Genomic DNA, 72,089 nt, shown 5'->3' on the forward strand with positions numbered 1-72,089 from the left:
GAAATTATAGAGAATTAAAAAAACCAAAACTCAGAAAACTATATCAGTACATCAATTTCATATATCTCATGAAAAACATCCACCACACCAAAATTAAACCGAATTGAATACTTATATGATGCTCTGATACCAATTGTTAGAGTAAGATAACATGCAGTAGAATTATCAATGATCCATTAGCATTCAAATTCACTAATTTTGGCAGAGATTAAAGCATGCTCATCTAAATAAGAGGGTTTTGGATCATACCTTTGTAGAACTCTTTAAGAATTTATCAAATAGCAGCAGTCTTCACCAAAGATCACCGTGAACCACCTCAAGATCTTTCCCACTATTCTCTTGGAGCTTTAGATCGAGTTGTGGGACTCAAGAATAGCTTGAAGCAATGTAAAACAGAGAAAAGCTCACAGCAGCACACTTCTAAAGAACCCTTTCTTCCAACTGAAATTTTCTCTCAAAATTTATGTGTAATACATGCCTTCAAATAACTCCATTCTTCTTTATTTATTACAAATGAACATGCAAAGAAGAGATGTGCATGGCTTTCAGCTCATGCTTGGAGTTTAGTGAAGAAGAGAAAGTGAGTTTTGTTTTGTGTGAGCATGAAGAAGATGATAATGGAAAAACATGTTTTTCCATTTTGTGCATGCAATGCAATTTTCCAATTTTATCTTCGAAACCAAAATCTTGATTTTAAAATCTTTTTGATATTAAAACTAAAAAATCAATTTTCTAAAATTAATTTCATGAATTAATTAAAAAAATATTAATTAATTTAATATCTAATATTAAATTAATTTTTGCACAAAACCATCTTCATATATTTAAATCATATTTAAATATATATTCTCCTATTTCATTTAATTTTAATTTGAACGTTTCAAATTAATCTATCAAGCTACTCTAAAGCTTAACCATTTACGAGCTAGTAGGGAGACCTCGCGGACCTACAAATCATGGTTTCCAACGATTCAAGATTAATCGGCTAAACTCATTAGTCCGATCTAACCCCCATTCGTTAACTAATGGGACACTCCACCATAGCCCATAGTTAAACTCCCCTCACTATAGATATATTATGTCCACTTTATAACCATAATCAGTAAGTTGATCATTCCCAAATTGTTTGTAATCACAACTAGGTCAAAATTAATGTTTTACTCCTGTGAATACATCTTATTCCTTAAGTTCCTACTGACCCTCTAATGAACAATTCTGATTCATAATCCTTATGAATCAATTCCTTTCTCTATCATGAGAAGGCAGGGCTCCGATTGTTCAAGGCCTGGAATCAGTACTTAAGAGAACAACCTATTTACTAACCTTAAATCGGGTAGGAGTGTAACACCCCGCACATTTTTTAGTAATAATGTAATTTCAGTAACTTTATTATTTGGAATTTCAGTAATTGTTATTAGTTGGAGGGTATTATTGCAATTTTGGACTTCAAGTGTAAGTGCGGAAATTTAATTGTTGGCGTGAAATTATTCAATTTGAAATTCAATTTAAAAATTAATGGCAGGAATTAATTTTCTTTTGAAATAGAAAGGAATTTAATAGTATAAAACGGAAAGGAATTTAATAGTATAAAATGGAAAGGAATTAAATGTAATTATATTTATTTCCTTCTTTTTTTTATTATTATTATTATTTTTTTAAAAAAAAAAACCCTCTTTCCATTTCTTCCTCACGCACCTGCCAGCACCTCCCCCCCTTCAATTTCTTCTTCCTCCAGCTGAGACCCTTGTCGCCACTCTAGCTGTCCTTGCTTGGCTTGTCACGCCTGGCTGGCGATCCCTTCTTCAGCCCATCATAGCAACCGAAACCTATGGTCAGTTGCTAGAATTTCGGACCTTAGGAAAGATTCGAGCACTGGTGGAAGTATGTTGTCAGGCATTGCGAAGGATTAAGTTGGGTTTGCAAACGAACTTAAGTTCGAAACTAATTTTGGACCAAGCAACGTTTTGATTGAGCCATTTGTTTGAGAGGTCGAAGGCAGTTTTGGAACAAGTTATACTTTAGGCTTGATTCAAGATTCATCTAAGTGAGGAGAAAGATTAAATTGCTTGCCACTAAGGGGTAATTTGAGGTAAGTAATCTTACTACTGGAACTGCCCATGGGCAAGGCATTAGATGTATGCTAGCATGATAAATGAATGATATGGCAGAATGACAGCATGATGGTCTGATAATATAGTATGACCAATGTATGTTCTGGTATGAGATCTGAAAGATTTACTTGTGCACATAGACACTTGAATGCTAGCATGAGATGGTCTGTGATTCCATATGGTTGTATTTGATTTGTTGATGTTGAGGATTGTAAGACTAGTTACAAGGATAATTTTGACTGTTCTGAAATTTAATGGACTGTTTAGAAAAGATATATGAGCATGTATAATATGACTGAAGCATGTTAATGTATGAGCATGATTTAGAATTTTATGAAATATATTAAAAGGACGATTGGGTATGACCTTAAATTATGAGTTAAGCGACACTACTACGGAAATGTCTTAAAGTTAGGTGAAAGTTGGAGCATTTTGTTGATGTGATTTATTATGAAAGTGTGTAAGTTATATGATGTATTATGAAATTTCAAATGTTTGATTGTTACATGAGTTAGTGCATGAAAGTGATGTACTAGGGTGGATCCATTAATACTAGATTAATTACGTATGTTGAGGTTAACTAGCCTGACCTTGATTAGAAGATTTTAGAGGATGCATGATTAGGTGAATGTTATATGTAATATGAAGTTAGATGCAATCTCTTTTCCTTTCCAGACTATGTGACTGCATGAAAGGGATGCATGTCTAAAGGCACTAGTACATGAAAGAGACATACTAGGGTTGATGTGAATGAAAGTGATACATACCTAGAGGGTACTGAAGTGTACGAAAGAGGTACATACTCAGTGGGTTATGTGTATACGAAAGAGGTGTATACATAACTAGATGTAGGAAAGAGGTACATATTCAGTGGGTTATGTGTATACGAAAGAGGTGTATACATAACTAGATGTACGAAAGAGGTACATATTCAATGGGTTATGTGTATACGAAAGAGGTGTATATATAACCATATGTACGAAAGAGGTACACATTAAGTAGGTCATGTGTATACGAAAGAGGTGTATGCATAATCATGCGTATGTAAGATATTGTGTTTCCTTTGGGATTCACTAAAGGTTGTGGGTCCTATGGGACTTACTAGAGGTAGTGAACATACTTAACTACAATAGGATAGGACTCAGTCCCTCTTCTTGTTTCATGTGTATATGTGTCTCATGAGGATAAGAGCAATTTATATGTTTCACCAGAGGTAGGTATCTAGAGGACATAAATGCCCAGCCTGACCCCAATAGTGGGGTTACTTACTGAGTATTTTATACATATGCTTTCTCATGTTGTTGTTTCAGGTAAGGGTAGAGATGCACCGGCGATGGACAAGTGGAATTCATGATCGAGCCACTAGGACTAGTTTTTACGCTTCCGCTCATGAGATTTAAAGTTCCTTTCATGTTCCTCTTAACTTTTAGTTTTGATGCTTAAAACTTACTTTTAAGAATTGTTTTTCAGACTTATTTATTGTCCTTTATGATTTATGGGTATCCTACTTTTGTTTTAGTATTTGAATTTAATGAAAGACTTTTTAACTTACCTTATTTAATTAGCATTTATTTTGCCATAACCGAGTTTCGTTTTGAGTTCCATGCATGCATGTATTTAGTAACGGCCTAACTTAAGTCCTAGGGGGTCGGGTCTTTATAAGGAGTAAATTCCATCTTACAAGGCTATGTCTCTAACTATTCATCCAGTCTTATCCCCAAAATGGGAAGCTTATTGAGTAGTGCTGTTGGACTACTCTCATCATTTACAGATAAAAGGATAATCCCAAACAAACAGGAGTTCATAGCTAGCTTAGAATTAAGATCGAGTTAACCTAGGTTATTTGATAAATGAAATAGTCAATTTTAACAATAAATGGTCGTTATAAAGAAAAGTGACTATTTTTGTGGTCCAGTCTATATGCAAACTCATTACATAGGATGCCCCCACTCACATGTCTCAGCATGAACGATTTATGGATCACATCATTTGTAGCACTTTACAACTTCTTGTAACAATTATAGAATGGGCCGCATCTAATAGTGTTACCAGGATATACCCAATTTCATCCATATACTTATTAGACCATCTAGGCTATATAATATCAACTTGATCTTGTTTATGTCACTACATAAAGTACAGTATTCAGACTATAGCCATGGATATGTTTATCGGATTTTCATAATAAGATGCAAAATCAAGGAGTCATTATTATTGATAGATAGAATGTTTAACACGAACTGCGAGTTCTAGGACATTCCCAACACATAAGTGACACACCTCAACTAAGGTAATAGTGGTAGTTGGGCCAGAGGGTCCCTTCCCCAACTAGGTTGAGATTCAATAAGGTTATGTACAAGAGCATACTAGAGGAGTCGCTCTCTTGTAAAGATATTTAATGTGGAAGCTGAGGCTTATGGGTCTCCCAGAGTTAAGGCTTATTTCCGTGGCCTATAGGTCTCCCAGAGTTGATATTCAGTAAGGTTATGTGTATGTCTTTTATGTTCAAAGGTTAGTCACTCACTGTACTTCTAAGTCACCCTCTTTAAATGTTTTCTCCACAGGTAGCGATCATTCCCTAGAAGACGACTCTACTGTTGCTCTACCACTCAAGACCAAAATGTTAGAAGTCTATGTGAGGGTTTTGTAATAAGTAGTACACCTGCATTATGTCTTGTAGGGACTAGTTGAGTTTGGTGGGCTTTCTGCTTATATAAAGTGTATAAGTTGTATCATGGAAGAATAATGTATAACTCGTTTAATGATTGTTATTTGTTCTCAAGTTGATGATTGGGTATATTTTTGTATATGCATTTCAATGTTCTAAGTTAGGTTAACCAGGTTAGTAGGTAGTAAGTACTAGCAGGGTTGGTAACTGCTGCGGTCACACCTCTTTATAGGTTTATAAGGGTAATCTGAGAGGGGGTGTGACAAGTTGGTATCAGAGCATAAGATTTTGGGAACGAAGAGAGTTCATGCATAAGTTCGAGTCTTAGTGTGAGTCCCTAGTGTTGGGAATGTCCTAGAATTCGCAAGTATGCGTTCAAATGCTATACGACAGCACTACGTGATTTTTTAGCATTTGCATGGGAACTAAACGATACGTTGGATTTTCTATACAACGGCACTACACGATCATGTAGCTGCGGCGAGCATTAAGCGATGCGATGAAGTGTTATGCGATAGCACTGTGCAATCGTTTAGATGTGGTGCTGAGTGATCGTGTAGATTCGGTGCTAAGTGATGTGTTGAAGTTTCTATGTGATGGAACTAAACGATCATTTAGCTACGCAGCTGAACAACGCGATGATGTTCTATACGATAGAGCTAAGCGATCGTTTAGCTGCAGCGGACACTAAATGATGACATGATGCGCTAGACGATGGTGTTAAGTGATCGTGTAGTTCTACCAGAGAGCTAAGCGATTGCACCATGCGATAGATAGATGACACTAAGCAATCGTGTACATCTTATCAGTACAAGGAGATGGTGTTAGACGATTGCCTTCAATGCTACACGATTGGCCTTAGCAAGACTTTGAGGTTGAACCAAGAGTAGCCGGTGTGACCAGTTTTCTCAAGGTCTAATATGATTCAGCCTCAAAGGATTTTTGGCTAGTCCGGTTCAAACTTTTTTGGTTTGGTTCAGACTCATCCAGTCCGATTCAAGATGCTTGGGTTCGGTTTGGAGCAATTCAAGCGGTTCAAAGACAATTTTGAAGTAGTTTATAATAGTTAGGCATCTATTTTCTTATTTATGCCAAAACGAAAACCATATCAGTTAGTATTTAATTGTTTATGCATGTGATGTATGTAATAATTAAATAACTCATGTATATGCATACAGTATGCCATGTAGATTTAAAACCTCACTGTAGGAAGCATGTTACATGCATTGAAAGTATGTCATAATTGTTATAATATATAGTATGCATGTTAGGGTTATGTTTAATATAATGGTTATATTAGATGCCTTTGTTGAATGTTGTGGATGTTATGCATGTCTAAAATTTTGTAAGTTGTTATAAAATTGGTTAAACTTTTAAAATCCATAACAAAGAACAGCTACATGCTCACTTTGGTTAACAATTAGTTTTTAATCATTAAAATAGATTGTTACCTTATAAAATACGTTTACAAACTCATATCGATTCATAAACCTGTCTAAGGCTAGGGGTACTTAAGTTGACGCCTCCTACTTGGGGATTATGACTGAATTATTGAGATTTGTTAATTGATTTTATGAGCTTGCGTGAGTGATGTGAGGTAATAAAATGGTTTATCACCTAGACATTGTAGGTTAAATTCAATTATAAGCATTATACTTGGATAAACCACTTAGACTTAGGTTGTATGAAATTAGCTGTCATACCTAAGTAAAATACTCAAACATTTAGAACACTTCAGTGGGAGATTAACAATATATTTGATATATAGTTATTAGCTCTCACGTCCTCAAGAGCTGACACCATGAGATCCATGCTCGACTTTGTGTCGATTTTACCTTGATTTCTCCATACGGAAAGTGTTTGCATGGGTCAATAACAAGGTGAATGAGGGAGGTAGTTTATAGTAAGTGGGTGAAGGAAATGTGTCTACATTGTCTTACAGTCTCCTCCATTAGTTTGAACCATGAAATTCCTATGTTGCGCCTACTGCCATTTTTATGCGGCACTAGCTAGTCGCTAACCGCGGCGATCCCTACGGAGGGTTGTAACATAGGATTCGGAACAACCCAGGCTTCAGTAAAATGAATAGGGTCTTATAGTTCCGTCTTGGATATTGTCTTCTATCTCTGAGGCATATTCATACTGTCTTATAAGATCTGAAAATGGCGAGTCACACTTACAAGAATTGCTAATTGTTAGTAAAGATCTTGACCGAAAACGATATCCAAAAGAACTATTTGACTATGACTTATTCTGGAAATAGTATTTGGTCAAGAATTGTCTTGCTTCTATGAAGAATTCTTGACTACCCCATGATAGCAACTGTTCTAAATCACTTAAGTATCGTTGCAAATAAATAAATATTTATTAGGTACTTTATTAAAAGTTTTGCTAAAAATGGATTTAAATGCATATTTAACAGAGTTTGTTTAAAATTTTTTAGCAATGTCGAACTCAATCATACAATTGCTTGCTTTTGATAAATTTAATGGAGAGGGTTATTCGAACTGGAAGTCAAACATTAATACGATATTAGTAGTAGACGATCTGAGGTTTGTGTTGACGGAGGAGTGTTCCTCTAGTTCCCAGTTCAATGGCCACCCAAAATTTTCGGGACATCTATGATAGGTGGGTGAGGGCGAACGAGAAAGGTCGGGCCTATATCTTGGTGAGTATATCTTATGTACTCAACAAGAAGCATGAGGTCAGGCCCACAGTCCGTGAGATTATGGCATCATTACAGGAGATGTTTGGGCAACCGTCATCTTCTGTTAGACATGAAGCCATCAAGTATGTCTATGTTACATGCATGAAAGATGGAACCAACGTAAGAGAACACGTTTTCGACATGATGGTTCATTTCAATATTCAGAGGCTCATAGGGCAAGGATAGACAAGACAAGTCAAGTGAGCATGATATTGGAATCTCTCCCTGAGAGTTATCTGTCGTTCAGGACAAACGCTGTCATGAACAAAATCATTTATAATTTGACGACACTATTGAATGAGTTGCATACTTATCAAGCTATGATGAAACTAAAGGAAAAAGAAATAAATGTTATTTCAAAACTGAAAATTTTTTTATAAGGGGTCCACGTTAGGTATGAAACCCACTAATGATAAGAAAGTTGGTCCTTATTCTTTTAAGGATAAATCTGTACAAATGAAGAAGAAAGGAAAAGGGAAAAAGAAAACCACTGCAAAGAAAAAAGAAACAAAACTCCCAAAGGAAAATGTTTCCATTGTGGAGGAGTTGGGCATTGGAAACGAAACTGCCCAAAATAGCTGCTGAAAAGAAAGCAGAAAAGGCTAAACAAGGTAAATCTGATTTATTAGTTGTTGAAACATGTATAGTGAAAAATTCTCACCTTACCTGGATAGTGGATTTAGGCGCCGCTAATCGTGTTTGTACTTTTCTATAGGAAACTTGTTCTTGGAGAATACTTTCTAAATATGAGATGACTTTCAAGGTGGGAATAGGTGAAGTCATTTCAGCTGAAGCAGTGGAGATGTAAAGTTGAGATTCTTTTATCTTGTTTAAGAATGTGTTCTATGTACCAAAGATGCATGAAATCTGATCTCCATTTCTTGTCTATTAGAGAATATGTACAGTATATCTTTAGAATGTATGAAGTGTTTTTTTATTCAAGAGGTGTTCATATTTGTTTTGCTAAACTTGAAAATAACTTATACATATTACAATCAACTGAAGCAATAACCATTTTAAATATAAAGATGTTTAAAATGGCTGAGACTCATAATAAAAAGCGGAAATTTTCTCCTAATGCCATCTTTGGTACCTCAGGCTTGGTCACATTAATCTCAACAGAATTGAAAGATTAGTAAAAAAATGGTCATCTAAATCAGTTAGAAGACATTTCCCTACCACCATGTGAATCATGTCTTGAGGGAAAAATGACAAAAAGATCTTTTTCTGACAAAGGTCTTCGTGCTAAAGAACCTCTCGAACTTATACATTCAGACCTATGTGGTGCGATGAATGTTAAAGCTCCAGGAGGATATCAGTACTTTGTTATTTTTATTGACGATTACTCTCGATATGGCTATATTTACTTAATCAGTCACAAGTCTAAAACTCTTGAAAAGTTCAAAGAATTTAAGACTGAGACTAAAAATCAGTTAAGTAAAAGAATTAGAACACTTCAATCTGCGAGGTGGTGAGTATATGGATTTGCAATTCTAGAACTATCTAGATCATGGAATTCAATCCCAACTCACAGAAAGAAGAAATCGAACCTTGTTAGACATGGTTCGGTCTATGATGAGTTATGCTCAGTTACCTCAATCCTTTTGGGGGTATGCAGTATAGATTACAGTTTCTATTATGAACATTGTTCCATCCAAAAGTGTTTTAGAAACACCGTATGAATTGTGGAAAGGACGCAAAGCTAGTTTACATCATTTTCGTATCTAGGGTTGTGCAACACATGTGTTGGTACAGAATCCTAAGAAATTGGAAACATGTTCAAAATTATGCCTATTTGTAGGATACCCCATAGAAACAAAAGGAGGATACTTTTATGATCCCCAAGAAGACAAAGTATTTGTATCGATAAATGTTATGTTATTGGAAGAAGATCATATTAAAAATCATCTACCTCATAGTAAACTAATATTGCAATAACTAACTACAGATACTATAGAAAGATCGACAAGAGTTGTTGATCAAGTTGGTCCATCAACAACGATTTTTGTCCCGTCACGTCTATCCCAAGAGTTGGGAATGCCTTGATGTAGTAGGAGGGTTTTTAACAACCTGAACGCTACATGGGTTTAACAGAAACTCAAAACATCATACAAGATGATGGTTTAGAGGATCCACTAACCTTTAAAAAGGCAATGGAAGATGTCGACAGAGAACAATGGATAAAAGCCATGGCCGATGAAATGGAGTCTATGTACTTCAACTCTGTTTGGGAACTTGTAGATCAACCACATAGGGTTACACCTATAGGTTGTAAATGGATCTACAAGAGAAAACGAGACCAAACTGGCAAGGTACAGACCTATAAAGCTAGACTCGTGGCAAAGGGTTTTACTTAAAGAGAAGGAGTTGATTATGAATAAAATTTTTCTCCTGTTGCCATGATCAAATCAATAAGAATACTTCTTGCCATTGCCACTTATTATAACTATGAGATATGGCAAATGGATGTCAAGACAGCTTTTTTCAATGGCTATCTTGATAAAAGTATTTTTATGTCTCAACCAGAAGGGTTCATCGGAAAAGGACAGGAATAGAGTCTGTAACCTTAATCGATCCATTTATAGATTAAAACAAGCATCCAGATCCTGGAATATAAGATTTGACACTGTGATCAAATCTTATGGCTTTGAACAGAATGTTGACGAACCTTGTGTATACAAGAAGATAGTCAACAAAACTGTAGCATTCTTAGTTCTTTATGTTGATGATTTCTTGCTCATTAAGAATGAAATAAGTTTTGTTACTGACGTAAAGAGATGGTTAGCAACACAGTTCCAAATGAAAAATTTGGGTGATGTTCAGTATGTTCTAGGAATACAAATCTTTCAGAACCAAAAGAATAGAACATTGGCACTATCTCAGTCATCTTATATTGACAAGATGTTGTCAAGGTATAATATGCAAAATTACAAGAAAGGTTTATTACCTTTTAGGCATGGAATTCATTTGTCAAAGGAACAATGTCCTAAGACACCTCAAGAAGTTAAGGAGATGAACAGAATTCCATACGCATCTTTAGTTGGGAGTTTCATGTATGCTATATTGTGTACACTCTCTGACATATGTTTTGTAGTTGGAATCGTCAGCAGGTTCCAATCCAATCCAGGACACGGTCATTGGACTGCTGTAAAAAATATCCTCAAGTATCTAAGGAGAACGAGAGACTATATGCTTGTGTATGGACCTAAGGATTTGATCCTTACAGGATTACACTGATTCTGATTTTCAGACTGACGTAGATTCCAGGAAGTCTACCTCTGGATTAGTTTTCACTCTTGACGGAAGAGCTATAGTTTAGAGATGCATCACTCAAAGTTGTATCGCTGACTCCACAATGGAAGCGGAATATGTGGCTGCATGCGAAGCTGCTAAAGAAGTAGTATGGCTATGCAAATTCTTGGCTGATTTGGAAGTCATTCCAGATATGCACCTGCCTTCACACTGTATTGTGACAATAGTGGTGTGCCAACTCAAAGGAACCCAAGAGTCACAAATGTGGAAAACACATTGAAAGAAAGTACCATCTCATCTGGGAGATAGTGCACAAAGGAGATGTGATCGTCAAAAAGATTGCCTCTGAAGACAACCTTGCTAATCCATTCATAAAGGCACACTCTGTAGTTGTTACAAGAAGTTGTAAAGTGCTACAAACGATGTGATCCACAAATTGTTCATGTTAAGACATATGAGTGGGGGCATCCTATGCAATGAGTTTAGATATAGACTGGACCACAAAATAGCCACATTTCTTTATAACAATTGTTTATGTTAAAACTGACTATTTCATTTATCAAATAACCTAGGTTAACTCGATTTTAATCCTGAGCTAACTATGAACTCTTGTTTGTTCAGGATTATCCTTTGATCTATAAACGGTGAGAGCAGTCCAACAACACTGCTCAATAAGTTTCCCATTTTGGTGATAAGACCAGATGTATAGCTGGGGACATACCCTTGCAAGATGGAATTCACTCCTAGCCGATTTAGGGTTAGTAGATAGGTTGTTCTCTTAAGTACTGATACAAGTCTTGAACAATCGGTGCCCCGCCTTCTCATGATAAAGAAAGGAATTGATTCATAAGGATTATGAATCAGAATTGTTCATTAGAGGGTCAGTAGGTACTTAAGGAACAAGATATACCTAGTGTTGATTACGAACAACCTGTGAAGTATCAACTTACTGATTATGGTTATAAAGTGGACATAATATATCTACAATGAGGAGAGTTCAACTATGGGCTATAACGGAGTGTCCCATTAGTTAACGAACGGGGGTTAGATCGGACTAATGAGTTTAGCCAATTAATCTCGAATCATTGGAGCCCATGATCTGTAGGTCCGCGAGATCCCCCTACTAGCTCGTAAATGGTTAAACTTTAGAGTAGGTTGAGAGATTAATTTGAAACGTTCAAATTAAAATTAAACGGAATAGGATAATATATATTTAAATATGATTTAAATATATGGAGATGGTTTTTATGCAAAAAATAATTTAATATTTGATATTAAATTGATTAATATTTTTTAAATTAATTTTAGAAATTAGATTTTTCAGTTTTTAAAATCAAAATTTTGGTTTTAAAGATAAAATTGGAAAATTGCTTGCATGCACAAATGGAAAAACATGGTTTTCCATTATCATCTTCATCATGCTCACACAAAGTCCACTTCCTCTTCTTCATTAAACTCCAAGCATGAGCTGTAAGTCAACATCTCTTCTTTGTATGTTCGTCTACAATAAATAAAGAAGAATGGAGTTATTTGAAGGCATGCATTACACATAAATTTTGAGAGAAAATTTTAGTTGGAAGAAAGGGTTCTTCGAAAGTGTGCTGCTGTGAGCTTTTCTCTGTTTTACGTTGCTTCAAGATGTTCATGAGTCCCACAACTTGGTCTAAAGCTCCAAGAGGATAGTGGGGAAGATCTTGAGGTGGTTCACGGTGATCTTTGGTAAAAACTGATGCTGTTTGATCAAGTTCTTGAAGAGTTCTACAAAGGTATGATCCAAAACCCTCTTATTTAGATGAGCATATTTTAATCTCTGCCAAAATTAGTGAATTTAAATGCTTATGAATCCTTGATACTTCCACTGCATGTTATCTTACTCTAACATTATGACCATTACTTAAACCATTAACTGTAACTCATCGAACAGCTTCATAACACTTGAAGTAGACAACATGATAATGTTGTGTGGATACTTCCTAAACCTTAGTTGAGAACGAGCATTCATCGCTCAAGCCCCCTACGTCTGTATCATGAAAAGAGACCCATACTTCGGCCTCAGTTACTAAAATATGGCCTAGGAGACCCACACATCGGTCTATCACTTACAACCCAAGAGACCCATACTTCGGCCTCTTCTTCCAAACCTTCTATGTGTACATGGAGTAATTAAGTACCCTCAATACCTTAGGTACTTCCTGGACACCTTCCATGCTTTCAGTGTCCAACTTACTAAAGACATATGATGCTTAACATCATATCTTTTATAAACCTTCCAGAACATAGCTTTACACTTAGCATTTGTGGAAACTTAGCTACAGTCCTTAGAATGCCTACTTCAACATAGGATACCTTTTATGAATAAGGTTGTCATGTCACCTTGGCACGTGATCAACCAAGCACATACTTGAGGGAGATGCTTAGCAACCTCATGTAGCTTATTTGCTGGAGACCTATCAACTTATCAACGATTATCAATGAATGACATAGTTCATCCCTCTCCCTAGTCCTTGCTAATACGAAGCCAACTCAACGCATAGCATTCTTCATTAGCAAGTTTTACAGAAACTTGAATTTATCTCTTGGGATGTGGATCCTCTATCTATCATCTTCCTAGTCATACTGACCCCACGTGTACGTAGTGAGGATCCCATCTTCAACCATCTCTAAACCCGGTTACCACTTTGAGGTATTGGGCTAAACATGCATTACAAAGAGTCCTTCACCTAGACTCCCACTTAGCTTGTCTTATAGACCCAACTTTCCCTAGTAGCATACACTAACCATTCAGATTCTACCTAGGGCAACATACCTTATAAGCACTAGACATTAATTACTTAAGAACATCATGACCAAACCACAACTATCCATACTCTATAAGTTATTAATCTACCAAGCATTCATAAACATTGGCAAGGTAAACAGCTAGGTAAACGTTTAGGGCTGGCTATCAATAAGTGACTTTTCATTAAAATCATGACTTGTTAAATCATTCATAAACGTTTGTAAGCATTAGAGTCACTCACAACCTTTGGAAAATCCCTTTAAGATTGATGAGCTTCTTCTACTAAGGTCAACCCTGTGAACACATCAAATTACTTTAGTTACAAGTCATGATTTCCCTTTTTTAGACCCGTTTTCAGAATTAAGCTCACATTTATACAATTTGCTTTCAAATCTTCTTAACTTATCTTAGGGCATTGGGTACCTGGTCGAATTTAAAAGGGCTTAAACTTCAATGGGTCGCCTCCTTTCTAACGCCCACACCCAACATTTAGTAGGGTCTTTGGGGTGCCACGCCCACGTTTAGCAAGTAGTTGTCTGTTCGCCCAATAAATTCCAGATCCAACTTCTATTGTCAATAGCTCAAAATCCATAACTCATATTAAGAAAACTCCTTCTTCAAATGAGCCCTAGAAGTTTGCTTCCCTTTTATACTACCGTCCAGTTCTTTGCTTGACATCTCCTTAAGCCACCTCACCCTTTAGTGGAGATTAAGGGCCGAGATTAAGCCATCTGTCCAGGTGACTAAAAGAGAAGTCTTAAATTGAGCGTTTGAATCTGAGCATTTTGAGGAACTCGATTCTCGCTGCGAAAACTCGATGGAAGAAGGTTCTTACTAGATGGAAGTTTTCCCGGCTCTCTGTCAAATACTCGATGGAAGGACTCAATACTCGATGGAAAACTCGATGCTTGGAGCTTGCTCCTCACTCAACGCTCAAACTCAGCATGTGATCCTTCCTCGCTTACCCTCGACGCTCGCCTCCTTCCTCGCTCAATTATACTCGACACTCGACAGCTTTTACTCAATGCTCAACCTTTCTCGATCACTTATAAATGACGCTCAACAACATTTACTCGATGCTTGCCTGACGCTCACTTGATGCTCAAACACCCTTCAGCACGACCAACACCTAGCCATAATTTCTCTTTGTAAGGCTAGATCAGTAAGTAATCGTGAGTTAAGTTCCCATACTTAAACATTTTCCCCCGTTTAACTTATCCTTTACCTCAAACGCACAAATCCAATCTAACTTAAACTTTTTAAGCCAACATTTTGCTTACTTAAATAAAAAAAAATGAAAAAAAAAAAAAAGGAAAGTGAGGTGCAGGTCTTACATAATATATCTACAGTGGGGGGAGTGTAACTCTAGGCTTTAGTGGAGTGACCCAGTAGTTAACGATTGGTGGTTAATTTGGTGTAAAGATTTTAGCCAATTAATTTCGAATCGTTGGAGCCCATGATTTGTAAGTCCACGAGGTCCTCTTACTAGCTCATAAATGGATTAGCCTTAGAGTAGCATGATAAGTTAATTTGAAACGTTCAAACTAGAATTAAGGGAATTGGTAATTATAGGTGATATAATTATGCATTTAATTTTAAAATTAAACGGAATTGGAGAATCAATTAATATTTAAATATGATTTAAATATTAAATTCATGAAATAGGGATTCATGGTGGAGGAATTTGTGTTAAAATTAATTTAATATTTGATATTGAATTAAGAGAATTAATTAAATTGTTTAATTAATTATATATTATTAATTTTATTAGAAAATTAATTTATGAATTAACTTTGTAAAATTAATAACATTTTTCAATTTTGAAAACAAAATTGATTTTGGAAATCAATTTGGAAAAAATAAAATTGGAAAAGTTTGAAAATTGGAAAATGGAAAAAGTGGGATTTCTCCACTTTCCATTTCCAAGATGCTCACACATATTTCCACCATTTCTTGAATCAATCTTCCAAGCATGAGCTGCTCTTCATGCAGCTATCTACTTTGCATGATGATCTTGCAATAAATGGAGAAGATTGAGCTGAGAATCGAGCATGCATTAGTTGAGTTTTTGTTGAAAAACTTTCTGGTTGAAAAAGGTGTTCTTCCAAGGTACAGCGGTGTGCTTGTTCTCCAAATTCCCTTTATTCAAGCTTATTTTGAGTCTCACAACTCAATCTAAGACTCCAAGAGAATAGTAGGGAAGGCCTTGAGTTCACAAGTAGATTTAGAGAAGATTTGCAGCTGAATTCGAGATTCAAGTGTTTCTACAAAGGTATGTTATGAAACCCTCTTATTAGTTTATGAGCATGCTTAATTTATAGCCAAAATTAATGAATTAGAATGCTTATTGATCTGGTTTGCTTCTGTTGCTTGCTAGTATTTTCTAACATTAATTATAGAAGTTAGTCTAAAAAAGGGAGACCATAGCTAGTAGCTAAAGTATGTTGTTATGTTCGCAGGGTTGACACCAATATGATAAGCTTATCAACTCTAGGAGGATTGACCAGCTGTGAGTGACTATAAACGCTTTATAAATGTTTTGAATATTTTAGTTAAAAGTTTATTCTCATGCTAGCTTATTCTAAAGCAAGTTTTCCAAGCAAATCAAAGTCTAGAAAAGATGCTAACGCATGCTAGTTTTTAAAGATATAAAGTATGTTTCTAGTTTATATGTTTTTAATATTTATGAGCATGCATTAGAAACAAAGTTCTATGACACCGTGTTTTTAGTAAACCTTTCTGTGAAAGTATTTTCTTATGATGTATGAATAGCTCAATACTGAAGTACTAGGAAAAGATATCTAAGCTTAGTTTTAGTTATGATCCTCGACGTCGAGATCCAGGTTAGCTATACGTGCACATATGACAAGTGTAAAGATTTAGGATGGAGGATTGAGCAAAAGAGTCTCTCCCTCACATAAAGATCAATTGTAAGGTGATAGCAAAAGGGTCCATACCTTTGCTTAGGTTGGGGTTGGGAGTTGAGCAAAAGGGGCTTTCACTCAACTAAGAATTTGTTTAAATATGTTTTCATATATGATATGTTTAAAAGATTTTATGTAAAGGCCAGGTTTAAGGTTGGAAATTGAATAGAAGGGTTCTCTATCAACTAAGGATCAGATCAACTATGTTTTCAAAAAATATTATATTTTTAAGTTGTACATACATCTTTGCTTGGCCAATATTCAGTTTCAGTTTTCAATTACCAGTTTCCAAATTAAGCATGAGATTTATGTTTTAATTAAGTCACTCACTGAGTTAGTAGCTTACCCGTTTTAAATGTTTTCCCTCCCCAGATAGTAGTCATCTCCTTGGAAGATAATCGCGTTGTTGCTCTGCCACTTAAAGACTCCGACTAAAAGTAAATTATAGGTGTTGGTTCTGTTAAGTTGTACACATGTTTTGATCATATAGGGATTATTTTAGTATGTTAAGGCCCAATGAGACTTGGGTTTGTATATGAGTTGTACATATGTTGTAATTGTAAAGCCCTGTTAATGTTAAAAGTGTTAAAAGTTTTAGTTGCTTAATAAATGTTTGATTGTATCAAGGGTTTCCTAATCAGGTTAACCAGGTTAGTTAGGCAGTAAGTGCTTCAAAAGGATTGGTAATTGTTGTCGTCACGTTCTCTTCTAGGTTAAAAGAGTAATCTGGGAGGGGGTGTGACATGCATGCTGAAAGCAACTGGACATGCAAGGATGGTGAAATGTCAAGCATTGGTGATTTGTGGACCACTATAAATAGGGTAGCTAGGAGAAATTAGTTCTGACAATTCACTCATACAAATCAAGTAAAATTTATGTGAAAGTATTGAGAAGAGAGTGTACTAGGTGATCCTAGGCTGCCATTTGATTTAGAGAAGTGAGGAGTGAAAATTTTGCGTTGGAAGGTAGAAAGATCAGCTGGTCACATAGGTAGGTGCCCATCGTACATGCCATCGCCTGGTGCATAGTGCATGCATGGGGAGGAGGGGGGGCAATCATAAGGCGCATCTTCAGGACGACATGGATGCCTATTAGTGCACACAATGCACAACTGAGTGCATGCTCGTGCGTGCTATGCTGCCCTGCCCCTCGCGCACGTACTCGCCCACGTCCTGGTCTGAAAGAGTATATCAGTATGCAGCAGAAGCAACAAGGATCCATAAGCATTCTAATCCATTAATTTTGGTTTTAAATAAAGCATGCTCATACAATAATAAGAGGGTTTCAAGTCATACCTTTGTAGAACTTCTTTAATCTCGATTTTAGCTGCAAGTCTTCTCCATATCTCCTTGCGAACCACCTCAATGTCTTCCCTACTATTCTCTTGGAGCCTTAGATTGAGTTATGGGACTCAAAATAAGCTTGAATGAAAGGATTTTGGAGAAGAAGCTCACTGATGCAACTTGAAGAACACTTCTTCAACCTTACAAGTTTTCTACAAAACTTTAGCAAGTTCACTAGCTATATTGCATGCTTCAATTTCACTTCTATCTTCTCTATTTATTGTAGGACATTCATGTAAACAAGAAGGCTGCATAGATGCAGCTCATGCTTGGAGTATTGAAGCTAGAGTCAAGTGGATGTTTTGTGAGCAACTTGAACGATGGTGGAGAAATCCAACATTTCCAAAGTTTGTGTTTTTCATTTTTCTTATGTCAAATTGATTTCCAAAATCAATTTTGATTTCAAAAATTGTAATTATTATTAATTTTATAAAATTAATTTCATAAATTATTTTTCTAATAAAATTAATAATAATTAATTAATAAAACAATTTAATTAATTCTAATTAATTTAATATCAAATATTAAATTAATTTTACAAAAATTCCACCTTTACGAATTTAATATTTAAATCATATTTAAATATTAATTAATTCTCCAATTTCATTTAACTTCAAAATTAAACGTGTGATTATATCTCATATAATTACTAATTCGTTTAATTCCAATTTGAACGTTTTGAATTAACTTATCACACTACTGTAAGTTTAATCTATTTATGAGCTAGTAGAGGGATCTCGTAGACCTACAGATCATCGACTCCAAGGATCCGAGATTAATTGAATAAACTCTTTACACCGAATTAATCTCCATTTGTTAACTAATGGATCACTCTACTGAAGTCCATAGTTGCACTCCCCTCACTGTAGATATATTACATCCACATGATTTAACCATAATTAGTAAGTCGACCCTTCACAGGTTGTTCGTAATAACGTTTGGGTCAAATGTCTGTTTTACTCCAAGATTACGTCTTGTTCCTTAAGTTTCTACTGATCCTCTAATGAACAATTTGTTGGGGCTGATGCCCTAAATCTTGTAGGGTCTTGTAGTTTGTAAACACCTCTATGAACAAATGCTTGTGATGTAATAATATGAGATATTTTCTTTATTGTTGTCTATGAAATATGAGATATTTTAGTTGCATTTACCACAAACCAATAAACTAAGATCCCTAGTTATCGTTGTAACTTAAGCATGTATGTAGAGACATACAAGTGGATCATGCCTTAAGTGATAACTTAAATGGTCTGTAGTATATGAATAAAGGAGGGAAACCTTATCCTGGTGACATTACGGATAAGGCCCGCTTTGTAGATGTTACAAGTATTGTAAAGTGCTACAAATGGTCTTATCCTGATCATTCATGTGGAGACATGCAAGCGGAGGTGTCCTATACAAAGGGATTTGTATAAAACCAGATTACGAAATGTTTAGTCTCGTTATATAACGCCGTTCATGACAGAGACTTTCATTTCACTAGGATAACCATAGGTAACATGACCTTAATCCTAAGTGAGTTAGGAACTCCTGCCTATGAGGGGTTAGGAACTCCTGCCTATGAGGGCGGTCTTTTGATTTGCATGCATGCGAGTGGCTAGATTGTCGACTCAAACCGACCACTTTGGGGATTCGTCTGATTTGACAGCTAGGAACTCAGCTACACAAGATAAAATTTACTCATTCCCGAAAGTAGGGATAAGTAGATAGATTGCTCCCATAAGGGCTAATTTCGGGGCTTGAACTATGTGGTATTACACTCTTTCTCATGGCTCGAGAGGTGTTCACTCATAGTAGGATTATGATGTATTGTTCATTAGAGAAATCAGGGGTATTTAAGGAGATAGATGTAATTACAGGGGCAAAACGGTAAATTGGCCCAACTGTACTTACAAGCAATCTATGAAGAGTTATAGTACTATTGATTGGTTATATCCAATGAACACAGAAATATATCTGTAGTGAGAAGAACGCAGCTATCGGTCTTTAATGGAGTGCCCGACTGTTAACAGATAGTGGATTTCATGATTAAAGAGTTTAGTTAGTTATTCACGTACCGTTGGAGCTTCAAGCTACAAATCCATAAGGTCCCCTTGGTAGGTCAATGGATTCAAGTTGAGAATCAGTTTTTGGGTTAGTTTGAAGTGTTCAAATTAACAAGAGGGAATTTGATTATATATGATATAATTAAATTGGTTGAATTATATGTGATATAATTAATTTGATGTATAAGATACATTAATTGGAGGAATTTGATATAAATATGATTTATATTAAATAAAGGAGAAAAAGAACTATGGTTTAAATATTACATATGATGTGATATTAAAACTATAGGTTATAAATATAATATGATAAATTAGTTATTATATTTATTTATAATAAAACAATTATATGATAATTGTGGGTAGTTATTTGGTTTCTCCTTTAACGTGCATGAAGTGGGACGTTATGTTTAGTTTTTGATAATTGAAGAATAAAATGAAAAGTGTTTTCATTTTAAAAAAATATCGCATCATGAGTAAATTACTATCGTTTTGCTCATGAGAGACTACATGATAGCATTCATGCGAGAGACTAAATGATCGTGTAAAACGAGAGACTAAACGATCGTGTAGAGCGAGATTTACAAAACGATCGTGTAAAGTGAGAGACTAAACGATTGTGTAGAGCGAGATTTACTAAGTGATCATGTAAGCGATTGAGCAAGAGACTAAGCGATCAGCTAGACGATTCTCATGAGAGCAAGATTTACTAAACGATCACATATTCTCAATCTATGCGATAGACAGATACTTTCTCCCACTTACTTGATCGTGTAGTTCGATCATTTTCTTCCTCCTTCCCTCTACCAAATTCACACAAAGCCCACACCTCCTGGATTCTCACTCTAAGAATACCAAGGTTGCCGAGTGGTAGTGTCGAGGGGTTGTTGTTCGTGGATCAGACTGTTCGTGTTGGCTAGACGATTGTAATGACAAGAGGTTGTTATTCAATTTCTTACGAGAGCGAGAGATTGTTGTCCAATTGTCCACAAGAGCGAGAGATTTACAGAAGAAAAATTCTTCAAAGGTATGTCTCTCATTCCTTTTGTACTTGATTAAGAAATCATGTTGTAATTGAAGGAACTCTTATTCAAGAGTACCTATGAGCGGAAGTGGATCTTTCCAATTCATTGTGACAGAATTTTTACACATTCAAATATACAGATATGCATTTTAAAACTAAATTACAAGCATGTTTAAAGGATCAATAAATAAGAGACCGAGAGATCATACCAATTGAAGAATTTTCTTCACAGGAAATCTTGCTTCTATTGGAACAACAAGCTATCATTCAGCAACACCCAATCGTCTACCACGAACAGTCTCCACACGAATAGAATGAAATGGAGACAACACCACCATTCAGAGCCCTCAGTATTCTCGGAGTGAGAATCCAAAGGGTGGGCTTTATTCGGATTTGGTAGAGGGGAGGAGGTAAAGAGATCGTATACAACGATCAAGAAAGTGGGAGAAAGACTCGTCTATTGTATAGACAAAATGCTTGATCGTTTAGGTGAAGTATATGATCGTGTAGGAAAAGGTAAGCAATCATCTAAACGAGCATGTAGGAAAAGCTAAGAGATCGTCTATACAATTGTTTAGTAAAGCTCTGACATTAAATGATCGTTTAGTAAAAGATAAGCGATCGTTAGGTACACATAGGTGTAAGTGTTAAGCGATCGTTTAGCACTATCGTATAGGCTTTGACTTTACTAAGCAATGACACACATAAATGCTATCTCCCATCCAATGCTTAACACACCGTGAGCTATTTAAGCATCTCAAAGTGATTCTTCATCTTACTCATCCGTTATGAAAATAGAGGATATGCCGACCAATTATCTCATAACTGTCCAATTAATAGATAATAAATATAATCACATTATATTCATAACCTATGAATTAATATCATATATTAATCATATTATTTTTTTCTCCACTAGATATAAATCATATTAATATCCAATTTCCTCCAAATTAATGTATCTCATACATAAAGTCAATTATATCATATATAATCGAACTCTCTCTTGTCAATTTGAACATTTCAAACTGACCCAAAAACTAATTCTCAACTTGTATCCAAGCTACCAAGGGGACCCTATTGACCTATGGCTCGAAGCTCCAACGGTACGTGAATAACTGACTAAACTCTTTAGCCACGATATCCATCATCCATTAACTGTTAGGCATTTCACTAAAGACCGACAGCTAAATTCTTCTTACCATAGATATATTTCTATGTTCATTGGATATAACCAATCATCAGTACGATGACCCTTCACAGATGCTCGTAAGTATATCTGGGCCAATTTACCGTTTTGCCCCTGTAGTTACATTTTACTCCTTAAGTACCACCGATCCCTCTAATAAATAATACAACATAGTCCTACTATGTGTGAACACCTCTCAGACCATAAGAAGGTGTGTGGCGTCATATCGTTCAAGCCCAGGGATCAGCCCTTAAGGGAGCAATCTATCTACTTACTCCTGCTTTGGGGAAGGAGTGAATTCCATCTTGTGAAGCTGAGTTCCCAGCTTCCAAATCAGACGAATCCCCAAAGTGGTAGGTTTGAGTCGACACCCGGCCACTCGCACCCATGCAAATCAAAGGACCACCCTCAATCGCAGGAGTTCCCAACTCACTTAGGATTGAGGTCATGTTACCTATGGCCATCCCAGTAAAGTGAAGTCTCTATCATGAACAGAGTTATATGACAAGACGTCAACACTTCGTGTGAAAGAAAAATCTGCATGCATAGTGGAAATAAGAATCAATTTTACTCTAATTGCCCAAATTAAACATGCAACCCAAAAGAATTAATTAGGGTTATTTTGAAATAATACCTTTGAAACTCTCGAAACTCGCCTATCTCCGCTCGAACACGAACCGGACAACCACTAGAGCTGACCTAATATCCTCTGGACTCAAAACTGGGTTGTGGGACCCGATGGATGAAGAACTCGAGAGAGAGAAAAAGAGATGGAAATAATATGGTGAAATTGGGTTGGGTTTGGTTTTTTTTCAACCCAATTTTAAAAACTAATTTTGCAAATTTCCAAAAGTTTTTAATCCAAAAACACAAGCCCATATTTATAGAAAAGGGTCATGCAAAATTGCATGAAATAATTTCATAAAATCCCAACACCTAGAATCCATTAACTTAGTGGGCTTAATGTCTCCACTATAAGCCAACACCTAGCCTACTATTTTGTTAGTGGAATTATCCAACAAAAGTTTGGATTTTCTCACTAATTTGAGTCAAAGGGCAAAATAATCATTTGGCCAAAGTCAAACTTTGACCAAAAAGTCAACATTTTGACTTTTTATGATTTTTTCTGTGTTGATTAATTTTGACCTCCCGAGCATGAATCCGCATTCATTTTCTCAAAATTCAAATCACATTTGAATATAAGGTCGGTCAAAGTTTGACTTTTCAAAGTCAAAAGTCAACTCTTCGACTTTTTACATCTTTGACCATTTCTATTATTTCCGAGTTTCGCATATGAACGTATTCATATTCTTGATATTTAAATCACATTTAAATATTAAAGTTGTATCTCTAAACTAAAAAATCGACCACTATATCACATATGCCTGTCGGTTTCTCTCTCTTCACCTAATTCGATCAATTCAAATTATTCTATCATACTGTTTTAAATTTATTCCATATGAGCTAGTAGGGAAACCTAATGGACCTATAGATCATCGGCTCCAACGATCCGAGATTAGCTAGCTAAACTCTTTAGACAGAGCTAATCAACATTCGTTAACTAACGGATCATTCCACTATAGTCTCATAGTTGCACTCCCCTCACTATAGATATATTTGTGTCCATTTGATATAACCATGATTAGTAAGTTAATCCTTCACAAGTTGTTCGTAATCTCAGTTTGGTCATAAAAACCGTTTAGCCCCCGAGACTACATCTTATTCCTTAAGTTCTATTGATCCTCTAATGAACAATTGGTTTAAGGTCCAACCTATAAATCAAAACCCTCTCGGGCCAATGAGAAGGTGGGGCCCCTTGTTCAAGACCTGGATTCAGTACTAAAGGGAACAACCTATCTATTATCCCTATAATGGGTAGAAGTGAATTCTGTCTTGCACCCTATATTCCCAGCTATCGACCTGAACTTACCCTTGAAATGGGAGGCTTATTGGGCTAGCGATAATGAACTACCCTCACCTATGCAGATCTAAGGATAATTCCGAGTGAACAGAAGTTCATAGTTAGCTCAGGATTAAGATTAAGTTATATAGGTCATCAATTAACCAAATAGTCAGTTTTATACATTAAACGGTATTTATAACGTAAGAGTGACTATTTCATGGTTCAGTCTTATGTAAACTCTTTACATAGGATACCCCCATTTTCATGTCTCCACATGAACGGTTTAGGATCACATCGTTTGTACTAACTACAAAATGGGTTGCATCTATAGTGTCTCTAGAATAAGGCATCCAACCTTATTCATATACTATAGACCATTTTAGCTATATATATTTGAACTTGATCCACATTTATGCCACTACATAAAGTTCAAACTTAAACTTAATAGCCTCGGAACCTTAGTTTATTGGATTCATGAATATAGAATTTAAATTTATTGAAGATTTTAAATAACTGCTTTATTGAGCAAGAATAAGATATTACAAACTATGAGTTTTAGGACATAAAATCCAACATCGTGGTTAGGTCTTATACAAACTTTTTGTATAGGTCGTCCCCGCTCGCATGTCCCCTATACGAATGATCAGGATCAGACCATCTATAACAAGTCACAACACTTGTAACTATTCCACAAAGTGTGTCGCGTCCGTAGTGTTATCAAGATAAGGTTTCCCTCCTATATCCATATACTACAAACCATTTTGGTTATCACTTAAGACATGATCCATTTGTATGTCACTACATACATGCTTAAGTTACATAAAGACAACCAGAGATTTTAAGTTTATTGGATTGTGGTAAAGTAAATAAAACATCTAAATGTGCAAAGTCAAGAAGTGAAGTAAATATCATATATTATACATCACAAACGTTCATACAAAATGTGTTTACAAACTACAGGACACGAGACTTTAGGGCACAAACCCCAACAACTACCCCAACAATAATTTTGTTTAAGATGCATAACTGTTCTAATATGTTTGTGAATGCGTTTAATCCTTTCACAATAGGCTTGGAAAGATCTTGCTTCCGCTCACTAGTTCTCTTGAATAAGAGTTCCTTCACAATTGTATGTGATCTAGTCACTAAACAAGATCCCTCTCAGCCCAGTGAGAGGGTGGGGCCCCTTGTTCAAGACCTAGATTCAGTACTTAGAGAACAACCTTTTTCCTATCCCTAAATCAAGTAGGCGTGAATTTCGTCTTGCACCCATGTCCCCAGCTATCTACCTGATCTTACCCCTAAAATTGGAGGTTTAATGAGCTGATGTTGTTGAGTCAACCCTTACCTATGTAAATCTAAGAATAATCCCGAATAAACAGAAGTTCATAGTTAGCTCCGGATTAAGATCGAGTTACCTAGGTTATCTAAGTGAAATAGTCAGTCTTATACAGTAAACAGCGTTATAAAGTAAGAGTGACTTATTTCTTGGTCCGGTCTTATGCAAACTGATTGCATAGGACACCCCCACTCCTCATGTCAGTACATGAATGAATTTGGATCACTTCATTTGTAGTATCTTTATAACAACTTGTAATAACTACAGAGTAAGCCGTATTCAATAGTATTACCAGAATAAGGTACCCAACCTTAATCGTGTACTATAGACCGTTTTGGTTATTTACACAAACTTGATCCATCTCTATGTCTCTACATAAAGTTCAAGTATTCATATAATAGTCATGGATCTTAGTTTATTGGATTTAGACCTTTACATATGCAATTTTTAGAATCAATAATAAGTTTATTGACTATAGAATATATTTATCTTTTACAAACTGCGAGTTTTAGGACATAAAACCCAACACAGTCGCCATGCCCATGTCATGTCGCACCTGTGCGAGGAGTGTCACCCACCTACCACAGCCGTACAGTCCTCCTGCACACTGACTACTCCCGCCGCCCACCAGCCTACACAATTTACCTAAAAAGGCTGTATTTCTGAAAGTTGAACCCATTTTTGAGTAAGTTGAGATAGGTAAATCAAAATATTCAATTAAGGATATATTTAGAACCAAAATTAATTTATTTGAGAAATTGGTCTAATTTAGGATTTCCTTGAAATAAGTAGAATTTAAGAAAATAGAATCAAGGTCGGTTCGGGGAAAACAGTAGGAAAATTCACAACAAAGACTGTGAGTGGTTGTTACTTTCATATGATTTGTGAATTTTGTGTATATATGCTATTATACATATATATGTAAGGTTTGGAAATGGGCATGATCAAGAAGTGTGTTTTCCAGGCTTCTGTTCATTAATTCTGTTGTTGATTGGGTTCTGTTGTTTTACTAGAATGATTGTTTTACCTTGATAACATGAATTGATAGAAAACTGGGATTGTACCCTGGGAAATTGTTAACATGTCTCAAACACGACTAACGGGATATTGTCAACATGTGCACATTCAGTGAGCTAAGTGGGTACTGGAATTGTTTCCTCGAACTTGTGATTTGTTTTCTTAATTTACATATTGGGAATAAATGAGATTACTTGGGAAACACATGATCATGCCAGGAGGAGCCAGTTACTAGGCTGGGAGGGTTACATTTTTATGTGCTATGAATGCTTGGTTGTGGAATTTATTTTCTAAAAATGAATATTTAAAGCAAACTCATTTCCTTATAAATTATACCACTCATTGGACTTTAAGCTCACGTTTTCCAATGTGTCCCCCTGAAAAGCATTTAAAAAGTGCTTTTATTACCTTCAAATTTAGAACTACTATTGCTAGTTTTGTTTAGTTTGATGTGGTTTATTAAGTAATTTTAGGAAACTAAGCATTAGGAGCAATTTATGAAAAAATGATATATAAAAAAAAAAAAACAAGGGCAAAACTCCAAATTTGAGCAATTACAGGTTCGCTATAGAATTAGAAAGAAACCAAGGACCCAAAATCAAGAAAAGAGGCAATTTTGGAAGACAATTCGGGGGAGCCAGCGTTGCAACGCTACTCCTTGATGCTACAGACCCGAGAGCAATTGAAAATAGGGCAACGTTGCAATGCTACAACTTCTATACGTGGCTGGCATGACTCCAGCGTTGCAACGTTGCAACGTTGTGAAGGAATTATAAATAATTTGTTGCACCGCTAGGTCAGAAAGAGAAGCAATTTAGAGAGTTTTACACAAAAAATCAAGTCTGTACAGAGACGAAACAGATCGATTCTGAACGTTCTGGCTGAAGACTCAAGATTTCGATTGAGAGTTGATCCAAGAGCAATTCTAGGCTGATTGTGATAGGAAGAATTGATTGAAAACGTTCATTTTGTTGAAGACCAATCTAGAATTCGTGGCAAGAGTCAAGGAGATTGTGATTGGGATTCGATCCTATTACGGGGAGATTATTCTTCTACATTTATATTATTATTTTGCCATGATGACTGATTATTTGTTAGTTATTGTTGTTAGAATCATGCGTGGCTCAACTCTGTTTCTAGGGTGTTTATGGATTTTAGAGATATTACATTGAGTATTTAAATTTACAATTGATTGATTTTGCATAGATTTCTAAATTATTTGTGCTTATGCTTTTGATTAATTGGCCATTAATTGAATGAATTTAAGTTAATTAGATGTCTTGAGAGAGAATTTAATTCACTGGATCCAATAATTTAGATTATTATTTGAAATTGCATAAGAATTAATTTAGAATAACAAGGGGTGTGATTGAAGGGTCTTGGTGCTGTAACTAAACAAGCAATAGAAGAGATTTGGGTCGATGATTAGTTATTAGGAAGGTTTGAGCTTGAGAGAGGATTTCCTAATTTTAGAACTTCTAGCCTTAGTCTATCGATTTCAATTAATTGCATGTCATTACTCATTGTACTCCCTAAATAAAACAACACCCTAGATAAGTTTGCTCTGAATTGTATTTGTATGTGATTGAATTTTTGTTCTTTTTAGTCATCGATAAAAATCCTCTTTTGGTTGTCTGGATAAAATTGATGAAGAATTGTGATAGTTAAGTTGAGGAATAATTGCTCACGCGGTCCCTGAGGACGATACCCTATTTTGGGATTTATTACTTTGATATGTATGCTTGCATCTACACATCACCCCCCAGGTAGTGGAAAAAGGACATTTTAGAAGTGTCACTCAAGGTCTGAAATTGCCACTCTTCCAAAGTGAAATCCTAAGTCTAGTTATTATTAGAAGTCACTAGGCTAGCTAGGGTCAGGAATGTTTTTAATATGAACTCATGAAACTAAAAGTTAATTGTAGCATACATATTTATTATCTGATAAGTTGGTTTAAAGATGGATAGTAAGTGTCACAAAGGTGATGTTTGCTGTCTTCACGTCCCCTTTTGGGTTGGGGTGAACTCAGGAGGGGATGTGACACTTACAACTACAATCGAAACACAACAGCTTCTGTGGATGCATCTGTTATTGATTCAATTAAATGCCAGTTCAGGAGTCGATTCTAATCATGAATGTCATAGAACTATTGCATCAGCGAATGTATTTGTATCGATAACTAGACTACTTATTATGCCAAAGGGTAGGCATCAATAACGTGTTTCTTGCTTTTATTCTTCTGAGATGTCCCTTCTATAGTACCCATGAATTTTCTTTTCTTCTTATCACAAGAGTCAATTGCCAAATGAGCACTTTCTGTTTTTTCTTTCTTAATCCTGTCTTATTTTTGCACACATTGTAAGATAAACTCATTAATACTCCATTTATCCTTTTGAGTATTATAACTTATTTTAAACTGAGTAAATTGTGCAAGAAGAGAGATAAATACCAGATGCACGAGTAAATTTTCATTTATCTCGATATCAAGTGCCTTTAAATTACCTGCGAGATTGGACATTTCCATAATGTACTCCCTTATGTTTCTATTGCCCATATATCTCATGGAAGTTTTTTTTAAAAAAAAAACTCAAAAGACTATTTGCTTTCTCTTTTTTATTTTTAGCAAAATATTTCTCAATTTGAGCAAAAAGCTTATTGGTATTTTCACTTTCTGTGATAGAGTCCCAAAAAGACTCCAGAATGGAGTGCCTATGATCATTAGACATATGCGATTTGAACGTTCTCACTTCTCAATATTAGCTGTATTCGATCGTTCCTCAGTAGAAGTAGGTTTTTCGATCCTTAACGTAAGGTCCAGATCCATACCCCGAGAAGTATCTCTCGGCTTTCCTTCCAAATCTTGAAGTTTGATCCATTCAACTTAGGGATTTAACTCAGATTTCTAGGTATTTGAGTAAGACCAACTGAAATAATAAATAATAAAGCATATACTCACAATTAGTACAATAGGCACAAAATGAAATATGACCAAATAATTTCACATATATCATAGGCCCCTTTTGCAATATACCTAGCACAAAACATTGATGTCTAGCTTTTGGGCAAAGACATGAACTGTAAATTGTACTCTTAACATAGAAATCAAAGTACTGATAATAAACTCTGCAATAATAATAATAATAATAACGGTTGGGCCAAATGTTGTTTTACCCCCAAAATTATATCTTGTTCCTTAAGTACCACTGATCCTCTAATAAACAATTGGTTTATGTTCTAATCACTAAACCGGATCCCTCTCATTGGGGCTTCTTGTTCAAGACTTGGATTCAATACTTAAGAGAACAACCTTCCTCCTATCCTTAAATCGAGTAGGCGTGAATTCCATCTTGCACCTTATATCCCCAACTATCTATTCGGTCTTACCCCAGAAATGGGAGGTTTATTGAGTCGACGCTATTGAACCAACCCTTACTTTTGCAAATCTAAGGATAATCTCGAATAAACAGGAGTTCATAGTTAGATCAGGATTAAGATTGAGGTACCTAGGTCATCTAAGCTAAATAGTCAGTCTTAAATAGTAAACAATGTTATAAAGTAAGAGTGACTTATTTCTTGGTCTAATCTTATACAAACTCATTGCATAGGACGTCTTCACTCCTTATGTCAATACATGAATGAATCAGGATCACTTCGTTTGTAGCATCTTACAACAAATTGTGACAACTACAAAGAGGGTCGCATCCGATAGGGTTACCAGAATAAGGTACCCAACCTTATTCGTATACTATAGATCGTTTTGGCTATTTTCTTGAACTTGATCCATCTTTATGTCTCCACATAAAGTTCAAGTATTCATATAATAGCCATAGATCTTAGTTTTTTGGATTTAGTCATTATAAGTGCAATTTACATATTTAACAACAACTTTATTGAATAAACGTCAAATAACATCTTTATTGATAATAGAAAATGTTTAGCTTTACAAACTGCGAGTTTTAGAACATACAACCCAACAACTCTCACTTGGACAAAAACTCCGGTGGATAAATATATACAAATATATACAATGTTGAGTTCAATAAGAGAATAAATACAATAAATTAGGGCATCAGATACCAAATAGTTGACACCCTCTCATTGGTCCGAGAGGGATCCAGTTTAATGATTGGATCACAAAGAGGATCAGTGGTACTTAAGGAACAAGATATAATTTCAAGGATAAAATAGCATTTGACCCAGCCATTATTACGAACAACCTGTGAAGGGTCGACTTACTGATTATGGTTAGCAAGTGGACACAAATATATCTATAGTGAGGAGAGTGCAACTATTGAGCTATAGTGGTGTGACTCGGTAGTTAACGAATATTGATTAAATTCGATCTAACAAGTTTACCCAATTAATCTTAAATCGTTGGAGTTCATGATCTGTATGTCCATAAGGTCCCTATACTAGCTCGTAAAACATGAACCCTTGGATTAGTAAATTGAGTGATCTTGAAATGATTTCAATTTGAAGTGTTGAAATTGAATTTCAATTTGAAATGTTCAAATTGAATTTAGGGTTTTCAATTTGAAGTTTTCAAATTGTAATTAAGGTTTGAATAATTATATTTCGATATAATAACGTTCAATTTATAAAAAATAAACGAAATTGGAGAATTTATAATATTTAAATATTAATTACATGAATATGATTCATGTTCAAAATTAGGTGTTTGATTAATTTAATATTTGATATTGAATTATTATTTAATTAATTAAAAATTAAATTAATTTTAATTTTTCAAATTCAATTTTAGAAATTAAATTTTGGATTTCATTTAATTTTGATTAATTAAAAGAAAATTGAAAAAACAATTTGGTTAGTGGAAATTTCCACTTTTTGGAAATTTTAATGGATATCCATTTTTCAAGTCTAAATTGAAACACGTAGCACTCTTCCTAATGCTCTTTGAAGTGTCAAAGTGGCTAAAGGCTTAGTGGATGCATGTCTGAGATACATAAAAACATCATCTTTCTTAGATTGAAAGGAGGCTGTTGAAATTTAATAGAAATTTTGTAGAATTTCATTTTTCTTGGAAACCCTGATACTCTTGGTGGTCTACGACTGATTTGAAGGTCAATTACGAGGAGAACAACTTGGATTTGGAAAATACATCAAATGTATAACTTCTTGAAACCCTATTTTGTAAAAACTGTTGTTTTGCATGCTTTTAGAACTTAATTTAAGTGTAATTAGAATGCTTATTAATTTTGATTGCTTCTGTTTGATAAAAAATTTGTAAAAACTTGAAACCCTGTACTGTAAAAACTTGAATTTGATTGAAAGGTAAAAAAATCAAGTATCTGTTTGATAGTTATTTTGTTTTTTGTTTTTGTTTTTGAAAATTAAGCCTATACCATCTCCATTTCTTATCCTGATTTGCATATTTCTTAACTACAATGATTGAAGTTACTTTTTTATTTTTAATTTTAAAATTTGGTTAAGAATTCAACCATTGTAGTTAAGAAAGATAGTGAGTTATAATAGTTAATGTAATATCCCGAGTTTTTTTTTTCATAATTCAAATTTTATATTTTCGTAAAATTTAAGGATATTTTGTTAATTTTGGAATTTGATTTTTTTGTTTAAAGAAAAATTTGGATTTTATGTTGCATTGATTTGATATTTAAGTTAATGCCGAAAATTTAATTTAAATCAAGGAAATTGGTTTAATTTTGAAATTTGGATTTCATGAGAAAAAGGAAAGGATTATATATATATGGAAAGAAAAAATAAAATGAGAGAATAAAATAAAATAAAATCTTAGATTGTTCTAATAAAATAAAATAAATCTAAATAAAATAAATTTTCTTTTCTTTCTTCTTTCTTTTTTTGAGTTTCCCCTCTAACGATTTGCCCTAGCCGACCCCCGCCCTCCGTCGCGTGTCCGCCGCCGTTGCTGCCCAGCCGACACCGACTACCGTTCGTCGACCTCGAAGCGCCGCACGTCCGTCTTCAACCGATCGCACCGCTGGATCCAGCCCTCGCGCTGCCGCTCCAGCCTTTGCCTTCAGCCGCTTCCAGTCGCTCGCCGTCGATCGAAGTTCTTCATTCAGCCGTTCTTCGTCAAGCCCTGCTGTTTTTCCACCGTCAACAATCGAGGCCTGCCGCGCGCGAACCCACCGACGACCGTCACTTCCAGACGCGTCAGATCGCACTTTCCTACAGCCAATCAGTCGTTCTGGCACTTTTCTACCCGCGTCGTCGTTCAGATCTGCTCCGCGCTGTTCCGGTTCGTCCTTCCAGACGTTTTCCGCCGGCGTAGCAGCTGCTAGCTGTCGGGTTCATCCTCCTCCACCGCCATTCCGTGGGGTTTTTGCCAGAAACTTGAATCTGGGGTAAGATGTTGGTGTGTTTCTTGAATGGGTTTGGTCATCCATTGAGTTTTGGTCTAATTTAGTTATACTAATTATGTTGTGAAGCTTGGATTCAACTTTTAAGGTGTCAGGAATCGTTGTCTAGTAAGATTAGAGTTTGGCTTTAGGGGATTTTGGAGTGTGATTGGTAGGTAATGTGAACTTGGAGCTCTTTGGAATGAGTTAATATGCTGGAAATTTGGTTTTAAATTCCTAATTTTGGGTTATGAATAGATTGGTATCTCCGTGCTAAAGGAGGGTGTGGATTACGTTTTGTTAGATTTGTAATCTTACTACTGCAACCGCGTTGGTGCCGGGTGATAAATTTATGATTTATTTTGAGGATTTTAAGACTAGTTACAAGGATAATTCTGACTATTCTGGGATTTAATGGACTGTTTAGATAAGGTATATGAGCATGTGATAATTTGTCTGAAGCATGCTAATGTATGAACATGATTTAGAATTACATGCTAATGTCTGCCAACGCCCCAGACTATCAAGGAGATATGGGGATTCTTAGGATTTTCAGGGTATTATAGGCGTTTTGTGCAAAATTATGGGAGTATAGCAGCACTATTGACTCAAGTATTGAAGGGAGGGGCATTCCAGTGGTCGGAAGAAGCTCAAGAGGCATTTGAGAAGTTGAAAAATGCTATGATGACTTTGCCCGTGTTAGCACTACCGGATTTTAGCTTGCCTTTTGAGGTGGAGACCGATGCTTCAGGTCATGAAACTGGAGCTGTGTTAGTCCAATAGAAACGTCCGATTGCCTTCTATAGTCATACCTTATCTATGAAAGATCGAGCCAAGCCGGTGTACGATAGGGAGCTGCTGGCGGTGGTCATGGCTGTACAGAGGTGGAGACCATACTTGTTGGGGAGAAAGTTTGTGATCAAGATGGATCAGAAGGCGCTGAAATTTTTGTTAGAACAAAGGACCATACAACCGCAACATCAGAAGTGGGTTGTGAAGCCGATGGAGTATGATTTTGAAGTGATTTATCGGCCTGGACTTGAAAATGGAGCAACAGATGCATTATCATGAGTAATACCCAATGTTCAGCTCGCGACCTTGACTGTCCCTACGCTGTTAGATATAGCGGTCATTCAAAGAGAAGTTGAACGAGATGCTAAATTACAGGATGTCAAAGCCAGGGTGCTACAGAAGGAAGAGGGAGTTCAGGATTTTTCTTTACAACAAGGAGTGTTGAAATACAAAGGGAGGTTAGTACTATCCAAAACATCCACTTTGATTCCTATCATTTTACACACGTATCATGATTCAGTGTTTGGGGGACATTCTGGTTTCTTGAGGACTTATAAACATTTATCAAGGGAGTTGTATTGGGAGGGAATGAAGAGGGATGTAAAGAAATACGTAGAGAAATGTGTGGTGTGTCAAAGAAACAAGACTTTGGCTCTATCTCTAGCGGGTTGTTGATGCCGCTATCTATTCTTGATGTAGTTTAGGCTAACATCTCAATGGATTTCATAGAGGGATTACCAAAGGTCAAAGGTCATGATGTAATCCTAGTTGTGGTGGACAGATTGAGTAAGTATGGACGTTTTCTGGCCTTAAAACATCCCTTGAATGCTGAAGTTGTAGCTAATGTGTTTTGTAGGGAAGTAGTTAAACTTCATGGGATTCCAAAGTCTATTGTATCTAATAGAGACAAAGTGTGCGTGAGTCATTTTTGGCAAGAACTTCTCCGTCTATCAGGTATTAAACTACATCGAAGTACGGCTCATCATCCTCAATCTGATAGGAAAACTGAAGTAGTTAATCGAAGTGTGGAGATGTATTTGCGTTGTTTTTGTGGAGAACGGCCAAAGGAATGAATTAATTGTCTGCATTGGGCTGAATATTGGTATAATACCACGTTTAATGCATCGACCGGAACGACTCCCTTCCAAATAGTATATGGATGACTGCCACCTTCCTTGATTTATTATGGAGATACTTGTACTTCTAATGCTACCTTAGATCAACAATTGAGGGATAGGAACGAGGTTTTACGTGTTCTCAAGGAACATTTAAGAGTGAATCAAGACAAAATGAAGAGATATACTGATAAGAAGAGATGCAATGTGGAGTTTCAGGTGGGAGATTGGGTCTTATTGAAGCTCAGACCTTATTGACAAATTTCTGTACGACAATAACGGTATGTGAAGTTATCTCCTAAGTACTTTGGGCTGTATAAAATCGTTGAGAGGATTGGGTTAGTTGCCTACAAGTTGGAACTTCCTCCAACTGTAGTCATACACCCTATTTTTCATGTATCACAGTTGAAGAAAGTGGTGGGACAACAGTGTGAAGCTCAAACAGTGGATGAAAAATTTCTGTACGACAACAACAGTATGTGAAGTTATCTCCTAAGTACTTTTGGCCGTATAAAATCGTTGAGAGGATTGGGTTGGTTGCCTACAAGTTGGAACTTCCGCCAACCGCAATCATACACCCTGTTTTTCATGTATCACAGTTGAAGAAAGTGGTGGGACAACGTGTGAAGCTCAAAGAGTGGACCCATTGGTGAATGAGAGTCATAAATGGCTGACTGAACCAGATGAGGTGTTGGGATATCATCTTAATACTTCACACAATGGATGGGAAGTTTCGGTGAAATGGAAGGGTTTATCGAGGCATGAGGCAACCTGGGAGATAATGGATGATTTTCGGAAACAATTCCTAACTTTTTACCTTGAGGACAAGGTAAATGTGGAGGGGGAGGTAATGATAGACTACCAATATTATTTCAGTATCAAAGGAGGAAGAGTAAGGGTAATATGGGAAAACTTAGAAAAGAGGAATCCGCTTCGGTTGAGGAGATGGGGACCACGTCTACTGGGGACTCTTAGTTGGTTAGGGAAATGGTGGTATGTTAAAAGGGGAGGGGAAAGAACTAGAGAGTTTCGGTGAATATTTTGGTAGTTAATAGTTGGGTTAAAGCTTCCCTCTCGTCTGTGAGTGGAAGTGGGGGAACTTTCTTTACTTTCAGTTTATGTACTCTCACAATTCATCTTGAATACAATAAGAACTCCATTCCCAGTTTGGTATTCTATCACCTTAATTGCTCTAAGTGTCTTCAAAGAAAGATTCCGAATCATGTGTTAATGCCATCAGCTTGCCCTTTATGTTTGGAAAATTTGGAAGACTACCAACATTTATTTTTTGATTGTAGCTACTCAAAAAATATGTGGAGAAATTTGTTTGATTGATTTATTTATTTATTGATAATAAAAACCACTTTTATTGAGAAAAATGAAAGAATACACAGGCGTATAAAAAAACTTAGCCCACAAAAGATGGAGAATCCTGCTACAGGAAGGGACTCGAGCTATAGAAAATCATATCAATAGAATAATTACAAAATGCCTTTGAAATCGAAGCCCAATGAGAAACATGGAAATGAACCAGATATCAAACATCCCTAGTATCCCTCTCAGCTCCCCTAAACACCCACCTATTCCTTGCACCCCACAACACCTAAATAATAGCACAAACACTACTGAGCCAGAGGAACCGACCTCTCTCCCCAAACGGCGTATTGAGAAGGAACTCCTCCATCATATCTCTAACACCCTATGGAGAACACACGTCAAGTCAAACGTCTAGAGAAAATAACCCCAGACAGAGTTCACATACTCTCAACGCCAAAGAATATGATAGAAGTCTTCCTTCACCTTCCGACAAAGAATACAACAAAAAGGCCCAAACATCGACGACAACCTCCTACCCCGTACTTATCCGACCATGAAGAACCTGCCAAGTAAAGAATCCGACCTTTCTCGAGATCTTAATCCTCCACATCGACGCAAAGACCAACTCATCTGAAGTAGCAGGGTTAACTAGAGAGTTGAAAAAAGACTTGCACAAGAACCCCCATCCAAAGGTTAAGGCTCCAAACCCTCATATCTCTCCTCCCAAGATGGTAAGGATAACTCTCAAGAATAAAGAGGAGCAACTACGTCCGTCATATCCCTATTGGAAAAAGCATGACGGAACCTGAAAGAAAACGAACAAGGGCTCCCTATCCACACTAGGAAATCGGACACAAAGTGACTTTTAAAAGAAGACAGATGATACAGAAAAGGGAATAACCAAGAAAGAGCTTTCTCCCCCACCTAGAGATCTTCCCAAAAGTACGTCTCTCCCAACCCCCACCACATTTGTTTGATATGTTCAATCTACAATGGGTGTGGAGTTCTGATTTCAAGGAGAATGTAATTCAGCTTTTAGTGGGACCTTCTTTAGAACCTATTCCTCAATTATTATGGGTGAATGGAGTTGAAGCAATTCTCCCAGAAATTTGGTTTTTAAGTAACCAGCGTATATTTCAAGACGAGCCCCTTCCTTGGTTGGAGCATTATGAGACTGCTTGTGTCAAAGCTTCTTCATGGTGTTCTCTCTCCAAATTATTTGTTGAATACTCTTCTTAGGATATTAGTTTAAATTTGGAGTACATTTGTTTCTTCTTAGTTTTGAATGGGTTGTCTTAGTATATGTAATTTTAATTCCAATTGTTGTTTCCTTTGTATTTGGAGGCCTTTTTATTATTGGGATGTGATGAGGACGCCATGGGTATGTTAACCTAGTTGAGATATCCAAGTGCGCTTGTTGATCCCTCATTTTGCTTTCATTTTCGAGCATATCTTATGTCTTTGTAATTTGAGCAATAGTCTCTTTTCAACAAAAAGTGTGAGTTTCTGGTTTAGGAAAAAAAGATTACAATAAAGTGAAATTGTGTTGCAGGTGGCCAGAGGAAAGTCGAGTATGATTGCTGCATAGAGGTTGTTATTTTGAAGAAGTGTTTGAGGATCCTGCATACAAGAGATTTGGCCTATTATCATCAACATGCTGACATGATAATTCAAGTGGCACACAGCTGCAAGATTTCACCACAGTTACAATGAGAGATGGAATGTAAAACAAGGTACAATTTTCTCTTGTGCAATGTTACACTATAACTCTCAATGCTGAAGTCTTTCTTGCTTCATTGAAGGTTTTTCAAAAAGTGTTTGCAGTCATTGTTGCTGTCCACAAACAATCTGATAATCGAGCTGTTGATTGCAAATAGCTTTTGGCCTTCAAACTCGCATCCAGTAGCTGTTCACAAATAGTTTGATCATCGAGCTCTTGTCAAACCGTCGAAGTCATAGTCCTTGTTTGTCGTTGTCCTTCAAACTCAATGCTATTGCCACCAAACATTTTCCATTGCAAAGGTTGTCAGTCATTATGGGTTTCTGTGTTGATTTTCAAATAAGGAATTTGTGCGTGCATGGGACGGAGGAGAAAAAGACAGAAGATTATAGTCCTTTCACTCTTCGAAAGTCCCATTAGCCTTTTTTTCCCCCCAACCCAAATGTCTATATTTGGCTTGTCTTGGGCAAATTTCACGTCAAAAAGTCTCTAATGCGACTGACCATGCAAATTCATCTCAGCCTCAAGAGTCGACTTATTCCTCTAAATCTCTTTGGGCTTAGCCCGTTTCACTGTTCTTTCACCCAGATTGCAAAGAAACTTGAATATGGTGACGCACCTGATCCTCCTTATGTTGATTTACCCAAACCCCGTGAAAGAAAGTCCAATAGAAAACCCTATCCCACTCCTATGAAGGTTTTGATTCAGAAAGCAAAAGAGGAGAGAGTAGCTAGAAAGGCCCAACCTTGTAGGATGCTCGAACACCCGCCTGATAATGGATTGTTGGTGCCTGATCTTGTCCATGTAGCTCAGAATGTCTACCTAGCTTGGAAACTGCTCCGCTTTGGCATATCGAGGCTTGTGGAGGCCATTCCCATTCAACGATGCAGGTGCATGTTGTATGATTTGTTCCTTTTTCTTTCGGCATTTATTTCCTCTGTCTTTGTGATGCTTCCTTTGCCTATCCTGAAACTTAAATTATATTTGGATGCACTATTGCTGAATTGTGATTAATAAGACATGGAAGTGTTCCTTGCCCATGGTTATGAAGGTGGGTTGTACTTTGTAGCATGGAGAAAGTGGCATGTCTTGATGACCACAAAGCTTAAGTCCACCTGTGTTAAGATGGAGTGTTGCAATGGACCAACGGTGCTTCTGCAGTGTAGGACCCCAAGTAACATAGCAATTAGCATGTGCATGCACTCAAACATTTGGGCTTGATGTGAGAGTGGTGGGAATGGGACATTAATATATCATATGTTGAGAAAGATGGGAAGTAGGCGAGGTTTTGGTTGTTCAAATGACTAGGAAGCAGGGGCGGCTTCAACATTATATTGAGAGGTGCGGTATAACTCTGCACAAGAGAATTATTCCTAGACAAGTATGCCATCAACATAAATTCTGAAGAATATTTGCATTGCTTTCCATACAAGTGTAAAGCCATGTAGACACTCGCGTAACTCATCCATTCATGTATTTTTTTTTTTTTTTTTTTTTTTTTTGGGTTGAAAACATTCGAGGGTATACCATGTAGACCTCTTCATTAAGTTCTCCATTAAGGTCATTGTGGACACCCAATTGAGGCATTCACTTGTCAAGGATATGCCATATTAAGATGGACAGTTGTCAACTTTGTCACAAGTCCAAAAATTTCTAAATAGTCCATGCATAGTGATTTATTTTATCTCCTTTAAAAAGAGGGAAAAAAACAAAACTTTTCATTGTTGCTTGAAAAGTTACATGTGTATCAAGAACTCCAATAAAAAGGTTAGAAGAAAACGTGTCATATTGCCACAGGGTTGTTTTAAATTTCTAGAGACTTGTCAAAAAGGGGGTACTTGGAATGTAATAAATTCTACCAAAATCCATTAAGCTAGAAAACTTGTCCAATTTTCTACGAGGTAGGATTGAGGTCTCTAAGGCTATTCACTAATGGCTAGTTGCTTCACTTTCACGGATGATCTTGTGGGTGAAATAACTTTCTAGAGATATTAAACTGACTTTTAATATGATAGGAATTTGAATTTATTTATCTAACAAACAATCGTTTGTTGGCTGATTAACTTGGTGAAGCTCGTTCTCCGCAGGTTCTGCTTTGAGGTTCATATTGGACATGTAGGTCATGAAATTCGAACCTGCACTGGTGCAAAGAGTGGATTTCGAAGTGCTATGCACGCTTGGAGGAAGGGGGGAGTTCAAGACGTGATCTTTTTCCCCAAATGTTACCATCTTTATGATTGTGTAGCGAAACCAAGAGTTGGACACGACGAGAGGTATAACATACCACGGATACCTGCTATATTGGAGCTATGCATCCAAGCTGGTGTTGATATTGAAAAATACCCTTCTAAAAGACGGACAAAACCTGTATACAGTATTGAAGGGAGAATTGTAGATTTTGAGTCGGTGAAGGAAACAAATGAGGTGGAGACCGGGGTTTTTATCAAGACTGGTGATAATTTTGTAAAATCTTATTTTGGGATAGAACTTGAAGGAACCAACACATCTTCATTCTTATGGAAAATTAGTAATACTTTGGGTCAGCAGTATGAAGTAGACACTGAGTTAAGACAATTGAGCATCCTAACACTGGACTCGTGGCTTAAAATGGTATGCGGAGCAAAGAAAATAATGGAAAAGTACATGGTACAGACATGTGGATACTGTCCCGAGGTCCAGGTTAGTCCTAGGGGGCATAAGGTGAGAATGTGTCGAGCTTCGAAGCATCAGTCTCGTAATGGGTTGCATGCATGGCAGGAAGCAACAATAGACGATCTTGTGGGTCCAAATTATGTATGGCATATGAAAGATTTGAAAGGGCCTCCTTTGGATAACAAGTTGAAGAGATTTTACGGCAAAGTTCCGGCTGTGGTTGAACTTTGCGTGCAAGCAGGGGCACCTATTCCAGATCAGTATAGGAGCATGATGAGGCTAGATGTCGTTTCCCCGGACAGTGATGAAGTGGATCTCGTTGCTTGACATGACTCTTAAAATCTTATCTTAAATGTTAAAATGGGGACTTCGTGAAGTGCCCACCTCACGTTGAAAGAGGTGTTACGTTCAACAATATACGGACTTGGAGATCAGATTTGACCGTGCAAGCTCCACAACTTGTTATGGATATGGGATGGTTTTAGTGTCACTCCACTTCTAGACGGCCTGGCATAGCAAATGAGAAAGAATAAATATGAAAAACAAAAACTATTTGAAAAAGGTCTCTGATTCAGAAAGCAGGGGCACCATTCTGAAAGTCTAAGGTGTGTAACTTAGTCCGATTTGGTAACTATTTTGTTTTTCGTTTTTAATTTTTGAAAATTAAACAGATTTCCTCCTATTTCTTATAATGATTTGTATTTTTCTCAAGTATAATAGTTGATTTTTTAGTGAAATTTGAAAAACAAAAACAAGTTTTTAAAAGTACTTTTTCTTAGTTTTCAAAAGTTGGTTTGGTTGGTAGATAACCAAACCAAATTTCTAGAAATAGGAGGAAATATGTTTAATTTAAAAAACAAGAAAGCCAAATTTTGGAAATAAAAATAATGTCTATAGACTTAATTTAAAAAAAAAAATTTGGCTTGTTTTCTTCAAACAAAAACAAGGAAGTCAAATTTTGGAGATAGAAATAATGTCTAAACTTAATTTAAAAAAAAAATAAATGTTATCGAACATGATCTTATGTCAATGCTACAAACAATAAATATTGGGGGTGGGACAAACGAATATGTACATTTTAAATTTTTATGAACCAGATATGATTTTTGCTTACTAGAATATACCGTCATGTTGATCAAGCAAAATATCATATCTATGGTCTTTGAAATGTTGTTTTCCCCTTCCTAGCATCTTGTTAGATTATTCATTGTTTTTTTGAAAAAATGATAAGAATAAGGGCTTTTTTGTATGGATGACTTCATTTGGAAGACCCAAATAAAAAATGTTCACCAATAGAGAAAGTAATGGAAAATGGCCTTTTGTTTATGTCATAAGCATATGATTTTACTGATTTGTTCTTGAGATGCCCCTCGTGCGTCTGTCAATACGAATTTACTTGATCCTTGATGGCTCGCAACTTGTTACTCGATAGCTTTGTCACTTTTCCTGATCACTCAATACTTAGCTTCATGGTCTCAATATGGCTACAATCAACATATTCACGTCATACTTGATATTCGATTATTTTATATTCAATTCTTTTGACTTCTCTGTGTCGTCGAAACTTGCTCTGTAGTTAATGCTCATGTATGAATATATACAAATTGGGGATTTTTCTGACAATATACATGATCCTTTCAAATAATTTCTTAAAATGTGAAGTAATTTTTTATTAACTAAGAACAAACAGAACTAAAATACAAAAAGGAAAATCGGGATCACTTTACCTTAAAAAAATTCACTTCATAAAACCTATTTTTTCTTGACGGAGATTAAGTTATAAAGAAGAGATCATTTCACTATATTGTCTCACATCTCAAGCAAGTAAATGTGCTTTTTCTCGCTCAATTTTTTTTTTTTTTTTTTTTTTTTTTTTTTTTTTTTACTTTTTCGACGATGTGCGAGACATACGAACATAGGAAAGAGAACGAGTGAGAGTGAGTTTGTGAGTGTGTACTAGTACATATAAGTAGCTCCCAGTGGAGCGAGGATGAGGAAAGAGAGCTATGAAATAGTAAGCATCAAGTTGAGAATATCGAGTGACGAGCATCGAGCATTGAGTATCATCGTGTAGCAAGTAACGAGTATTTAACATTTACCTATTTTCCTAACTACTCACTTTCTGTATTGTTTTTCTTGAAGGATGGAGAAGTATCTATTCTTATGGTGGTATATGGGACGACACAGAAGAATGCTATATTGGATGCTGTTTGAAGGGTTTGCTAGTTTCAAGCACATTAACGTATAATGAGCTGATAAATCTTGTATATGATAACATGTCAGTTAATTCGACAGAGTTCAAGATTATAATGAGGGTGACATATAAGATAGATATTGATTCTCCTCCAATATGCTCATGGACGATACTGATGTTAAATTTCTCCTCTCAAAGTACGATCGTACTAGACCACAAGTATTTGTAAGTCTTGAGGAAATCGAAGAAACTCATCATGATGCAACATTTTATTATCCAGAGAGATCAGACCAACCTATGTGTGGAGGTGATGTCAATGAGCATGATGTTTGTCTATCAGGTGTTTCATTGGAAAACGACAACATCGATATTAATATAGTGAATGTATTGCATCTGAATGTGGCGATAGAAAATGTTAGGATATGTGTAAATAAGAATGTGATGATAGAAGAGGAAGAGGTTAGGAACGAAAAAAAGACAACCCCGGTTGTTTTAGGGAGTAATCCTTTTGTTGTGAATGAAGAACAACCAACCCAGGTTTTTTTTAGGGAATGGTTCTTCTGTTGTGAATGAAGAACAACTAACTCCAATTTTGTCAAATGATTTTGGCCATTTTGTTGGGAGTGTGCCTTGCCAAAATCCGAACAATGTTACCATCTAGTAGTAATGCCAGGACGGGGGACTTGATCATGCAACCACAGCCGTTTATAGGGTTGGTGGATATAGTTGAAGGTCAAATGTTCAACAAAATGATGTGAAGATGAAGTCGACAATGTTGGCCATTAAGAACAACTTTGAGATGTCGGTTAAAAAATCGAACAAAAATTGTATAGTTTTTCGTATTTACACCAGACTTGTAAGTGGGTCGTTCGAACAATTAAAATGGACAGATTTGATATTTTCAAGATAACAAAATGCACGCCTAATCACACATGCTCGATTGAAGTATTGAATCATGACCACAAACAAGCAAACTTATTCGTTATTGGTCACCTAATCGAGGACAAGTTCGGCGTTGGTCGAGGGGCAAACCGCACCATATTATTGAGGATGTGTGACATCAGTACGGTGTCAATATTAGTTATGACAAGGCATAACTTGCGAGAGAAACTTCTTTTGCTCTTGTAAAGGAGACGCCAGAGGAATCACATGTCGCCTTGCATACATATGGCAAAGCTTTGAAGATAGAAAATTCTAGAACTGTATTTGAGATCGAGCTTGAAGAATCAAAATATTTCAAATACGTGTTCATGGAACTAGGTGCAAATTTAAGAGGTTTTAAGAGTTGTCGACCCGTGATCATTGTAGATGACACTCATCTAAAGGGTAAGTATAAGGGAACAATGATAGTTGGTGTTGCAATGGACAGTAATAACCAACTGTACCCCACTAGCATATGCAGTTGTTGATAATGAGAATGATTGAGTCCTGAAGTGGTTCATGACGAACCTTAAAACAGCAATTGGAGAATGCCCTAACCTCGTATTTGTCTCAGACCATGGACAGAGTATAGCTAATGTTGTTGATATCGTATTCCCCAATTCTTACCATGGACTTTGTACCTTCCATTTGAAAAGGAACATGGAAACATACTTCAAAGATGAGGCTGTTAGAAAATTGTTTCACAATGTGTGTAGAGCGTATCGAGAATTGAAGTTCAAGTGTCATTAGGTCCAAATAGTGAACTACAAGAAAGGTTCCCTTACTAGATATTTAGAGGATGCTGATATTCAGCGATGGGCATGGTGTTTCCAGTCTGGGAACCGATATGATAACATGACCAGTAATAGTGTTGAATGCTTCAATGCTATTACCAAAGAAGCAAGAGTGTTACTAATAACTTCGTTGCTAGAATACATAAGAGGTCTACTTCAAGGTTGGTTTCATGAGCGGCAAACAATGTGGTCTAATAGTACATCAACAAATTCAATGTATGCAGAGGAAATAATGGGTTTAGGCTGTGACAAAACTAGGTGATGCCGAGTAAATCAAACCGATTGTTATAGATTTCATGTAAAGAACGGTGGATTAGATGGTATAGTCAGCCTTAACACTCGAGAATATAGTTGCAAGCAATTTCAGTGTTTGGAGATTTCGTGTTCGCACGCTATTGCTGCAGCTAAAGAGCGCAATATCAATCCATTTACTCTATGCAACAGATTGTGTAGTGTTGATGCCCTAGTACTAACATATGCGGAATCAATAAACCTGCTTGGTCATGTATCTGAATGGAAAAAGCCACCAAGGTATACCAAGGTAAAAATATTCCATCGAAAAGAGTGGTACAAGTTGGTAGACGAAGGGTAAATAGGATATCGTCTGCTAGAGAACATGTCACATTAAAGAAATGTGGACGGTGTGGCCAACTGGGACATAACAGACAAAAGTGCAACGAACCACTTGATACGTCCAAACTCAACAAACGGGCAAGGATGATATAGGGGACCTAGCAAACGTCCAAACTCAAATACTTGATAATTATTACTCTATATTATATAGATTGTTCATTCTATAATGTAAAGACGTTTTGATAAATACTCGATATAGAATACTCGTTACTCGATACTCGTTAAGTAATACTTGTTACATGATACCCGTTACACTATACTTGATATGTGTTACATGTTACTGACGATACTCGATAAATATTAACTCGATACTCGGTGCATATCATTCGAAAATACTCAGTGCATAATACTCGATACTCGATGCATGTTACTATATACTCAGTGTTTGTTACTCGATACTTGATACAGTTTGGATTCGGTTTGATTTACAAATAATGTCAAAATATTGTCTCAGATTTACAAATAATGTCATAATTTACATAAATGGTATAGATTTACAAATAATGTCAAAATTTACATAGAAAACCCTAATAAAAAATTGATTTGCCCACAACTCGGCACCATACTGCAACCTAAAATCATGCATCTTATCCTATCGTAAGCTCTCCATATCGACCCAATCACCAAGTACTTAAAGTAGTTGAGACAGATTATCCTACAGTCTAGTGTATTCCCTTGTAGTGCGCCTGTATTGACACGACTCAGCTTCCAAGGACTAGGTGCAAGGTTGGACTTTGCATCATATACACCCAAAATTGTGCCAGTGAAAGGAGAGTAAAACATAGGGGTGCTGGGAATTTTACTAGATCCTTCAGTGTGATGTACTTGGGGAGTGAGTCATACAAAAGGATGCGACCTGTTCATGCCCACCACCAACATAAACCAATGTTGCTTGTAGTTGACTGAGCTATAGATGTAATCGACATCTGCCCATCCAGACTGATGTTCAAGTACCAATCCGAGCACGCAATCGACATACATGTGCTCTTTCTCCCATACTTTAGCAATTTCTTCCCTCGTTTTCCCATGTATGGCTTGGAATAATCTATTTGGACCTTGGAGGTTCAAGTGACTCTGTAAAATAGATAACAATAGGTTCAAGTATATATCAATAATGCAAAATTGTACATTAAAATTTAAACTCTCTATAATGCATACCAATATGCCATGTGGCAATGTCGTGAACATGAGCATATTTCTCCGGCTGGCTAATAAACTTCCGTCGGAGAAACATGAATAAAGAATCGAGAACCTATAGTTTGCAAGTTAAGTCAAAGAATGGGAATAATAATTGACAAGCATATAAATGTAATAAGCAATGTTAACTTACGTCATTCTCAACCCAATTATGGTCATGTGTTAGCTCTCGGAACAACTCCTTCATCGTGCAATTCCTCTTTAATAGGACTTCATTTCCTAGCTAGTGAGGACCCATATCCACACTGGTCAATCAGAACATGAACTCATTCATCAAGTCCTCTGAAATAGTATGTGCCGGGTCATAGGGGACAATGTCAATCGGACGTTGATCGAGCTAAATGTATTTCTACATTTTTCCTGTCCCCCTTACCGTGTCAACTAAAGGGGTGTACGATTGTGTCCGCTTCCTCTTCCTACTTGTCCATCTCTATTCCCCCTTACCATTCACAAGCTCTCCCTTCACCTTAGGCTCGCCCTTAATCCTGAACTTCTTCAATGCTTGTGGTGGAAGCTACTCAAGATGTGGTAAGGTCAATGGTGTTGGGCATTATGTCCTAAATCTCCTTGTAATCTCGTAGTTTGTAAACTCTGTATAAACATATTATTGTTAATAAAATAAGTGTTAACTAAGATCCGAGGTTATTTTATGTAATTTAAACAAGTATGTAGAGACATACAAGTGGTTCTTGTTTAAATAATAACCTAAATGGTCTAGAGTAGATGGATAAGGCTGGGTACCTTATCCTGGTGACTCTATAGATACAACACGCTTTGTAGGTGTTACAAGTGTTGTAAAGTACTACAAATGATATGATCTTGATCATTTATGTGGAGACATGCGAGTGGGAGTACCCTATACAAAGAGTTTGTATAAAACCGGACCAAGAAATAATTTAGTCTCTTTATATAACGCTATTAATAGTAGAGACTTACAGTTCATTAGGATGACCATAGGTGACATGACTTGAATCATGAGTGAGTTGTGAACTCCTACTCATGAAGGTCGTCCTTTGATTTGTATGGGTGAGAGTGGCCAAATTGACAACTCAACAAGCCTACCATTTTGGGATTCGTCTGACTAGGGAGTTGGGAACTCAGCCGCACAAGATGGAATTCACTCCTTCCTGATGCAGGGACAAGTAGATAAATTACTCCTTTAAGGGTTGATTCCATGTCTTGAACATAGTGGCCACACCCTCTCCTGGCCCGAGAGGACTTGGTCATAGTGGGACTATAACTTATTGTTCATTAGAGAAATCAGTGATACTTTTGGAGTTAGATGTAACTATAGGGGTAAAACAATATTTTGGCCCAACTGTACTTACGAGCAATTAGTGAAGGGTCATCACACTGTTGATTGGTTATATCCAACGGACACAACAATTTATCTTTAGTGCGAAGAGTGCAGCTGTCGGTCTTTAGTGGAGTGATCGGCAGTTAACGGATGTTGGATAATTTAACTAAAGAGTTTAATTAATTATCTAAGTACCGTTAGAGCTTCAATCTGTAGATTCATAAGTCCACACTGTAGCTCAACAAAGATTTATTCTTTGGATTAATTTAAAGTGTTCAAATTAATTGAGGGAATTAATTATATATGATATAATTAATTATAATGTAATTGATACATTATAAATGAGAGGAATTTGAATATGATTTAAATACTAATTATATGAATGAGATTCATGTAATTAAATATAAATATGATTTATATTAATAGTAATAAAATATTTAGATATGATCCAAATATCATTTATATGGATGAGATTCATATAAATGGATTTAATATAAACGTGATTTATATTAAATGTCATGTATAATTGAGAGAGAATAAAATCTATAGATTATGTTGTATTTGTTGCAATATAAAATTATAGTCTATATGTTATATTTGATATAATATATAGTGTGTATATATAATAAAATAGTTATTATATATATATATATATATATATATATATTATCTTATTGATTTATTTGAAATTAATAAAAAGGGAAGGAGTTATAACTCCTTCCCCACATTCTTTTAAGAAAACTAATGTGTGATAAAAGAAGTTGATAGGATCATCTTCTTCCTAAGAATTCTTACAAAAGAGAAGAGTTCTCTAAAAGAGAGAGGTTCTCTAAAGAAACTTCCTTCTCGTCATCTGCATCTCATTCTCTCTTCCAAGGATTGAAGTAAAACCCACAACTCCTACTTGAATCCTTTAATCCCAAAAAAGAATACAGAGGGTTCTCGATTGATAGTGTCCGTCTGTGTAGAAGGAGATCTGTGAAGGAGGAGTTATGTTCTGGCTAGTATGAGGGATTCCTTGAAGAAAGGTTCTTCAAAGGTGAGGTTTCTTGAAACCTATTTTTCTTTATAAACATGCTGTAATTTAATGTTAAATGCATATCTATTTGTATGTTTACTGTAAATTTTGTATTCAATAAGAATGGAATTTGGTCGATCCGCTTCCACTCAAGGTCCTCGTTATGTGGAGTTTCCTTCAATTGGTATCAGAGCTAGGTTGTTGGTTTCTAATTCCAAATTCCATTCTTGTATTAAATCGTTTACAGTACTGGTGGGTTTTATAATCTGCATTGTGTTTATGTGATAAATGTTTGTGGATGAATTGTTGATGGATGTTTATGGGCTAGAAATCTTAATTTTAAGGCTTTCTTTATTTTACAAAGTTGGTTTATAAAGGGCCCCTGCATTTTTGGGCATTATATTGCAATCGAGTCTGTAATTGTTAGTTTTGAGTCACTCGTGAAGCTTCAAAGAAGGGTTGCAGATCGGAGTTTCGATGGAGAAGACAAAACAGAGGTTACCGCATCGTGTAGCTAGAGTTAAACGATCGGATAGCTTTTGTTATGCGGTCATGTAAAGTTTTCTAATGATCGTATAGCATTTGCTTAACGATTGCATAGCTAATGCTATGTAATTGTGTAAAGTTCGCGTTACATTGACTGCATGATCATATAGGCACTCGCCTACTAGACGACCGCACGATATTAGATACTCGATGCAAGCTTACATGCTATACAATCGCGTAGACTATCTTGCTTATCGCATAGTCATTAGCTACGCGATCACATAGTATTTGATACTTGATGCATGCTTGCATGCTATACGATCGTGTAGACTATCATGCTCATCGCATAATCATTAGCTACATGATCGCATAGTGTTACATACGCGATCACATAGTGTTGAATACGCGATCGCATAGTGTTGCTCGCTCTTCGCGTTGCTGCTCGACGCATAGGAGTTTGCTACACGATCAGCTGCAAGGGTTCTTTGAGGAGTGATTCAGGTCGAGCGATTCAAGATCTGGTTCACTTGTTCTGAACCAGTGGACTCAATTTTGTAATAGTTAGCCTTTGTTTTTCTTTTTGGAGAGTTTCTATCCCAGTCCATCAACTTTTAGTATAAATATACATGTGATGTATGTTTTTATTATATGTCATAATGTATGTCATATAGTTTTAAAACCCACCATAGGTTATGCATTTATATTCATGCATCATTTTATATTATAAATGTTATAATACATGAATTTGCATGATTTAAATTACAAAAAGTATGTTCGTGCATCATATAATATAAGAGCTATAGTATATGTATGTATATATTATAGCATATCCATACATCATTTATATTATAAGTATTATAATATAAAGTTGAATGGTTATATGGAATATATGTTATAGCATAGTTTATTACTTAGTTATATAAATGTTACATAGTAATGAATGAACATTGCATGATGCATGGCATTACTTTAGGTAATCTTATAAACATTATAATTTTATAAAGTATGCCAATGCTTGTAATGTCGGTTTTAATTTGTTTCACTTACTTTATAAGAGTTATAAATAAATGAAATTAGAAATTAAAATCAATAACCAAGAGTTGCATGCAAACTTAGGTAAAATCATATTTTAAAATAGTTTAAAAATATGATTAAGATAGACTTGAGTTCACAAATTTCTAGTGAGATTAGAAATTAGATTAATCTTTTAAATCGGTTTAATAGGATTAAATTGATTTCAATAAAAGATTAAATTTGTAGCAAATATATCTATAAGAGACCTTTTGTCTAAGACAAGTTTTGGCCAGGCTGAGGTATTTAAGCTGACGGAAACGGAGCACCCTTATCTGGGAACCTATTTGGAAAGGTGAATTAGATAGATTTGCTACAAGCATGCAATCATTGATTAATATTTATTAAAGTGTTAATCAAAATTGTTTAACTTTTCAAAGTAAGTGTTACTTTTGGGCAGACTTAAACAATCACTTAGTAAAAATAATTAGCTGTATTTTTCCTAAGTAAATTAAAACTCTAGGTTGTTAAAATATTCAATGAGAGAAAAAGATGTATATGATATGTCATTTTTTCACTCATGTTTCTCCCTTAATATTCACACCGTGAGACTCATGTTGGGCCTTGAGGCACCTTGGGAGCATCCCCTTCGGATGGTGTTTGCCTGGGTCAATATTAAGGTGAATGGAGAAAGTATTTATAGTAAGTGGAAGAGAGATGTGTGTCAACATGTCCTACAGTCTCTTTCATTGGTTTGCACCGTGAGACCTTCTTGCACGACCTTGAGGCGCCCTGGGAGCATCCCCTTTGGATGGTTTGTGTAGTTAGTCAATATCAAGGCTAACTCTAGAAATGGATAGAATCACTTTAGTTTTTTCCCCAATTGGTTTTTCCCTTCAGTTGGCTCATTGGGGCAGAACTCTAGGATCTAAAATGAAGGGTTAAACTTACAGAAGATTATTAAGCAAGTTAATGATTTCTTGACCAAATAATGATGGCTGATCATTATAGGAATATGAGTTATTCTGATGTAATGATTAGTTGAGAGTGTCTCAATTCAGTGAAAGGAGAAATTGACTACCCTTCGATGGCTTTTGTCCTAAATCACTAAAGAATTATTGCAAAATTAGATGTTAAATGAGGTTCATTCAGATTTTGCTAAAACTGATTGGATTTTTTTTAATAGTTATGCAAAAATCTAATGTAGATCAATATGTTTATTTTTTCAGCAAATATGCCAAATAGTGATTCTCCATTAGTTGTCTTTTCAAGTTTGATCGGTTTTAATTACAACACGTGGAAATAATACGTTAAAACATTTTTCGTGGTAAATGACCTTGAAATTGTCATGAATGAAGATTGTCCTCAAGTCCCAACCTTGATGCACCACGAAATGTTCGTAATGCATATGAGGTGTGGATGAAGGCTAATTTGAGGGCCCGAGTTCACATTTTGGCAAGCATACCTGATGCGTTGGCCAAAAGATTTGAGAACATGATCATTGCATATGAGATCATGGAATCAATGCGAGAATTGTTTGAAGGAAAATTCTCACTATTCAAGCAAAACGGGATCGATGACAATAAAACCAGTAGTGTTAGTTCCCAAAATAATCTCCAGTCCGCATTGAATGTCAAAGGACTAATAGAGAAAGCAATTGTTGCTAACTCTGATGAAGTTCATCTATAAGGATTGTCCTCTGAAATGAAACTTGGAGTTTATAATTTGGGTTCTAGAGTTGATCCCACTACTCTCTAGAAAAGGAAGAACTCCAAAGACAATAAATATGATTTACTTGTCTTGGAGACGTGCTTAGTAGAGAATGATGATTCCGCCTGGATAATTGATTCAGAGGCTACTAACTATGTGTGTTCTTCTCATCAAGAATTTAGTTCCTGGAAACAGCTGGAAGCTGGAGAGATGACTCTTAGAGTCGGTACTGATGAGGTCGTATCAGCTGTTGCTATAGGCAGACTTAAGTTATTTTTGATAAGAAATGATATATGTTATTAGATAACGTATATGTAGTTCCTTATATCAAGAAGAACCTAATTTATGTTTCCTATCTGATTGAACAAAATTATTCTATTTCCTTCTTTGAAAATAAAGTGTTTATTTTTAAGAGTTATGTTTTGGTTCAATGGGAACTAACATGAGTTAGGTTTTGGTTCAATGGAAACTAACTTATATGTATTAAGGCCTTTAGTCATAAAAGCTGTGCTCAATACTGAAATGTTCAAAACATCAACAACTGTAAAATGACCAAGAATTTCTTCTGAAGAAAATGCCCATCTTTGACACTAAGGTTAGGTCACATCAAATCTCAATAGGATTGAGAAGTTGGTGAAAAGTGGACTTCTAAATGGTTTAGAATAAAACTTTTTATCAGTATGTGAGTCATGCCTTGAAGGCAAAATGACCAAACGACCTTTTACTGGAAAAGGTTATAGAGCACGATGAATGTAAGAGCACGAGGTGGGTATGAATATTTCATCTCTTTTATAGATGATTATTCTAGATTTGGGTACCTATAGCTAATGCAACATAAGTCTGAAGCTCTTGAAAAGTTCAAGGAGTATAAGACTGAAGTTGAAAACTTGTTAGGTAAAAAGATAAAAACACTACGATCTGATCGTTGTGGAGAGTATATGGACCTAAGATTCCAAAACTATATGATAGAACATGGAATTACGTCACAGCTCTCAGCCCTAGGTACACCTCAGCAGAATAGTGTATCAGAAAGGAGAAACAAAACCCTGTTGGACATGGTTTAGTCTATGATGAATTATGCTCATCTTCTAGACTCGTTTTGGGGATATGTAGTAGAGACTACAATTTATATTTTGAACAACTTTCCCACTAAAGGAACTCAATATGAAGAGATCCACGAGCGGAAGCAGATCGTCCAAATTCCATTTCGATTGAAAACACAAATTATAGTAAACAAACAAATTATGCATTCTAAGAAAATTGCGGCATGCTTTTTATACAAGACACAATGTTCAAGAGATTTATACCTTTGAAGAATCCATCTTCTCGTAAACCTCTCAAATAGTCATGAACTCTTCAAACAACAACAAGAACTTGAATACCCTCTTCAAGTGAATCACGAACTAAAAGGTTGAAGACATTACCACTTGGTATCCTCGGTATTCTTAAGGTGAGAACCCAGGAGTGATGTGCTCTGACTATTTTGGTTAGGAGGGAGTTCGTGAGTTTGAAGGAGGAAGACAATTGAGGAAGATGACTATCGCATAGCTTACGCTCCAATCGTGTAGTCTAGAGTGTCTATTGTATAGGTTCTAAAAAATGTGTATATATCTTGTTGGGAAGAAAAGAATCATTAAAAATTTTTATTCCATTTTACCATAAAAACCAACCAACCACCCACTAAAGTGGTTGGAGAGAAAATAAGATTATTATTCGAAATAATAAATAATATAAATAAATATGATAATAAACTTATCATATTATATTTATAACCTATAGTTTTAATATTGTATCATATATAATATAAACTATAGTTCTTTTTCTTTATTTTATGACATTTAATATAAATCATATTAAATATACAATCATATTTATATTAAATTTAACAACTATGAATCTCATTCATAGAAAATATATTTGAATCACATTCAAATATTCATTCCTCCAATTAAACTATAATGTATCAAATACATTATGTCAATTATATCATATATAATTGAATCAATTTAATTATATCATATATAATTAAATTCTCTCTTATTAATTTGAAAAATTCAAATTAACCCAAAAATTGATTCTCAACTAAATCCTTTTGAGCTACCAAGGGGACCTTATGGATCTGTAACTTGAAGCTCCAACGATACGTGAATAATTAATTAAACTCTTTAATTACATTATCTATCATCCGTTAACAGTTCGGCACTCCACTAAAGATTGACAGCTGCACTTTTCACACTATAGGTATATTTCTGTGTTCATTGGATATAACCAATCAACAGTATGATAACCCTTCACAAATTGCTCGTAAGTACAATTGGGCCTAATTACTGTTTTGCCCCTGTAGTTACATCTAACTCCTTAAGTACCACTGATCACTCTAATGAACAACATATCATAGTCCCACTATGACTAAACCCCTCTCGAGCTAGGAGATAGTGTGGCGCCATATTGTTCAAGACCTAGAATCAGCCCTCAAGGGAGCAATTTATCTACTTACCCATGCTTCGGGAAAGGAGTGAATTTCATCTTGTGTAGCTGAGTTCTCAACTCTTCAATCATATAAATCCCCAAAATGGTAGGCTTGTTGAGTCGGTGATCTGACCACTCTCACTCATACAAATCAAAGAACCGCCCTCATAGGCTCAGTTCACAACTCACTCAGGATTAAGGTCATGTTACCTATGGTCATTCTAATGAAATGAAAGTCTCTATTATGAATGACGTTATAAATGAGACTAAACATTTCGTGGTCTGGTCTTATACAAACTCCTTTGTACATAATATTCCCGCTTGCATGTCTAATACATGAATGATCAGGATCAGATCATTTGTAGCACTTTAAACATTTGTAACATCTACAAAGCGGGCCATACTCATAGTGTTACCAGGATAAGGTATCCAGCCTTATCCATATACTACAAACCATTTAAGTTATCACTCAAACATGATCCACCTATTTGTCTCCACATACATGTTTAAGTTATAATGATAACCTTGGATGTTAGTTATTGGTTTGTGATTAATGCAACTAAAATGTCACATATTTCATAGACAAAGTGAATAAAATATCAAATATTATTAATCACATACAAGTTTGTTCATACAAGGTTTACAGACTATAAGACCCTAAGAGATTTAGGGCATCAACCCCAACACCCTCAAAGAGTGTTTTTTAAACACCTTTTGAGTTATGGACAGGTCGTAAAGGTAGTTTATGCCACTTTAGGATTTTGGGATGTCCAACCCATGTGCTTATGGCAAAACCAAAAAGTTGGAACCTCGTTCAAAAGTGTGCCTATTTGTAGGTTATCCCAAGGAAACTAGAGGTGGATACTTCTATGATCCAAGTGAGAATAAGGTGTTTGTATCGACAAACGCTACCTTCTTGGAAGAAGACCACATGAGGGATTGATAGATGAAATTGTTTATCTTTATCTATATCTTATATCTATTGCCAAAAACTTGTAATGATTTAAAATGAATGAATGAATGTTGATGGCTTTATGCGCTCAAGTTGCTTCGCGATAAAGATATGAGCGATACTACGTTCTAAATGTATACGATGATGATGATATGCTTTTGTAGTATGCGTTCGTGTAGTGCTTGTCACAAGTTTTCTTACGCTGGAACCAAGTATAATTCCAACGCAAGTTTCTCAGGGTGATCTGAGGTCGAACACCGAGATTTTTATGTTTAAATGCGATACTAATGTGGTAAATGCGACCGGTTTAAAATAAAGAACAATGAATTGGTTGTGCAGAAAAGTAAATTGCGATGAAAAGTAAATTGCAGTAAAGAATAAAATGAAATGGTAAATAAATTGCGATTAAGTAATTGACTAAACTATTAATGTTACAGGTTGAGGACTGGCTGTGAAGTTGTGCAAAAGAATCTAATGAATGCGGTGGCAAGTCTTGTAAATGAATCAGAAAGAGAATGGGTTGAGGAAAGGACATCGCAAGTTTGTCAATCTTGTTGAGGTCGCAACTCAGGTTCCGCTTTCCCTTGTCTTACACCTTTCAGTGATTGGCCGTGTTCCCATATGTCTATGGTGAAACAGGGATGAATGTGATGAACACAAGGTTGTTTCCATTTCTGGAAATACTTCTCGCTTTAGTTAACGCATTCTTCCAACCTTCTTTTGATAGGCAGAATAACATCTTCACTTCTACTCTCACAGGTGAAGATGCCGTCGAGCATGCTTTAGCTAAACTTAGTTGATTTCCTTAACAAGGATTAACTCACTCGCTTAATCCTTCCCCTTTACCCAGGGGATTAGTGACACATGATGAAGAAAATGGAAGATGAATGTGTGGAGAAGAACAGAGAAATGACAATGATTACGATAATGATATTGAAATCTAAAGATTACCGTTTGTTACAATGGTGAATGAAATATTAAAGATAGATGAACACAGTAGATGAATTGGAAAATAAGAACAAATATGGAAAAGGTGTCAATGTCTTGACACAGATCCCGATCGGAGACATTGTGCTTGCTGGCGTGTGGAAGAAATGGAGTGGAAAGCTTCCCTCTCAGGCTTGCTTTCTAGGTAGAAATGACCTCTTGCACAAAGCTTCTTCTTCGGGAATGGAAATAATTTCGTGCTTGGAGACTTACCTTTCAGTCATGTCCCATCATTCTCTTGGATTTTCTCTGGATTCTCTTTAGACCAGCCTCCTTTACATTGAATTCGATGAAGCTATTTATAGACCTTGGTTCTTTTGTATTAGTGGTCCCACTTTGAAAATCTGATAATTCTTGCCATGGCGTAGTGGAAATGTCCGCTCTGCTCTACGATCAATTTGTTAGAATTGTACAACAGAAAAGTTGTACACTTGTCAGAAGTCTCTGCGAGTTCCTTGCTGTTCACATCTTCGATCGATCGCCGCATGCGGTGTAATTGTTTTGATCTCTTATCGATTGCCGCATGCGGTGGAAATGCGTTGATCGTTTGAATCCATGATCGATTGTCGCATGCACTGCAATTGCGTTGATCTTTTTCGTTCTTGATAAATTGTTGCATGCTGTGTGGATGTGTTGTTCATTTTTGTCCTCGAGCAATTATCGCATGCGGTAACCTATTTTCTGCAAAACAAAGACTTGGACATTCCATTTCGCCATCGCAATGGGGTTAGCAGGTGTGTTCACGACATTTTACAATTTTCATATTTCTAAGCCAATTTCTATATTGTCGACACAACTTTTCCTTCTTTTGCCACATAATCTAAATAAAACGGCATAAATAACTTGTATTTCTACAAGTTATCACACCCCCAAATTTAGATATATGCTTGTCCTCAAGCATATCTTTGACTAAGGTAATTCAGCTCAATTCCTATCCTAACTTTGCATCGATCGGCTACTCTGAATGCTCCACCTCTACATAATTTCTCAACATCGCAAGTTCCTTCCATCCTTTAACATTTCTTCACATGCTCTACTTTATTCTTATCTAAGACATTTCTTCACATGTTCCTTCCATCCCTTCTAGTTTTGAGAAGAATATTTTACCTCTTCTTGCGAAAACAACGAAGTGTGTCTTTTATTCAGTGGCCAAGTTTGCGTCATCGTATAGAGAATGTTGATCATGGTTACACCCTTTGTTTTGGCTTGCTCCCACGGGTGTCATACGAGCATCCAACTTCGATTGTGTACCAAGCTCAACTTCAACTCTTGATCCTCAGTCAAGTTTTACTTTTGCTAGTAAGAGGAGTTGTCTCTTTTATCCTTATTTTCTCTCTCTCTCTTTTTGTTTTTTTTTTTATATTGCGTCGATCCTGGAAACCTACCTACGTTTGGTTTGCTCCCACGGGTGTCATGCGAACATCCAACTACGAGCAGGTTCTTTTCACGACTTCACTCTTATCAAGTTGGGATTTTTCCCTTGCACTGACAGCGGAGTTTTTTTTTTTTTTTTTGACAATGATGAACGTATTTGCCTGATATTACCGCATCCGCTTGATCGCATCTGCTAAGACCTTCCCCACCCCCAAATTTAGAGATGCACAAGGTCCTCATTGCATTGTTTTGGACAGAAAAGACAAACCACCTAGTCAAAATTTTGAAAAGAAGGTTTGAGCAGAGTTTTGTAATAGAGAAGGTAAAGTAGAGCTATTGCGATGAATTGTCTAAGTGTTAGGCAGAAAATGCAATATATAAAGAAATTTTGCTAAGTGTATGCATACAACTCATCATGGTAGCACAATTAAACAACACAATAGAAAAGATAAGAATTACTGCAATAATTGACAAAGGATGATAAAAGTAAAGAGGCTAACGTATAAAGAAAGAATGATTACTCAGTTGTATAAAATTTTTCTATGTACACAAAGAATTATAAATATTGCAACACAAAATTGTAAGGATGCACAAAAGAATACAAGGTATAGCTTTCTATATATATAAAAAACTTGAATGGCCGCAAAGAAAAATTGCAAAATTGAGGAGAAGGCGTTACACCCCCAAATTTAGAGTTGCGGCGGGGAATCTTGATGAGGAGGATGTTGCAGAGGAGCTCGTTGTGGCGCTTCTTGAAATTGCAGAGGTTGCTGTAGATGCGGAGGCACCATGGGACCATGTAGATATGCTGTTAAAAAATTGAAGTACTCATGGTTGCGCTCGACCATCTATCGGTTGTTCAGGCGAATGGTAAAGATGTTGCGTTGAATATTAACCATCACCTGTTGCACCATTGTATTACTGTGTTGCAACTTTGCGTTGCTCTCCTACAACTCCGTTATTGCTTGGCGAAAGAAGTTGAGCTGATGAGATAAGAAGGTCTGCTATCGGCTAAGTCAGCAGCAAGGGATGCGGTGGTGGGTTGTGCCGTCGATGTTTCACCAACATCGATTTGAGGTTGAGCAGAAGGTCCTGCCCCCAAACCGTATGGGTCGTCAACATGCGGTGATAGTGGTGAAAAGTGAGGTGGAGATGGATGGTGGGGGAACGCTGCTAGAGATGCGGGGTTGGAATCAGGAGCCAGGAAGAGGTTTGTGAAGTGTTCGGGAAGAGGGGAAAGGGGTTCGATTGGAGGGCTTGGTGGGCGATTGATTAAAGGCAAAGGGTCCAAGGGTACTTGGGTTTGCTTCTACTGTAATCGTTCTTGGACTATTTCCTTTCCTTTATCATTGCGGCGCTACTTCTTTGGTTTGTGTGGTTGCGGTGCATTTAGATCTATGAGGGGCCTTTTGGTTGGAAGCTCGGGCCAATGTGGTGAATCCTTGAGAAGTATTCTGAGGATCTTCGTGTGGATGATGCCGTGAACTTCAGGCATGGGCTCTTTGTAAATGCCTATGCCCACAGAGAGGCACAGGCTCGAAATCGTCCACGGGAAGAAGTATTGACCTCTCATACAGCCAACAAAACCTCGAATCTGCTTCGCAATGAGGTGGCCTACATCGATCGGAATGTCGCGCGCTATGCAGTATGCGGCCATGACTCGATCCCTTGAAATTGTTTTGTCATACGTTGTTGGGATGAGTCGTCGTTTCACCAAATAAACCCAAAGCCGCGCCTCTGGCAGCAGCTTATTGGAGGCAAGGGTTCTAATGCCTGTTAATGATACTGACCACTTGGTGCCCGATTGCGTTAATACCTTCAGCGCATCCTCCATGTGTTCTTCTTCAGGATCACCAATCAACTTGTTACTCGGTGCTTCCGGGAGGTTCTTCAACTTATAGAGTTCATTGATGTCCTTTGTGCTGAACGACACTACCCTCCCTTCTATGATCACCGCATCTTCAGTGTCAAGGAGCTGACGTGATAGAAGGCCTTCACTATCGCAGGAATAATGATGGATGGACATTGGCAGAAGGTTTCCCACCCATCTTCCAACACAACACTAGTGTTCAGATCCGGTAGTGGCGTCGACGCAGGGAAGAAGCCCATTTCCATCATCAGATCATCATTTTCTTTATTTGTTGTTGGGCGCCCCCTGGTCGATGCAAGCTCGCTGCTCTCTGCTTTCGCTTTGCCCTTGTCCTGAGCAGACGCTAGGCAGGATTTTTGTCTTTGTTTGCATTCCCTTTCCTTGCGTTGCTCTTCTTTTTCCCTTTTCCATTCCTTCACTTGTTTTCTCTTACTTTCTCTAACGCACTGCACATTTGCTTTGCGATGTCTTTCCTTCTCCTCCTCCTCCTCCTTCTTCTTCTTTTATGCTTCTTCTTCTTCTTCTCTCATTTCTCTTTCAAATTACTCCGAGGAAAGCAAAATGCGTTGCTCATCCTCGAGCCTTTTTCTTTCTTCTTCTGCCGCTCTTGCGCTGTCACAGCGGACTGACTCATCGTGAAGTTTTCTAGCCAAATCACCTGCTGTGATGATTTGGCGTGCACGTGACATCTTTTCTTGCTTCTCCTCCATTTCTCTTTTTCTTTTCTCCTTCTCCTCTACTATGTGTTGAAAGAATAATGGGTCACTTGTAGACCCTTGCAGCGCATTCTCCTTGCGACGCTGCATAAGAGGGGTGATGTCAGGGTCTTTTCTATCTTTAGACGCAACCAATCTAGTATACGGTGACAAAACTTATGGTTGCGCTGATGCTCTTACTTACGTTGACACCCCCTCTTCCACCTTTGTGGTGGTTGATTCTCCATCAAAATCTGGACTTTCCACCCCCTTCCTTTTCTCCTCTTTATTCAGGCGTTTCTCTTCCCGCCTGCGTTGTTTTCTTTCACTCTTCTTCTTTTCTTTCTTCTCCTTCTTCAACAAGGCTGCTTCATTTCCTTCCACTCGTTTTTCTTTACTTTTTCTCTTCTTCTTCTCTTCGGTTGTCCCCGGTTGCTTCTTCGCCTCTACCACCTCCAAAACGGCCCTGATGGGTCCCTCATTGGAGCCTGTTGGAACAGTCTTCTTAGGATCTGCAACGGCCAGGGCCATTCTCCACAAAGCTTCCGCCAACTCTTCCTCTGAAGGCAGGGGTTGGTTCACAACTCCCGCTTTCGGTAACCCCGCATCTCTTTCTAAGTTGCTCAAAATACTGCCAAATACCTCCATGTTTTCCCTTCACTTTAATTCACTTTCAGTCAAAGGTACTGGGAGTGCCACCTCAGGTCTGGTGGAAGAGGCTTTCTCCGTGCTCGGCCCCTCTCGATTGGTGGGTGGTTTTTCGGCTACAGAGATTTTTCGTCGGGGTTTTTCGACGATTCTTGGGGAAGGCTTAGGTTGGGCGGCGAGGCGGCGGCTGGTAGCAAGGAAAGCCACCTCCCGTGCGGTGACGAGGGCTTGGGAAGGGGACGATGGTAGGGAAGATAAGTGTGAAGATTGTCCGACCATTTTTTTGTTTGAGGTGAAAGAACTTGGAAAACTTTTAGTCTTAGGAAGAAAATCGGAAGGGTGTGGTATACAGAGAGAATTCTTTAGGGTTTTTCTTTCGCGAGAGATGCAAATGAGCTCCTCGATTGAAGGAGGTGCGATTTATAGGTTGGGCCTTGATGGGCCCAACACAATCGCTTCGTGGCAGGCTTCGGTATTCCACAAAGCCTACCGCCACACCCCTCCCATTATGATTTAGCAGAAATGACGTCCTTTTGTCTGCTAAGTCATAATTCCCTCGGAAGCTGAAGCGATTTTTACTACTCTTCAGTGAAAATTTTATCATTTTTTATCATTTTTCTTTAGTCAAACGGGCGCAATGTTAAGTGATTAATGCAATGTAGCTGTTACCGTAAATGTATATTTGCGGAGGACGGGCACAACGTATGCATTAGTGCAACACACCCCTCAATGCAACACATTTTTAGAGGACGACCACACGGTATTTCTACCAGCACAACACTACCTTCGACATAGTGCTTTTTTGCTGAGGACGGGCGCAGTGTACATACGCGTGCAACTCATCCGTCAACGCAATGCATTTGTGGAAGACAGGCGTAAAGTGTATCTATCAGCGCAAGATACACCCGCCATCGCAATGCATACCAGATGTTATTTTATGGTATCACCAACATCGCAACGCTTATCCAAATTGATAAGACGTTGCGGTGTTCATTTTTTTTTTAACATTCATTCACAGAAATTAGGTTCAATGCAATACTGAGACAGGAATGTAAATAAATTCAACAAAACATGAAATTAAAGAAAGTGGTAAAGAAAGCAATAAATTGAACTAGGCATGAAATTAAATTAACGGAAGCAATAAACTAAGTTTAATAACACAATAATAAAGCAATAAACTAGTTTACGAAAGTAGTAAAGAAAGCAGTAAAGAAAGCAGTAAAGAAAGCATTAAAGAAAGCAATAAAGAAAGTAGTAAAGAAAGCGGTATAGAAAGTGATAAAGATAGTGATAGGGACGCTGAAAAAGGTTTTTTAGGGTTACCATAATCGCATCCCCGCAAGCGATCAGTCTTACTTGCCTAAGTCGATGGTCGTCATGCGTCATTCCACATTGCCCTTACAGTAGGGCTTAATTCATTGACCATTGACTTTGAATGCGCTATTTTGATCCTCGGATGTTAGCTCCACTGCGCCATGGGGAAAGATAGTCTTGATGCAGAATGGCCCAGACTAGCAGGACTTCAACTTTCCTGGAAATAATCACAAACGTGCGTTAAATAAAAGTACCTATTGACCCACGAAGAACGTCCTCTTGCTTTTGTGGTCGTCATGCCACTTCTTGGTTCGCTCTTTATAAAGCTTGGCATTTTCGTAGGCATTCATTTGCCACTCGATGAGCTCGATCAACTGCAACTTCCGGATTTCCCCCGCACTTGACAAATCAAAATTCAGTTTTTTACTTGCCCACATTGCCTTGTGTTCTAGCTCGAGAGGCAGATGGAAAATTTTTTCGAAGACCAGGGCATATGGGGACATACCGATTAGAGTTTTGAAGGCAGTCCTGTATGCCCATAGTGCTTCATCAAGCTTGGGTGACCAATCTTTTCTGGAGGTACTGACTACCTTTTCCAAGATGGTCTTTATTTCTCTGTTGGAGATTTCTGCCTGCCCATTGGTTTGTGGGTGATATGCAGTTGCAACTCTACGGCTGACATTAAATTTGATCAACAGGTTGGTGATGATGCGGTTGATGAAATGTGTGCCTTCATCGCTAATTAAGGCATGGGGCGTTCCATATCGCGTGAAGATATTTTTCTTGAGAAATTTTGCCACTGTGGCTGCATCATTTTTAGCGCATGCGATGGCCTTAACCCACTTTGAAACACAATCAATTGCAACCAAAATATATTGATGACCCTCTGAAGGCGAAAATGGGCCCATGAAATCGATTCCCCATACATCAAACAGTTCAATTTCTAAGATCAAAGTCAAAGGCATTTCATCCCGTCTAGACATGTTCCCTGTTCTCTGGCATCTGTTGCATTGCACAACATTGGCATGGGCGTCCTTGAATAGTGTTGGCAAAAAATAGCCGCTCTGTAGGACTTTTGCGACGGTCCAGTGCCCCCCAAAATGTCCTCCATAAGGGGACTCATGATAAAGTTCTAGAATGTGCTTGGTCTCGTGCTCAGGAACGCATCAATGAGAATATGATCAGGTTCAAGTCGATACAAGAATGGGTCATTCCAGAAATAAAACTTGACTTCGTGTCTCAACTTCTTCTTCTGCTAGTATGAATAGTCTTCGGGTACTTGGCTGCAAACTATGAAGTTTACAATATCTGCATACCATGGGACATTAATGCATACCGTCATAAGTTGCTCGTAAGGGAATCTCTCTTCAATTTCTTTCTCTTTCTTCTAAACCTCGCAATTTTCTAACCGTGACAAATGATCTTTGTCTTGTTTCTCAGTGCCCTTCTGGTCTTTGATCTCTAGGTCAAATTCTTGCAGGAGTAATTCTAAACCCGAGACTTTCCTTGGATTATTTGCTCTTGTCACACATTGTAGGATGTTGGATTTAAGTTATTGTTGTTCCATTGTTGAAGAAAATGGCAAAGCTTTTGGTTGAAGTTGTCTTTAATAATTTTTGAATTTATAAATAAAGAAAACAAAAGAAAGGGAATAAAGAAAAAGGAAAGAAAAGAAAAGGAAAAGGAAAAGGAAAAGGAAAAGGAAAAAGGAAAAAAAAAAAGAAAATGAAAGAAATTGGAAACCCATTCGGTGCTTAGGGTTTAAAGTGAGAACCCACTCATTTCAGCCCATTTCTCCATCATTTCCCATTATATTTTCAGAGAATTTCGAGAGAGAGAGAGTGAAGGAAGAGGAAGAAGAAGTTGCTGCAGGTTGGAGGTTGAAGAAGGGAGGAAAAGCTCATGGAAGTGCAACCATGGAAAAATTTGGGTTCAACCTATCTATCTCTGGTTTTTAAGTCGATTTGAGCTACACAAGAAGAACTAAGAGGTGAGACCTAACTTTCTTGAAAGTTAATCTATTTTCTAACAAATTTCATGAAGGAAGCTAAATCTGATATTAAATTAATGGTTTTTGAAAAGGAAAACAGAGCACAAAATTTTCGTGCAAATCAGAAGGATCTCTGCTTTTCTCTAGTTTTTCGAACATTCTGGAGTGTACAGGTTGGATTAGAAGCTCAATTGAGTATGTTTGGAAAGCTTATTCAATTTCCTATAACTTTCATGAAGAATTCGTGAGCCAAAAATGACTAGAAGTAGGTTTAATTTCAGGAGAAATGTAGAGGGTAGCAGAGAAGCACGAATCTGTATTCGCTATGTTTGAGGGATTTCTGGACAAATCCGTTGGGAATATCATTTTTATTCCTTCAGGTAAGTTTTATAGAGTTCCAAAATGAAGAGTTTGATATATAGTACATTAATTTTGGTCAAGTATTGAGGAAGTTATAAGTGTTGGAAGTTAGGGTATTGAATCTGAAAAATCTGGAAAGAAGATGTGAAGTGTGATTTTATTTCTAGAATTTAGAATTCATGAGCATAGAAAGACAAGACAATTTATAGTTATGATGCTCGATTTTGGTTGTTTGACAGGCCAAGAGGAAATAGACCGAGTCTACAGACCAGGGAACTAGCCAAGATTGTGAGTGACAAAACAAATTTCAAAAATGATTTCTAAACTGTAATTTATGCTTAAATGGTTTACATGCTTGAATATGAACTTATGAATGATACATGATTTCTATAAATGGTTTCAAGCATAAGTTTTGAACTTAGATTTTCTAATGAGGTTTATATATGAGCACGTGATTATTGACTTCCTGAAAAGTAGTTGAAACGATACCATTTAAGGTAAAGTATTTATTAGCAAGTACTGTTTAAAGATTTTCAGTTTTTCATGAGCAAGTCGAGTAAGCTTGAGTATTACGAAAGATAAAGATAAGCAGGCATGTTTTAATGTTTTCATGTGGTTTTCTGAGACTTATATTGACTACATGACTGAGATATTGAGCCTGAGGCTATATGATACGATGTGCACACAGGTTATATTCCGTTGTTAACGTTAAGTGAACTCCGTGACAACGATGTTGTCGGGAGTGCTGGGCGGGCCCCACTACGACAAAGACGATGGGAATACTGGGCGGGCCCCACTACATCGTAGAGCTAGTAAATGTTGGTTGTACTGGGCGTTCCCTACACAACGTTGATTTGTCGTGTTAGTTAAAATGTTTTATATACTTGATATGCTTTGCTAGATTTTAATGACGTACTTGCGGAACATTTGAGAAAGCTTTTAGCGTTACATGTTTATGTTTAACGCTTTGATTGAATAGATTTATACGTTTAAAGGTTTATCACGTGTTCTGATTTGCGGATTTACAGTTTTAAATTTAGTCACTCACTGGGCTTCATAGCTCACTCTTTCAAAATGTTTTCCCACTTTTTAGGTAGAGATCGAGCTCCCGATGCTTGATAACTGCCAAAGTCTGTTTTCTTCTAAAAGCTTCCAAATCAAGCTTCATACGTGGGTGGAGTTGTACATTGTGTCTGTTTATATTGTAAATTTCTTTGTAAGAACCAGATAGTTTATGGTTGTGTAAGCACTAGATGTCGTGGTTGTGTAAACCCCAGTTGGATATGTTTTTGGTTGTGATATCTCTATCAGGTTATTTTCCAAACCAAGTTATGTCAGGACTGCACTTCATGTGTGTCTAAAGGTTTTCAAGGATTCTGTTGTGTTGTGTTACATGTAAAGTATTTTATATCTAAGATTAGTATGTTTATCAGGTTCAACGATTCAGCAGGGTCAATAGGTATCGTTAGGAAGGGAGGACAATGTCTGTTGGCTTCACGCCATCTCCCTGACTAAGCTAGCAGGTAGTCTGGGAGAGGGTGTGATAGTAATACCCACCTTATCAGTCTTGGTTTTGCATCCTTTTTCGTCATGAGGTATTTGATCGCAGAATGATCAGTATACACCACTACATTTGATCCAATCAGGTACTGCCAAAATTTCTCCAAGGCAAACACCACTGCGAGTATTTCTTTCTCTGTGGTTGTATAATTTTCTTGTGAATCATTCAGCGTCTTACTGGCATAATAGATAGGTTGCAAAATCTTGTCTTTGCGTTGGCTCAAGACTACACCCACTGCATATCCACTGGCGTCACACATCAATGCAAATGGTTGCGTCCAGTCGGTCGCAACCAGAATTGGTGCGGTGATGAGTGCATTCTTCAGCGTGAACGATTCGGCGCATGTGTCATTAAAATCATATTCTCGGTCAATCTTGAGGAGCGCACTTAGGGGTCTTGCGATCTAAGAAAAGTTGTGGATGAATCTTCAATAGAACCCCGCATGTCCCAGAAAACTCCTAAGTGTTTTCACATTGACTGGTGGTGGTAACTTGGATATTGCGTCAATTTTTGCTTGATCAACTTCCAACCCTGCCTTTGATATCTTGTGACCTAGCATTATTCCTTCTTCTACCATGAAATGGCATTTCTCCTAGTTTAGAACCAAATTTGTTTCAATGCATCTCTTCAAAACTTTCTCCATACTTGATAAACAGGAGTCATAGGTGTTGCCAAAAACCGAAAAGTCATCCATGAACACCTCGACTGACTCCTCCAAGAAATCTGAGAAAATGGCCATCATACACCTTTGGAAGGTGCCTGGTGCATTATAGAGTCCAAATGGCATGCGACAGAATGCAAATGTGCCGAATGGGCACGTGAAAGTTGTTTTGTCCTTGTCTTCTGGCGCAATCGCGATCTAGTTATACCCTGAATAGCCGTCAAGAAAGAAAAAGAGTTCATTCCCCACAAGCCGATCCAACATTTGATCAATGAATGAGAGTGGAAATGGTCCTTCTTTGTGGCCAAATTTAGCTTGCGGTAAACCATGCATATTTTCCACCCCGTAGTTGTTCTGGTTGGAATTAATTCATTTTTGTTGTTGGTGACGACTGTCATGCCCCCTTTCTTTGGAACGCACTGCACTAGGCTTACCCAGCTGCTATCAGATATGGGGTAAATGATGCCTGCATCAAGCCACTTCACAATCTCTTTCTTTACAACCTCCCTCATGGCAGGGTTCAGACGGCTCTGCCTCTCTACTGATCCTGTTTTTCCCTCTTCAAGATGGATCTTGTGCATGCAGTACGAGGGACTGATCCCTCGGATGTCCGCTAAGGTCCATCCCAAGGCTTTCGCATATTTCTTGAGGATTTGAATAAGTGCTTCCTCCTTTTCTGTGCTCAGTGAGGCAAAGATTATAACTAGTAGAGTGTTGTTGCCTCCCAAATAAACATATTTGAGGTGCACTGGTAGCGCCTTCAACTTCAACATGGGTGGTTCTTCCAAAGATGGCTAGTTGCTGTGTTGCTCATTCAGATAACTTTATTGTTTCAAAATCTAGTTCAGTCCATATTGTGACGCAATTCTCCTCCAACATTGCACCAATCTCAAAGTTCTTTTCCTCCGATTCTTCTCAAAACTCGTGCCAATGTTCTTCCTGCAATTCTCCAACATACTGACAGTTTTCCATATCACTTGGGTATTTCAACGGATTGAGAACGTTGAACTTTACTTGCTGATTGTCGACTCTTATGGTGAGTTCTCCTTTTTTTACGTCGATCACCGCTCGCCCTGTTGTGAGAAACGGGCAACCCAAGATGATCGACATCTCAGTGTCAGCTTCGTAATCCAATATAATGAAGTCAGTAGGAAAGATGAATTTATCCACTTGCACAAGTACGTCTTCTTTTTTGCCCTCTGGATGCGTTATTGATCTGTCAGCCAATTGCAACGTAACTGTGGTGGGTCTTGCGTTTCCGATGTTTAACTTCTTGAAGATAGATAAGGGCATCAGTTTTATACTTGCCCCTAAGTCATACAACGCATTTTCGACTTCTTTACCCCCTATTGAGCATGGCAATGTGAAGCTCCCTGGATCTTTCATTTTCTTAGGGATATTGTTTTGGAAGAGCGCACTACATTCATACGTTAGTGCGACAGTTTCATTTTTCCCGATCTTCCTCTTGTTTGCGAGTATGTCCTTGAAGAACTTCATATAGCTCGACATTTGTTCCAGCGCTTCTACTAAGTAAATATTGATATGTAGCTGTCGGAGAACCTCCAGGAACCTCTTGAATTGTTTACTATCATCTTTCTTTTTCAGCCTAGACGGGAAAGGTGGAGGTTCCCGCTGTACTTCCCGATCATTTTACTGTTCATTGAGGTCCCTTGCTTGTTGTGTTTTTGGGGCTGGAGGTTGCGATGACTTTGATTCTGAATCTTGTTGAGATTCATTTTTTGTAGAGGTAGCTGCTTCTGAAATGGTAGATCTGTTGTTTGTGATTGAGTGGTCATTGTTGGTGATTGAGTCTTCTGGCCGTTTTACTGATTCTGGTACTGGTGGCATGGGGACCGTCTTCTTACCGCTTCTCAATGTCACTGCTTGACATTGTTCCTTGCCCCTTGGTCCCGATGCTTCCGAGCGGCTGGGCAGTGTACCAGGCGCTCTATTTTTAAGCTTGTTCGCAAGCTATCCAACCTGCACCTCCAAATTTCTAATGGAGGAAGCTTGCTACTGCATGATTGCCTCGTTCTTCTCAATATATTGTTTTAGTAATGTTTCCAAAGACGAGGTACTAGAAGAGGTGTTAGAAGAGGACGGTTGGTTGTGTGGCTGCCTACTCTAAAAATTACCTTGACTCTGATTCTGATGATGGAAAACTGGAGGATTACCTCGATTTCCGGGATGACTGTTCTGATGATTCCTATGGCCCCCGTAATTGTGATTCCCTCCCCAACTAAAGTTGGGATGATTCCGCCAACCAGGGTTGTAGGTGTTGCTAAACGGGTCATTGTGAATAGAGTATACAGATTGTGGATTTGACGGGTAGACTTCCACTGAGTGCCCCTCTCCACATTGGATGCAGTTTACTGCTGCCACTTGCGTCAGCGCATTGGCTTGCGCTGCACTTTGAGAGAGATGTCCTTGATTAATAGCCATAGTCTGGAGGAGCGAGGTTACTGTGGCCATCTGGGCGGCCAGGTGGTCATTGTATCAGCTGGTACAATGACACTTTCTACTCTTCTTCATTCTGAGCCTCTTCCCCCATACTCGTTATGTCACACCCCCTCTCAGATTACCTTTTTAATCTATAAAAGGATATAACCGTGGTAGTTACTAGCCCCACTACCAGCACCCACCACCAAAGCCTTCTAATCTAAATACCAACCTATTTTAAACATTAATAGTACACGCATATAGCAAGCCTCCTAAGGTTCTACAAGGATTATATAAACACACGCATACAACCATGACATAACATTTACAGCAAAATATTCACAGATTGCCCAAACATTTCTAACAAAGCCCTAGTCCCTCTCAAAACATGTGTACATAAAGAGGCCATCAACCTAAGTTCTCCTTAACAAGCCAGGCCTTTCAGTGGCAAGTAGCAGCAGGATCAACCTTGAGGAATCTAATTGCTACCTGAAAAAGGGAAACACAGAAAATCTTTTGAGCTGGTAACCTAGTGAGTGACTATAGAATCATATTACATCATGCATTACATCACTATAAACATGTGAATATACTGATGAGTATCTCAAGCAACTTCCTCTAAACATATTTAAAACCATTCTTAGGCATCATTAACATCATTATTCCTTAGTTGAGAATGAGCCTATAACGCTCTACCTCCCAACGTCTTTTACCGGCCAAGAGACCCATACTTCGGCCTCCCTTTGATGGTGTATGGCCTAAGTGACCCATACCTCGGCCTCTCATTCAGAACTACCTACGTGCACGAGGAGTTTTCTAAGTACTGTTAATACCTTAGGTACTATTACCCAGATACCATCTCCATGTCCTTTGGTATCAGGTTATTTCATAGCATTAAATTAAGTTTCTCTGCATGTCATTTACACAAGAACTCATTCTATCATAGCCTTCCTCTAGGAAGCATATTTCAACATTAGAAACTTAAATTTTGTAATGATTTCACCACGTACCTTGGCCTGTGTCACACATATATAAGCTGAGGAACATATGTTAAGCTATTCTTCAACTATTTGTTGCTTGAGGGAGTGTAAATTCATCATTAACATTACTGTAACTTACTTGACCTTATATGCATAAGTATTAAAAACATTAAGTTCACTTAGTCACTCACAGTTCGTCGGCCTTTTAACGGTTTATACGCCTCTCCTAGCTCTTCTTGGCCTGAAAGGACATAATTTCTGGTTAAACTACTTAGAATTCTTAGCAAAATACCTCAAATAGTTCATTTACAAATGGAAATTTCATCAACAAAGACAGCATTACTAGCGAGATAATCATCATGAGTAAATTCATCCTCATGAGCGAGATCCTCCTCATGAGCGAGATCAAGCTTTTCCTAGCAAACTTTCATCCTAGCGATACTCACCTTACCAACGAGATAAAAGCCCAAATTCCAGCGAGATTTCCTTCTTGAGCGAGATCTTCAGTACAAAATTAGCGAGATTATCATCCTGAGCGAGATCCTCATGCTCTTTATCTCGCTCTCGCTCTCTATGGTGAGCTGTTTGCTTATTCTTCCCAAGCAGCTATCTACTTCTGCACAGATTCTCTGTTTCATCTTCAAAAATTCATAACTCAAAATTCAAAAATCTTTTCAAGAAACTTCCTTCTACAAACTTGTTATAATTGAGTTAAATTTCTTAACTTAAAATTTCAACCGAAAATTGTTTATAGTTTGGTTTGGAGCTTCTAATCTTCACCTCGGGCTTCGATTAATCCGAGATTCTGCCTCTTCTGCAAATTCTTCACTTTTTGTTCTTCTTCTCTTGCAATCTTTCTCCAGAAAGACAACTTCGAAAACTAGATTCTCCCAGCTTTCAAATGACACTGATTTCACTAAATTTGCTCATGTTAATTGCCGAAACCATGCTTTTGAATTTTCACTTCCTTTTAATCTTCCTGCCGCCTCTCGAGTTCAAGGATTAAACTGCCACGTCACCCATACTTAATGTCTCCAGCCAAACCAATAAATGAGCTTCCACATTTCATATAATTTCTTTTTTCTTTCCTATCTCCACGATTCCTATAAGTATACATAGATTCCCATTAGTTAAATATTTATTATAACGTTCCTTTAGCTAACATGCTCATTTAGGAAACTTAGAGTTCGGGGTTTATATGTTATCCATCCAATCATCTGTATTTCGTGAAATGCGATCTAAGATGATCTTCGCTTCCGTATACGTCTTGTCCATGAACCCTCCTGCCGTGGAGGTGTCAGCAACTGCTTGCGTTGATCGATCCAAGCCATTATAAAAAGTTTCCATCAGAACGCAATCGAGAATCCCGATGTGCAGACAGTTCTTCACAAATCGTCTGAATCGCACCCAGACAGTGCTCAGAGTTTCATTTTCCATCTGTTCAAAATTTAACACGTCCCTCCGTCTTCTTGCGTTGATGGCTGACGGGAAAAATTTCTTCATAAACCTCCAACCAACTGGTCCCATGAGTTGATTTCATTTGGCTCTAGTGAATGAGCCCACCTCTTTGCTTCATCCTGTAGTGTATACAGGAAGAGATACAACCTAATTCCTTCAAGAGTCACACTAGGAATGGAGAATGTGTTGCACATTTCAACAAAGCTGGTCAAGTGTGCATGTGGGTCTTCTCCTTGTAGACCTCCGAATTGCCACCCGCATTTTGGATCATTTGTAGCATGACCAGCTTTATCTCAAATCTTGCATTCTCTTCTACTGTGGATCTTGCAATTCCAGGCGAGAAGTCATTTATGCCATTTTATTTATTTCTACCGTGGGACTTGTAGAAATACAAGTTATTTATGCCATTTTATTTAGATTATGCGGCAAAAAGAAGGAAAAGTTGCATCGACAGTATAGAAATTGGCTAAGAAATACGAAAAATTGTAAAGTTTCGTGAACACACCCGCTAACCCCATTGCGATGGCGAAATGGAATGTCTAAGTCTTTGTTTTGTAGGAAATAGGTCACCGCATGCGATAATTGCTCGAGGACAAAAATGAACAATGCATCCACACAACATGCGGCAATTGATCAAGAATGAAAAAGATCCATGCAATTTCAGTGCATGCAACGATCTATTTCCTACAAAACAAAGACTTGGACATTCCATTTTTCCATCGTAATGAGGTTAGCGGGTATGTTCATGACACTTTACAATTTTCGTATTTCTAAGCCAATTTCTATATTGTCGACCCAACTTTTCCTTCTTTTTGCCACATAATCTAAATAAACC

At 37.1% G+C, this 72,089-nt stretch overlaps 2 protein-coding genes and 1 long non-coding RNA gene across 8 annotated transcripts; 2 read left to right on the top strand and 1 right to left on the bottom strand.

Annotated features, from left to right (window-relative positions):
• Nucleotides 1-32,046: 32,046 nt before the first annotated feature.
• Nucleotides 32,047-40,833, top strand: APO3 (APO RNA-binding protein (DUF794)). Of its 6 annotated transcripts, XM_090311216.1 has the most exons (5): nt 32,123-32,645; nt 33,159-33,889; nt 37,416-37,596; nt 37,666-38,473; nt 39,671-40,833. In XM_090311216.1, the coding sequence occupies exons 4-5, from the start codon at nt 38,076-38,078 to the stop codon at nt 40,560-40,562; spliced, it is 1,290 nt and encodes a 429-aa protein (XP_090167342.1). In that variant the 5' UTR covers nt 32,123-32,645; nt 33,159-33,889; nt 37,416-37,596; nt 37,666-38,075; the 3' UTR covers nt 40,563-40,833. The 6 variants fall into 6 exon arrangements, with proteins under 6 accessions (XP_038878903.1, XP_090167339.1, XP_090167340.1 ...); XM_039022975.2 differs by lacking the exon at nt 33,159-33,889 and having other exon boundaries at nt 32,047-32,645; nt 37,666-38,482; XM_090311213.1 differs by lacking the exon at nt 33,159-33,889 and having other exon boundaries at nt 32,047-32,645.
• A 22,491-nt stretch (nt 40,834-63,324) lies between these two features.
• Nucleotides 63,325-65,218, top strand: LOC120072338 (uncharacterized). The gene is made up of 4 exons (XR_016527885.1): nt 63,325-63,795; nt 63,888-63,968; nt 64,077-64,175; nt 64,395-65,218. It is a non-coding gene; the product is annotated as an uncharacterized LOC120072338 (long non-coding RNA).
• Nucleotides 65,219-67,292: 2,074 nt separating this feature from the next.
• On the bottom strand, nt 67,293-67,886 carry LOC150037664 (uncharacterized). The gene has a single exon (XM_090310974.1). It carries the CDS (start codon nt 67,884-67,886, stop codon nt 67,293-67,295), a length of 594 nt encoding a protein of 197 aa, XP_090167100.1.
• Between the last annotated feature and the right edge of the window lie 4,203 nt (nt 67,887-72,089).

The sequence above is a fragment of the Benincasa hispida genome, chromosome 2, assembly GCF_027475165.1.
Source record: "Benincasa hispida cultivar pf3 chromosome 2, pf3_genome.v1.1, whole genome shotgun sequence".
NCBI classification, from domain to species: Eukaryota; Viridiplantae; Streptophyta; class Magnoliopsida; order Cucurbitales; family Cucurbitaceae; genus Benincasa; species Benincasa hispida.

What these genes read in the sequence shown, in the direction of transcription:
- APO3 (XM_039022975.2), top strand. Translation starts at nt 38,076, where the DNA reads ATGCGACTGACCATGCAAATTCATCTCAGCCTCAAGAGTCGACTTATT. An exon ending in CAACGATGCAGGTGCATGTT is followed by an intron (nt 38,483 to 39,670) that starts GTATGATTTGTT and finishes CGTTCTCCGCAG; the next exon opens with GTTCTGCTTTGAGGTTCATA.
- LOC150037664 (XM_090310974.1), bottom strand. Translation starts at nt 67,886, where the DNA reads ATGTCGAGCTATATGAAGTTCTTCAAGGACATACTCGCAAACAAGAGG.